We start from the raw sequence: 66,714 nt of genomic DNA, 5'->3' as shown, positions 1-66,714 counted from the left end.
TTGTGCCCCCCCAAATTTATATGTTGGCGTCCTAATCCTCAGGACCTCAGCAAGTGACCTTAGTGGAACTAGTGTCATTGTGCATGTAACTAAACACAAAGTCACTCTGGAGTAGAGGGTGCGGCCTGGAACAGATTCTCCTTCACGGACCTCAAAAGGAGCTAACCCTGCCAACACCTCTATTTCAGATTTATGGCCTCCAGAATTCTGTGAAAACCCAGTTGTCTAAGTCACCCAGGCTGTTAATACCAGCCCCAGGAAGCACACAATACCCTAGGGCAAAACTCTCAATGCCAGGCCCCGCTGTGCATGGGTGGCAGAGACAGACCCCACCCACTGAGAAGGACAAGTGTATGTCCATTCAGCATGGGGGGTGGCTCTGAATGAGGCCATGTACCTGAGGCTTGGAGGTCAGCCAGGATCACGAGCAGGGTGAAAGCCAGGAAAGGCCAGGGAGGAGCACCTTTGGAGGAGGAAAGACTTTGCAGAAAGCAGGTGGAGGATGGGTGGTGGCTGCTGGGCTAATGGACTGAATGAAGACTGGGGGAGGTTGGCGAAGCCATCCGGGTGAATTTGGCATTTTCAGGTCTGAAGGTCAAGAAGGAAATCTGGCTGGTGATATAGTCGGGGCTGTTGACTGTTGAAGCCATAGGTGTGGCTGATCTTTCTGAGAGACGGGGAGTTCCCGGGCAGGTTCAGGTTTCCGGCACCACTGAAGCTGCAGGTGGGCCAAGGAGAGGGCCTGGCAGGGAGGGTGGAGAGGCGCATAGCTTCCTCCCATCCTGCGGGACCAACAGGTGGGACGCGCTGGCGCGGGCGTGGGCACCAGGTGGCGCTGCCGGGCAGCTCTCCGCGCTCCAGGGCTGGGGGAGCATCGGCTGGGGGTGGCCGACGGGCTTGGAGCTTGAGGACCAAGCCTGGTCGCAGAGAGAGCGCACATCAGCTCCCAGGAGGGACAAGCTCTATCGGGAGGGGCGTGACCCAGGGACCACGGGAGAGAGCGCTCGCCCTGCCCGCCCCCACCGGGCAGGTGTTTGCCCACCTAGGGCCGGGATCCGGACTCAGCTGGTCAAGGGCTCCCAGAGCAAGCAGGTGCTCAGCTCGCTCGTCCTCCGCTTGGGCTGGGACCTGGGGCCCTAAAGGGGCAACCCAGGGTCGGGAGCTCCGGGGCAGCGGCACTTTGAGGATGAAGGGCGCGATGACCTCGGGGGGGGGGGGGAGGTGCGCCCAGCCCTGCCGGCCTGAGGTCACCGCGAGCAGCTCTCGTACCCACCGCACCCAGTCTCCCGGCCCTCGGAGCCCGGGCTGCGCCCGCTGAGCTAACAGGTTAAACGGAATCTGGGCTCCCGAGAAGGGGGTTCCCCGGGGGTGGGAGTGTGACGGGGGCGCAGACCCCGGCCCCTCCGGCGCTAGCCACCTCTGCGGTGGACACCCAAACACCGGGCTGACGTTGCCGTCCAGCCCCGCGGCCGGCCGCGCGTGCCAACTGGACTCTGTCCACCACGCCTCCTCAACCCCCACTGGCAAAACAGTGGCCTTGGTTTGGGAAGGGGCGGGTCTGCTAGCCACAGGACAGAGGAAGAGTAGGCGCCAAAGCCCCTCTTCCCCCCCTGTCTTGCTGCCCTAAATCCTGCCGCCCTGGTTGGGGTTGACTTCCTAGGACCGGTCTTAGGGACTAAACCAGGACCATCCACTCCTGCATCTTTCTAGGTCTTAGGGGCTAGAAAGTCCAAGCAGCAATCAGCTTGCCTCTCTCCCCACAGGTGACCACCAGCAGAGATCAGAGAGCTGCCACAGGGTGTGTCCCACAGTGGGAACCTGGGCTGAGGTGGGGTCCTGGGGTTTTTTTCTTCCATCAGTGGGTGGTGAGTGCTCAGTACTGCGGCCTGTAGGTACCTGGTCTGGGTCTACATACACAAATACACAATCCTAAGTAAGTGGACAAGGGGTGGGGCAGTGAATACCTGACTCAGGAGGGCACCAGCACCAGGAGATTGAGGTTTCTGGCTGACTTGCCATTAGCTGCAGTGTGCCCTTGGACAGGTGTGCCCTTGACAGTGGGGGCAAAGGTCCTCAGGTGGAGCCTCCTTCCTGCCAGGCTCTGGGCAGGTTGAGTGTCCATCCACCATAGTGCCCTATGGGTGTTGAGGGATCTCCTGGTTCTGGGGAAAAGGGCAAAGGGAGGTACTGGACCCTTAATCAACTTCTCCTTGTCCTGGGGACATCGGGGGAGGAGCCATTGCCCATCTAAGACCAGGAGCCCAAGGAATGGAGCTGCGGTAGGTGCAGGTCCCCGTGTCTGCCAGCCCTTGCCGCTGGAGACCCCACTGTGAGTCACCATTCTGGAACAGCTGTGCAGAGTTCCTGACTTCACCCAGCTTCCCCAAACATTTCCATGTGCAAACACCCCGTTGGACTGGGGTGGGGTGGGGGCTGAGGATGGGCTTTGTTGCCTCTAGTGTCAGGCACTCAGGCAGAATCTCCTCCCCACCAGGCTCTGGGACTCCAGCCCCGCCCCCCTTCTTCTATTTCAGGCTCTTGTTGGCTATTTATAGTTGTGTCCGCCAATTGCGTCAGCCAGAGTCTGGCCTCCCTGCCCGTGCCAGTCCTGGGGCTGATCCTGTACTGCTGTGTGATTCCTGGTGGAGAAGGGATAAGAGGCACCTTCCTCTTTTGCTCCCAGAACTCCCCCTGGCTGGACTTCAGGAGGAAAGGCCCTACTTCACTTGTGTCCAAAGACAGGACAGATGCCTTTGTGCTGTGCAGTGACTGCACCCCAACAGTCTCATCCTGGGTCCAGATGAAGGTCCTTTGAACTTGCTCTGGGCTCTTCCAGCTCTTCCACTCCACAGGGTGCCTTTCCTATTCCTTTCCCCTTAGGAAGCCTCCCCCTCCTAGCCTGCTCTCTTAGACTCCTCCCTCCCACAACTACGGCTGCTCTCCAGGGGGACACTGGCAAGCTCTGAAGTCAGAGAAACCCATGCTGGGTTTGGAAAGGCTGGAGAGAGCTCACTAGGCACCTGCCTGGTCTTTGGCAAAAGCCTTCCCTGGCATCACCCTGCTTTCTTGGGGTGGGGGAGTACATTTATGCTCCCCAGTTCCTTAGGACATGGCTCTGGGAACTGGTGCGTAGCTCCACCTCCCTCCCTCTTGACTGGCCAAGACCAGCTCTGCTCCCAATTCACAGGGGACCCACTGCCTTCATAAGGCCATCCCCATCTCTTGGGATTTGCTTCTCCATCCAAGAATCACCCTACATCTAGGGACCCCCAGCACCTACAGGCCAGGAGTAGGCCTGGGATTGTGCTCTGCCTTCTCAGTCTAGCCCCTCACTCCTGACAAAAAAGGGTTGACTTCTCTGGAGGGTTGGCTTCCCTGACCAGGAGGGCAACTGTTTCCCAAGTGCCTGCATAATGCAGGCACCCACTGCAAAACCCCTCCTCACCCCCATCTGCCAGCCCCCTGCCCTCTTCCTGGGAGACTGGGCACCTACTACGCATGTCTGTTTTCAGAGCCCTCAAAGGTCCTCCTTAAGGGCAGGGCCCCATCCTTTGGGATGAACCACTTTTCTGCACAACACTGGACACTCCCCACTCCACCTGCCCTTTAGAGTCAGGCAGGTTGCAACCTATCCCCATGGCACCTTTCCTCTGTCAGAGCTGTGCCAGAGCTTCTTTTGCACTTTCTCCCACGTGGTGACCCTCTGCAATGCTCTGTCTCTGTGTGTGTGTCCTTGTTTCTGCAAATACAACTTAGCATTCATAGAGCTTCCTCCTCCTGGACACCTGGCTGGGAGCTGGCCTGCTGCACTCTCCTGCCCTGAGTGCTTCCATTTCTGAGCCTCAGAAGTGCCTTGAATCTGCCCACAAAAGCATGGATTGGAGGAGCTTGCAGGGACACTGAGAACAGCCCTCTAGGACTCCTCATAGAGAAAGGAATGACTCTGGGGAGCCAAGTCCAGCTTCAGCTTTGCCTCAGACTCTCTGAGGGACATTGGACAAACCTGTTCCTCTGAGACTTGGACAGAGGTGAACTGGGCTCTGCAGAGGTGTCCAGCCCAAGGCTGCTAGTTTGTGGCTTATTCATTGCACATTCACTACGTGCCTTCTATGTGTCCCTATAAAATGGGAAATAGAGGTAAGTATACACCTGTTTTTGTGTGTGTGTGGTAGCGGGGCTTAAACTCAGGGCCTACACTTTGAGCCACTCCACCAGCCCTTTTTTGTGATGAGTTTTTTCGAGATAGGTCTCGTGAACTGTTTGCCAGGGGCGGACTTCGAAATGTGATTTTCTTGATCTCTGCCTGCTGAGTAGCTAGGATTATAGGCATGAGCCACTGGTACCCGGCTAGCGCACACCTTTGATATAAGAAAGATTAACAGAAGGGCTCCATTGCAATATAACATTATTCACCCACCCACGCTCCCTCTTCTTCCTCCATCCAGTCATCCGTCTACCTCCTACCCACCCTAACCATCTATCCTCCCTACCACCTGACTATCTATCTACTCATCCATCTACCCATCTCTCTACCCCTTATCACCCACCCAAGACCCACCAAGTGTCGGGGTGTGGTAGTCACTCCTTTAATCCCAACTCTCAGGATTATTCCTGAGGCAGGAGGAAAACAAGGTCAAGGCCAGCCTGGGCTAAATAGTGAGACCCTGTCTAAAAAAACAAACAAAAACCATCAAGTGCCTTTAGCTTTTGGCCTGGGGACTAGGGTGACAGATGTAGGGGTCAAGACTTTCAGGGGCCTATGTGGCTGGGTATCCAGAGGCCAGAGCAGCCAAGCCCAGCCCAACATGTTTAGCTCTTGTGTCCTCTTGGCCAAGTTGACCTCTCTGAGCCTGGCGAGCTGGTAAGCGGCACCTCCCTCACTCCCATGTGTAGTCTTACATTGCACCCAGGGTCTTGAGCCCCAAGGCAGGCACCCAGTTCCCAGAAGCCTGTCACCCACCTCCTGCAGCTGCAAGTGCTTATGTGCTTTGTGGGCGGGGGCTGCTGTGGAAGTGCTTGAGACAACTATCGCTTCTCTCTAGTCCTTGGTTTTATTGACTCCTAGGGGCTGCCAGGGTTATAAATAGATGTTCTTGAGCTAAAAATAGCCTTGCTAGAGGCTGACTGAGCTCCTAGCTTTTGTCCTTTTTGAGGACTCTTAAGGATGCAGGATTCAAGAACCCTACGTTTTCCCACAGGAAAACGGGCAGGTGTCACCCTCCTCCAGTATTGTCCCCTGCTTCTTCTGTGTACTGAAACACATACACACACATGTGCCCACACATGTGTGGACTCACACAAGTCTGGATTACCTGCCTGTTTGGGATAGGGTGACCAAACCTAGAGGGCACTAAATTAGGGGGGAAGAGTGAGGAGTCTACCTGAAAATGCCCATAGGTTTCCTAGAGCTGTGACTGAGCAAAGGCGGTGACCCTTCTAGAAAGTCTAGAAGTCTACAATGCACAGATGCTTTCGGCTGCATGGCCTTGTAATGGCACGTGGTGAAAGAGCCCAGTCAGGGATGCACTCACACTTTGGGGTTTGTAGCTTAGTCTGATCTGCACTGGTGAGGGAACGGCTCTCTGCAGGATGAGCCAGAGCTGCCTCCAGGAAGAGGAGCCCAGTGTCTGGGGACAAGGATGGGGTCTTACAGCAGTACTTTCTACCAGATACCCTGGTGTGCATTTGATCCTTGTACCCTGTATAGACCGCACTTGCAGTGGCAGGTAAAGAAGGCATTTTACATTCTGTGGGTGCCTCTCCCCAACTCCTGGTCCTTCTGGGACAAGTCTCAGACTCAGATCTCTGCCCTCTTGATAGGCAGGATTTGCAGGCCCAACCACTAGGCTCCTGGCTTCAGGTAGCCCCTACCCCAGCCCACCACCAGTCCGAAGAAAGAGGCAGCGGAGGCCTGGGGAAAACATCCGTCTCAGGATTTATTACAACACATTGTTTTCAAATACAAAAGGAAGGAACAGGAAAAGTGCGGCCCACTGGGGGCAGGGTTCCGATGGGGCAGGTGGGCCAGCACCCTAGTCCTCAGGGACCAGGAGCCTTGAGCAGGGGACTGGCCACCTCTTCTCCGCTGGACTTTCCAGCAAATAATAGGAGGGCACCAAGTCCATTCTGGGTTATCCCAATGCCAAGCAGTGGCCAGGTGGGAGGGGCAGAAGAGGCTTGGAGAGACTCAGCCAGCTCTCCATACTTGGGACAGTGGGTAGAAAGTGACCAGGAAAGGGCTGGTGCCTCACCTCTTCCAGCATATAGGAGGAGGAGGCGGCAGAGACAGGATGTTCTTCCCCATCTTGCCTGCTCACTTTGGGGTCCCCAGAGCGAGAGCAGAGACAGACTGAGACCAGGGTGCCCCATGTGCTCAGGAAAGAAGCCACACCCTAGTAAGGGGAGGGCGGGGCCACAGGCCCCACCCCAGAGTTTGGGGACCCAACCAGTGGCCCCAGACCACTGTCTCCTGGACAGTAAAGGGGTGGGGGTGAGGAGGGGGGAGCCAGTGCATCCTCTACACCCAGGGTCACCTCAGAAACCCAACGCAACAGACAGGAGGCAAATTTACATAATTAATAATAATTAACCAATAATAATAAATACTTAAAACCTCTAATCCACAGATTGCAAATACAATGATAGCTTATTTTCTCAGGGATCAGGGTGGGTGGGACAGAGGGAGCTGAAAGAGGACTTTTCCTTAAGAAGGAGTGACAGGAACACAGGGCTGTGGATCAAAAGAACAAATAGCGAAGGGGCTGTAGGGGGCAGACAGGGGCCACCCCAGGCCTGCTCCAGGACTCAGTCCTGCCTGGGCCACTCTGCCACCAAGCCCCTGGCCTTTTTCCAAAGTGACGGCCCGCTCCTACATTCTAGGACATCTGAGGGACAGGGATTCCCGGTCCTGCCCCCAAGACCTTGGGTCCCAAATGACCCAAGAGGGTATGTGGCAGGAGTGGCTGGGGCTTCTTTTCTGCCCTCACCCCCAGGTTGACCCTCCTGGGCCAAAAAGCCATCTGGAGGTGGGGGATGGCATGTCACCTTGCACACACTGGGAGAGCGCTCTAGGAAAGAATACAGGGGCTTTCTCTCCTGAGAGGCCCTGTGGGGTTTGGGGCAGGCAAGGAGGCCTTCTCCAGCACCTGCTCTCATCTGGGGTCTTTCTTTGCCTTGAGGTGGCCCTCTCACAGGCTAAGGACTCACCCTTGGAAGTGTAAGAGTTGGGCAGGCCTGCTTGTGAAGGGCCCCCAACCTGCCAGTGTACCCCTAAATTCCAAGTCCTGCCTGGACCTGCGGCTGGGTTGTGGAAGAGTCCAGAACAGGACCCTGGCTCCACTTCCTCCTCATTCCTGGGCCCAGAGCCTCCCTCTGACCAGTGGAGCAGGCACTAGCTACCCAGCTCCTCCAGCCTGTTCCCAGGTAAAGCTCTTTTGCTGTGCTTCTGTTGGGCAGTAGGCACCTGCAAAGGAGAGGGGAGTGGCTGTTCTGAGAAACTGGACAGCCTCAGGCAGGAGGAGGGGACATTTCCACCCCATCTTTGCCTTGGAGTCCACCTCAACTGACTGTCAGGAGCCCCCTTTGCCCAAGCCCCTCCACACTGGGCCAGTGCCTGTCAACACCTGCCAGGGTACAGCTCTGGAGTGACAGGCAGCAAGGGTACCTTCCATGTCACTGAGACCTGACGCCTTGAGCTGGTAGGGGGCTAGCTCAAGGGCCCAGCTGGGGTCTCCTGTGGGCACAGTAGGGCCACATTCCCTGCTACCTAAGGCTTTGGTGCAGAGCCGGAGACAAAAAGGGAGAGGAGAGGAGGTGAGTGGAGGAGAGGGAAGAAGGTTCTGCGGCTCAGTTTGTGGCAAAGAATTTTTTTTTCCTTTTTCCCCTTTTTCTTATGTAAAAAGTGCTCAAAAGCTCGGCAGCTCTTTGCAAAGTCAGCAATGTTTCCTAGGCGAGGGAAGAGAAGGAGCCCAGACCTGGCACCCCAGTTTGGGACTGAAGGTGGCCTCATATTGCTTAGAAACGTGTGTTTCAGTTTAAATACCAGACAGTAAAAACAGAGCTTGGGACCGCCCCGCACTGTTGCCAAATCACTGCCAGAATGAACAGCTTAAATAAATAAAAAAATCGAAATATTTACTTCTCGATAAAAACTGCAGTAAAACCATTTACCTTTCTTCGCATTATATATAATATATATTTATGCTGGGCCCGGCTGGCAGCCCAGCAGGGGATTGCTGACGGCAGTGGAGGGGGTCATGACACCTCGATGACCTCCACGCTGCCGGAGAAGCTGGCCTGCTTGCCCAGAGCCGCCAGCTCCTCGCCGCGCGCGCGCCCCTCCACCATGCCCTCCTCGAACTCCATCTGGCAACTGCGCCGCTTGAACTGCGCGTCCGGGGCCGGCTCCTCCGGCCAGCCGGTCCGCACGTCCCGGGGCTCTGCCCGCGTCGCCTCCCGCCGCCGCAGGTCACCGCTGCTGGCACCGGGTCCCGGCGCAACCACCCGGCCAAAGGCCGGGAACCGGGCGCTGCCCGCCCCCTGCGCGCCCTCAGGGCTGAAGCACCACGGCCCATCGGGCGACGGCGTGCCCGGGGAGTCCAGCGGCGGCACCCAGGCCCCGGGGCCAGCCGGCTGGCCAGGGCCGGGCAGCCCGGGCGCTGACAGGGCCGAGAGGCCGTGCCGCGGAGTCTGCCGGGCTGTGTCGCCGAAGTTCAGGCCGAGGCCGTGCACCGGCGAGCGCGCAGGAGAACCGGCCAGGGGCCTTGGCCGCCGGCGAGGTCGCGGCCTCGCCTCTGGTGCCACATCAGGGCTGTCGGGGCTTGGCGAGGGTAGCCCCAGTGTGCCCCCAGACGGGCTGTCCAGCTTGCAGAGCTTCGGGGCCTCGCCGGGGTCGGGCGGTCCAGGGCAGTCAGGCTGCCTGCTCGGGGCATAGGCCGACTTGATGTCCAGTGAGAATGAACGCTTGAGGCGATTGGTGTCCTGGAGGCGGTCAGAAGAGAGGTGCAGGCCACGCAGGCCCTGCTGCAGTGCGCTGGTGGCTGGCGCCCCAGTGGGTGCTGGTACCTCTCCACCAGCCCTGGGACTGCCCTCCCTGGCTGTGGTGCCGGCTGCACTGCCTGTGGCAGCATTCTCTGAGGTAGATGGTGGCAGCCTGGGCAGTGGGATTCCTGCTGCAGGGCCCTGGAGGGGCTCTGGGGTTCCTAGGTGGGGCGGGTCACCCTGCAGGGCAGCCAGCAGCTTCAGGCTTCGCTCATACTCCAGCAGCTGACCCAGGAAGTTGAAGTTGGGAGAAATGGAAGGGCGCCGGTCCTTCACGAACCTGGACAAGAGGTGGCTCGGTTGGGAGAGGCACTTCCCTCAGGCCAGGCTGCCCCAGTGCTCCTCCCCACGCCTGCTGTGTGCATCATAAACAGTACTTAACTATACGGTGGGGCTGGGCTCAGGTGTCCCCCTCCCTGCCAGGGCAGTGGGGTGGGCAGGTGATGGAGAGAGGAAGGGATGCTGTGAGCCATAGGTTGCGCAGTTCCAGGTACCAGGGCCCAGGAGGTACCTGTAGGCATCATCAGAGGACATGCCCATGGTCTTCATGATGTAGGCGATGGCAATGGTGGCAGAGCGGGAGATGCCAGCCAGACAGTGGACGATGACCTGGCAGCTGGACAGCTTGGCTTTATCTGGGGGCAGGTGGAAGCCATGTGAGGACCGAGACTGCACCATCCCTCACTACCCCATGTTGAGCACCCCACCCTTCCTACTGCCCAGCTACTTCTCAGGTGCCCTGCCAGTGGATGGCCTCAGGCCAGCTTCCCTCTAGTAAGCCCCCCACCTGCCCTCTTCCTCCCCCTCACCAATGAACTCGATGGACTTGTCCAGCCAGGGCAGCAGCTTTTCACAGTAGTTGTCATTGATGGGAATACGCATGAAGTGACTGTCGCAGATGAAGTCCGGCTTGGGGCAGGAGTTGCTGGCATTGAGGACATAGCTTATTCCATTTTGGGTCATCAGATCCTGGAGGGATTGGAGGACAGGTTGGAAGGAGGTGGTAGAGAAGAGAGAAGCCCCCCGGAAGGAGAAGAAGGGGGAGGTTTCCATTGTGCAGTCCAGAAGGACTTATATCTTAGGATGTTCTGATGCTCTGGAGCCTGGCTTTGCCTATGTGGAAGGGGCTAGGCCCAGCAGCCCCCTTCCTTCTCAACCATACAGCCCATGGGCCCTGTGCTGCAAGCCCCACCCATAGCCTGAGGTAGACGCCTAGGAATTTTATGGTTGCCTGGGCGGTGGCTTCACCCTTTTCCCTTGTCACCATTTTTAAAACACGGAATTCTTTCTGAGCTGGCCACAGGCCCAGTGACAGCAGCAGTTTGGCATGCAAGCTCCCACTGGGAGCCTGCTTCTCCACCCAGCCCTGCTGGGCCCCTCCCCCCTAAGCCCTGCTGAGGTCCTGAGAGGGTTGGGGGGGTGGAGGCCCTGGGTCTTCCAGTGTCCCCCCCAGTCCCCCACCCCTGCTTGTCCACAGCCCTCCGCCCTCCCCCCACACCTCAGGAGCTAATTCCTGAGCCCTTGCCTCTTCCCATATCAGCTAGCCTCCCCTGTGCACACACCTTGTTTAGGACATCTTTCTGAGAGCCCAGGTAGAGGTGAGGCAGGATTCGGGTCAGGCCCACACTGGGCACTGGCAGGCAGGGCTGGGAAAGGCTCATGGATGGCAGGGCAGCAGGCTTGCCCTCACAGAGGCCGGGGAAGCAGGAGGAAAAGGTGGCAAAGCCCCCTGTAGGAGGAGGCAGAAGCAAGTTAGGCAATGCCAGCTGGACAGGAGAGCCAGCCCAGGACCAAGATTTTACCTTTGAGGCTCAGCTGCACTCTGCCTACTCCCCGAGCCCAGCCTGCAGCGGGCAGCGAGACTCTGGTCCAGGCACCTACACTCCTGCTGGCAGGCAGCTCTGCCACGCTGGGGGCGCATGCTATCGCCCATTTACAGCCCGCACCTACGCCCACACTCTTCCTTACGCTAATTAGGGGCTGGCCCAGAGGACGCTGCTGTGATGCCCATAAATGTGGGGTTGGGGTCGAGGTGGCCAGCTGGCACATTATGTGGGGCCCAAGTAGAGGCTAGCTCAGACCTCAGTGGGGGTCTCCTGTTGAGAGGAAAGCCCCTCCCCAGCCCTGCACACTACTGGCCTGGGGCTGGGTGGGGCCTTAGGCCTTCCCTGGTGCTGATGCAATTGCTCCCTGCCTCCAGTTGGCTGGGAGCCCCAGGCCTGGGCTCTGGTGCCAGGCCTGGGAGGAAAGGCCTTCTAGGGGGCCCTCCCCTCCCCCAGGCATGACATCACCCACTGGAATTGGCACAGCCTGCAGGGGCATTTGTGGTCTGGTCATGGCTCCACTCCACTCAGCGGGAGATGACAGAAGAGCGGGGAAACCTGGGCATGCAGAGCACACAGCCTGCTGCTCGCGGCTGGCTTGCCACCTTCAAGTCCTGAGGCTTAGGCTGGAGAAGGAGCCTCTCCACCAGCTGGAGAGACCCAAGTTTGAATCTCTGGTATGTCTGACTCAGTGACCACAGGCAAGGCACACCTCTGGTCTCAGTTTCCTCATCCTGCCTGCTATACAGCATTGTTGTGAGACTCAGAGAAGACAATGACCACGAAGACATGAGAACAAACTGACACATCTGACCCGGCTAGGGTAATAGCTGAGCCTGATGAGACACTGGGCAGAACCTACTCAGTAGCTACCAGATCTTGGCAGGGCAAGGTGACCTGACCTGCTCAGTAGCACTGGGACTGTTCACACATCTGGGGTGACAAGCCCCCATGGCAAGTGGGGTCCTGGCTCTGGCCTCAGCTAAACCATCCAACGCACGAGACAATGGTCTAAGGCCTTCCCTATCCCATAGGAAGAGGTGAAGGTGGGGTTTCAGGCCTGGGGGACCCCCACACTCTTTCCCGACATGGTCTGTAGAACAGGTGGGAACCAGGAAACCTAGATAATACCTGAGGACAGAGAAGCTGATGCCTTCACCTTCAGGCCTGGCCCCAGGTCATAGATAATTGGTGCAAACTCCCAACCAATATGCCTGTGTGTGCTCTTTGTACCCTCAAAGACAGTCTGACTTTGGGGGACCATGGAGAAGGGGGAACCTCCAGGCTGGGGGAGTCAAGGCACCAGCCTTGGAGGAGAAGCAGTCTCCTCCTTGGGAGCTGGGCAAACAGGGAGAAGCAGGTGATATTGGCACCAGTTATGCCACAGCTCACAGGTTCCCCAAGGGGAGGCTGAGCTAGACTACAGCAGCTCCTGGGTAAGAGCCTACCTGTGGCTTAACCGGCCAGGCCCCTTTCCCATCCCACCCTGGGTATGACAGTGCTACAGCAGGAGTGGGGCGAGGACCTCAGCACCTTCTCTCACAAGCCTCCCCTGTCAGGGGAAGAGGTCCCCTTCCCTCCACTGGTCATCCCCATCCTCTGGAATTCCTCAAGGAAGACATACTGGCCGTGGCCTGGCTATGTGATCCTGGGATATCACTCCTTCATTGGTGGTGGGCAGCACCCCTCTCCCCTACTCAAGACCCTTCCTTCTCCTATCACTGTTCAGGGCAGGGCCAACTCACAGCAGGGGCTGTGCGCCCATCAGAGCCTGTGGACAAAGCTAACAGGCTGTCCTGAACTGGGGTCCTAGTGTAGTGTTATCTTATACCATGGTGGCCAGAACTTCTTCCTGACTTGGCCTTTGGAGATATGAGGACACATTTTGCGGGGCTGGATACCCAGGACAGGAGAAGCAGGTGACAGTCCAGAAAACTCAGGGAGCTGGGTGGGGCACAGCTAGGTCCCCCAGGTGAACCCTCCTTGTAAATCCCATCCCAGGGCTACCCCACCAGCTGCTGGATGAGGGGGCCCTAGCCTTCCACACTGTCCCTACCCTCGGTCCCCAGGGAGACAAGCTTTGGGCTGCCCTGCTCCGGCTAGGGATGACACTGTTCTGGGACCCTCTTTGGTTTCCAAAAGGACCTGTGGCATCCATTCCTGACTAGAGAAGTGAGTTGGGCCCAGAACATCTACAAAAAGCCCCACACTTCCCTATTCTCCCCGCTTGTTCAGCCTCCAAACTGAACCTAGGAGATGAGGGCTGGATTAGAGTGTGGTTCCCAGAGTTTTCACACATGCATCACAAATCACTAATCCCAACAGGCTCAGGACCAGTACAAATACCAGGAGTAGGACACACACACACACACACACACACACACACACAGAGGCACACACACAGCTGGTGATTGCCAGAGGCCCTGAGCACCACAGAAAGGTCCGCACTCCTTGGCACGCAGGCCCAGTTCAGGGCACTCCTATCCAGACCCACATGGTGGTAAGTCCCTGCATATAAAACTGAATCCCCCAAGCCTCCTTGATGCCCTCAGGGCTGGACCCCTGTCACCTCCAAGCACTGGCAGCCTCCTTCCCAGGTAGGGCTGGAGGTCACTGGGCTCACTGGATGCAGGTGCCAGAGGGCTGGCCTGGGAACCCACTCACCACCCCACCCATCCGTGGCGTGGTGGATGTTCAGAGTGCCTTATCAGTCCTCCACACTCTCTACCTGCTTGCCACTGCCCGTGGTGTGGCAGGAGTAGTGACAGACCCCTCCGCAGGCCAAGAAGGGTGGGCATCCCTGGAACAAGCCAGCTCCATTGGCTCTTCCAGAAGTGGGCCACCTCCCCAGAAGGATGGTGTACAGAAACCCTCTCAACCAGTGCCTGTGGGTGGCAGTGTGAGGTGCATGAGTCAGTGTGAGTATATTACTGGAGGGCTTCCTAGCCTCCAGTCTGAGGGCCAGCTGGCTAGGCTGCTTTTGGAGCACAGAAAGCCCTAGAGGGTCTTCTGTTGGTCCCCCCCCAGGCAGCACCAGGATCAAGTAGGCTGTTGCTGGGCAACCTGTAGTCAGCTTGGTAGGGGAGGAGGGGTTTCCCAATCAGAACTGCATCATTGCCTTGCTCCCTCTCTACTACTAGCTGACCTTGTGGGTTTCCTCTTGTCCACCCCTTTACCTGCTGGGGGCAGAGGTGGGCACATGTTACAGGATTCTGAAGTGGGGAGACTAAGAACTCCAAAGGTGCTAAGATCCCCCACTGTCCCTGCAGATGCTGGGGTTGTGAAAGCCCAACCCTAGCTAGGCAATACTGGGAGGAGGGGCAAGAGGGTATCCCAGCAGCCCTGCCCGGGACCCAGAGCTCACCTGTGAGGATGGCCACACTGTGGAAGCAGCCGTCCAGCTTGCTGAGCAGGATGGACAGGAAGCTGTCTGCTGCCAGCACACTAGCGTCCCGTGTGCTCTGGTCATAGACCACCACGTCCTGTGGTTCTGTGGCCTCCACCTGGGGGACATGAGGGCAGAAGTAAAGGAACTGCAGGCACCTGTCAGGCTCCCTATGATCTGCTGCTGCCTGCTGCCTCTGGCCCAAGGGAAAAGCAGAGTGTCAGGAGGGAGAGGCTGCTGTCACCCTGCTGCCTGGGAGGACAGGTGCCCTGCCACAGACCTCACATACTCCACCTGCCCAGGTGCACAGGTATGCTCACCTGGACAGGTGTAAAGACCCATGGTCCTGTAAAACAGGCCATCAAATCAGGCAAGGAGAGAAGGGCTGCTGCTCTAGGCAGCCATGCCCTCACGCACACTCACAAGGGTGAAAGGAACAGATCTAGGTCGGTGTCCACTGTGGCCAGACCTGTATCCAGGAGACACAGGTGAGTGTGACAAGGTCCCTGGGGCACATGCATTACCACTGCCTTTGGGTGGCAGTGGAGCTGACTGCTGAGCCAGTCTGCCTCTCCTTCTCTTCCCTTTCCCTCCAGCCTCCAATGGAGAAACTGGGACTTCCCCAGTGCCAAGTTAGGAAGCAGCTGCTGGAAGGAAGGGTTCCTCCTACCCTTCTTCCCCACCTTGTGGGCCCTGGGGCCAGATGTTGAAAGGCTTTGCTCAGGCAGGCTAATGCCCTCACCCCAAGCACACTCAGCCTTTAAGTCAGCTGAGCTGCCAACCCTGGGCTGGATGATGTCACCGGCAACCAATAGGAGTGCACTCTGGCCAGAGCCCTCCCTGAGGGTGATTAATCACTGGATTCCCCCCACCACTGGAGCCACAGGGAGCCAATTCTGGCTTGGAGTGGGGGACTCCCGACAATCGGCCATCCCGCGTGGGTCCTCAAACATCCCAGCTTGGAGTGGAAGACCGGAGTTGGGGGAAAGGCAGGGCATGACAGAACCCCTCCCCAAGCCTCCTGGCTGTTGGCAGGCTTCCTCTCCCCCCCTTCCACACAAGGTGGTGGGAAAAGATGGTAGTGCTGCCTGCACAGGTCACTGGCCCTGCTGGTCCTTTCCCAGTAGCTGGACTTGGTCCCAGGGAGAAATGAACTGTCCCTTCCAGGAAGGACGTTCCGGGGGGCTACAAAGAATTCTGGGTTGTTGAAGATTCCAAGGGTGCTGAGGACATGGACTGCTAAGTGAGAGCCCCTTGTCCTACTCTCCTGTTCTCACTGCAGTCACAGTGGTCTTAGTGGTCAGATCCAGCAATTCCTCTGAGCCTCGTGCCACCTCCATACCCCCCCTCTCCATCCAGGGGATATGGAGGGAGGCTAAGAAGGTTTTGTACAGAAGGATCCCCTGAATGGGAGCTGCCCTACACTGGCCCCCAAAGCTGTGATCCCAAGGAGACAGTTTGGTTTTAGGGGAAGAAGAAAAGCTGCCTAATGTGAGGGATACAGCCCAGGAGCTCAGCTGTTGACTCCAAAGGCAAAGGCTACAATAATGGTGCACCTAGGAGGGGACTGGCCCTGGGGACTGGATGCACATGGAGTGTGGGACATGGTACCTGGCTACGCACAGCTGGCTGGATGAGCTCAGCGATGGTCACTTTGCCCTGCTGCAACCGCCGCTTCACCAGCTTGGAGCAGCAGATGTTGACAGAACTGAGCACATGCCAGCTGTTGTACTCCACGAAGGAGCGGCTGTCGATGACCAGAGGGCCCCCAGGCCCGCCCCGCAGTAGGCTGGCCAACTTCTTGGCATCCATGACCTTCCGTGGGAGCCGGTCACCGGCCATGGTGGGGCAGTGGCAGTGGGGTGGGTGACCCCTGAAGTGAAGAAAGGGTGCAGTGTTCGGAGTGTCCTAGTTCATGGTGCCAGATCTGAGGGAGAGGCAGGACAGTCAGCAGTGCTGTGGGCCCTGAGAGGCAGCTGCCAGCAACCAGCAGGCCCCATGCTAAGACTCTGACATGCGTGCACCTTCTGGCCCTTCCTCCCAGATGAATCAAGGTCTCACCCAATGGGGAGAGTGCACAGGAGAGGCCCTGTCCAGTCCCTGCACTAGTGGTGTTCTGGTACCAGGTGCTTGCAGGACATACCAAGGCAAATGAAGACCCAGAGGGAAGTCTCAGGGCTGAACTGGCTTGAGGGTTCTTTCTCTGGGCTCTGGGGTGCATCTGCTAGAACTCTAGTCTGTGGCCTCTGCATCTTCCCCACCCCAGGCCCTGACAAGGCAGGATGCAGAACTTGCCCCCAGCTCCTAACTCCCAAGCCCTCTGCCTTCTTCCAAGCTAGCTGCCCCCAGATCTGCCCTCCTTTTCTTGACCAATCCCCAGACCCTCCTCTGTAGGGGTAGATCCCTAAGCAGATAATCCAGACCCTAGCGAATGGTGGGGGATGGAGTTGCCTCCACTGGCTAATGGGTTCCTGAAGGCTGCAGGTCAGGGTGCAACAGGGGCGTAAGTGTATGTGGGAACTCCTCTGCTACTGCCATTGTCCCAGTGCTGCAGGCTGAGGTTGACACACATGGCCTGCAGCACAAAGGGAGGGGGCTGAATATAGCAGGGCGCTCTAGGCACAGCAGAGGCTTGGAGTCTAGGCACCCCTTCAGGGACTGGGAGATCCCAGGATGGGCGAGGTGAGGGCAGCCCTTGGATTAAGGTTGGGTGCCTGGGATCCTTGGGAGTGTTGGATCTCAGCATGACACCAAAAGCCTCCTTCTATGGGTTTGATGACAAGCCCCTGCCACCTGCCAGCTGTCAGGCTCCATTTTCCCTGTCACCTGCCAGCACTAGACTTTCTCTAGGCCCTCTCAACCCTCACACCTCCCCCCAGGAGGCACTTTGTACCAGGATGACCAGTTTGTTTTAAACATGGGGAAACTGAGGCTCAGGAATGGGGTTAACCCAAGTCTACACACAAGAAGGCTTGGGAGAATCCAGGGCTCTGGGTAGTACCTGCAAGGTCTATGCCCCCAGCCCCACAGTGGCCTTTCAATTGGGGTTTCACTACCATACCCCTACTGAACTTGGGGTATACCCCCAGGGCCTGTGGCAAAGGACCAGGCTGGGCAAACTTCCTTACCAAGCCCCCAAACCACTGTTAGGGTGCTGGAGTGGAACACCTTGAATACACAGGTGCTGGGAAACAGACAGGTGACTGTTATGGATTCTGCACAGCTTAGGGTCAGCTCCCAAGTGGTGGGTGGGGACTGCTAGAAGGGTCCCAGAGCAGTAGGTGGCACAATAGCAGGGCAGGTGCAGCAGGCCCTACCCAGTCACTCCCTGCTAAGGTAGTGGGATGGGCTAAGCCCCCTCCCTGCACTGGAATCCTGGTAGGAGCTTTGGGCTCTCGACACATCCTCTGGTCCCCTGCCTGGCCCTTCTTCCCACTTGGAGCCCTACAGCTAGACCCCCTAGGGTGGGGTGTCTGTCCTCTGACCTCCCTGGAGCCAGGGAGGCAGCTTATGCTGAATTATAGAGTTGAGACTGAGGGACTACTGGCTACCAGGAACTGGGCAGCACATGGTCAGTGGGGGGGCCTTGGGTTTCATTAATGATACCTGTGCCTGTGCAGTCTCACCTTCGTTCCTCCACTAGAAGCCAAGATATGCTGCTACCCTCCTGAGAGTCATGCAGAACAAGCTTAATAGCAAATTGCACCGGTTACAGAAGGGGTCCCAGGCTGCAGAAGGAGACCCTGCTTGCAGAGACAGTCCTAAATTAATTCCTACATGAGCCGTTTTAGGAAGTTTCCTGAGTTCTACTTGAAGAGGTAGTAACAAGCCGTAACTACCCAGGTCCCTTGGGCCAGAGGAAGGGGCAGGTCTTGCAAGCCTGGCAGAATCTCTGCTGTGAGCAGTGGAATCAAGAGCCCAGGATCCCAAGAGGGCAACAGTAGGGTGGGGACACTGGGGCTCAAGGGACCTTTGCTGGGCCTCTTGGCGTGGCCACTCAGAAGCCTCCACCTCCTTATCAGCTAAGTTGGGGTGCTGTCTCTCACCTGAAGTAGCAGATGCAGAGAACTCCTAGTGCCAGGAAGGAGAGCAGCTGCCCACCTCTATCCTTAAACTGCGGTGAAGGAATTTTGCTGGGTAGAGGGGAGCCCACCCTGCAGACACCTATTACAGGGGGGACACTGAGGAGGGAGGGGAGGCCCGAGACCCAGAGGGAAGGGAGGGCAAGTCCAGCTTCAGGGTGTGGGCAGGGGGTGGAGGTGTGGGCCACTGGCTCATGAGCCTGGTACCTGGTCTCCACCCTGCCACCCAGGAAACCCTGGAACTGAAGCTGGCCCTATTAACTGCTGTAGTATTGTTATTTGCAGTCGAGGGGGACTCATTAGCAAGTTAGCACCTCCACCATCACCATGGCAACCACAGAGGTGCCAGGCAACGGCTGCTCCTGCAGCAGCTGCCACTGCGCAGGCTCCTCTGCAGAGCAGGCAGGTCACTCCTCCTCTCTTGCTCCCACCCCTGACAGCAGCTGTCTGGTAGCTGGGGCTAGTGACAGCCCCACTCAGATGATGAAGCCCCTCCTCACATCTCTGCCCTACCTGGTCCTAATTCCCAGCACCCACCCCTGCACTGCAGCTTGCTGGCTCCCCACCCCTCTTGGAGGCCTTTTCTGCACTGTACTGGAAAATCTGGCCTGAGCGCCCCTCCTGCAGGATGAGCCTGCTGCTGCAGGCTGCCCCTGTACTGTGCTGCCTTCCAGGGGTACAACCTTCCAGGGGTTGCCCTGACCTCAAGCTTCAAGAGGGCCTGCCCTCTCTGACTGAGCTCCCCAAGATGCTGTGGATCAGAGGCCCAGAACTAGGAGTAGGTGGCTGAGGGTGGGGAGAGAGGTGTTGGTTGGGTCAGCCTTGAGCAGGTCAGTGGCTAGAACAGGCCAGGTGAGATGGGAGCAAAGCTCCAGAGAGAACAGCTGTCACCCTGCTCTTTCAGAGCTTGGGGTGGACAGGAGGAGAGCAGGTGGAGACAAGACTCTCCAGGCAAAGCCCTAGATCCTCGTCAAAGGGCTCTGAGCCAAGGAGACAGCAGCTTCCAAGTCCAAAGTCAGAAGGAGGCCTATCCCAGGTCGCGCCCCTTGAGGAGGTCCACATCAGCCTGGCTGATAAGGGCCGTCTGGATGGGCAGGAACACACCCCTGTGCACACCGACAGGCATTCGCTCCTAGGACAACCTACCGTGTCCCGTGTCACACACGGACATGTGCACAAACCTGAGACACTGGAGCCCTCTTGCAGTGCACATACACTTAAGTGCACACTTGCACACACATCCTCACCCTCTGCACACCAAATCCTCTCAGGTCAGGATACCTGTAACCCAGGTACCAGATGCACAACCTCCTCACATATTGGGAGCTCCCACACCCAAGGCCTCCCACAGCACGTTTATATCCCTGAGCACATATGTGACCGGTAAGTCTGAGTCTTCGGGTAGCATCCTTTCCAAGCTATCTCCTGCTCAGCACCTAGTGACAGGGAACTTACTACCTCCAGAGATGGCTGCTAGGGCCATCAGAGTGGAGGACAGGGACTGTGTCTCTTGTCACAGTGGCGTCTCCAATCCTGCTTACAGCCGGACAGGTGAAGAAGACAAGATGCCAGCTCATTATGTGACATCTATGGATGCTAGGAAGGATGGCCTGTAGTGGCCAACTCGGGTAGGTAGGGGTTTGAGTGTTCACAGGGATCAGCTCTACCCTCGTCCACTCTTACCAGACTCCTCAGTACCCTTCACCCTGGGGAGGCTGTGGCCTTGTGAAATGGAGGGATGGGTAGGACCCACCTCAGTTCCCAGGAGTGCATTTGGGCCAAGCCTGAGGTGGGAGGGGTTGGCATGGATGCCTTTGAGAGCAGAGGCTTGGACTCCCTCCATTCCCATCTGGTTTGTTCTAGACCCACTGATCTATAGAGCTTGGGCTGGTCACTGTGCCCACACTATGCTCTGGCCACACTGAGGCTTAGGCTTGTCACTGTCCCCATACTATGTACTGGCCAGCCCAGGGCTTCCTGAGAGGTCCTGGCAGAGGTGGCCTTGACCCATGTAGCCCTGGTGGATGGCACCTTCCCTGCTTTCTCTCTGAGGTGCATACCTAGGCTTCTCCAGACCCACACATGCCCCATTGAGACACCTGGCTGGCTGAAACTTCTGGACAGAGACAGCATCAGCCCCAAAGGAGAGATCTGGGGAGAAGTCCTGAACATACTGACTTAAAGCATCTTCTGCATCTGTGTTCCCAGAGTTCTACTCCCTCTGAGGCCTGAAGCCTCCCCAGGGGCTAAGGGCAGGAGGAGAGGAGAACCTGCCCAACAACTCTCCTGAGGCCGGAGGCTAACTGCAGCAAGAGGTATTTCAGTCAGACTTAAAGACCAACTTCCAGCTCCTGGTCATGTGGTCTGCCCACCTTGCAGGTGCTTGTTAACTGAGAACCCAATGCACAGAACTATTCTCCCTGTACAAGGGCTGGGCACTGCAGGCCACACGCATCCACCCAGCTGCCCTTGGAGCAAGCAGGTCTGAGGGTGGTCTACTAGCCCTTGGACTTCCACTCAGAACCGCCCCCCTCCACCAAGGGCAGGGGCACACGGCAGGAAGAAGGCTGTCCTAAGGCCTGCGGCACCCCACCCCCACCCAAGCTGCACAACAGAGCGCTGCAGACGCAACACAACGTCCTGCCACCCCCTCCTCCACCCAGTCTCCCACCCCATCACTGCACCTCTAGGGCCCCCAACCCCCCCATGCAGACCAGCACACCTTCACAGCAGGGAGTCAGGAGGCAACTTCTCCCAGAAGGGATGACCTGGTGGGGACTGGGTCTATCCTTGCCCCTTGCCCCAAGAGCGGCTGTTAGGTACCTCGCAGCGGGCCGCTTCCCCCTCCCAGGGTGGGCAGATAGGCCTGGGAGGCTGGCTGCAGGCGACCGGCTGTGCCGGCCCCTCCCCCAGCATCGCGCCTGCCTCTGCGGCTGCAAGGAACGTTTTTATGCCGCAGAGGCCAGAAGAGCACCCCGAGATGGGGGTGCCGGGGCCGTCTGGCCAGAGAGGGGGATCTGCAGGTTCTCCCCGCGGTACGCAGAGCCCTTTTCTGAGCCTCCCGCAGGCCGGAGCCTTCCCTACTGCGGGGAGGCTTCGCATCTCCCGGCCGTCTTCGGCCTCGGACTTCCTCCTTCTGGCCCCCACTGCGGGCGCCGCGCAGGAACTCGGACAGATCGGTGCTGGACCTCAAATGCCGCCCCCCGATCCTTAATTTATGTCCTCCCAAATAAGACGGAATAGAGGAGCGGGAATGGGGGGAAAGGCCACTAAGCGGCGACGGGGCGTGGGTCAGGCGGGGGTCCACAGTGCGCCACGGGAGGCGGGAAGGGCTACCCGGTCCGCGGCGTCCTAGCGAGCCGGGGCCGGGGCCCGCGCCCGATGTCCCGTGGGCGGGGACCTCTCCCGGGAGCCCGCCGGTGCTGCCCCCATACGCCCCCGGGCCGGGCGCTCCGGCTCCGCGACGGCCGACCCCTCTCCTCTCCGCCGGGGTCCGCGCGCCCCCGCGCCCCTCCCGGCCCAGCGCCCGCTCACCTGGCTCTCGCTCGCCGCAGGGGCGCACCGGGGACCCGCGCCGCGCTCAGGGCGCCCGCTCGGCTGCGCCGCCCATGGGCCCGCCGGGGGCCCGCGCAGCCGGGGCAGGGGCCGGAGGGGCGCGCGGGCCGCGTCGCCGTCGCCGTCGCCGCCGCCGCCACCGCCGCGGGGAGCGCTCGCTCGGGCCGGGGCGCGCGCACTGCGGTCGGGCACGCGCGCTCGCGGCGCGCATCCCAGCCCGCGACTCCGCGGGCGCGGCCGGTGGCTCCGGCCCGGCTCCGGCTCAGCGTCCGGCGTCCGGGTGGGGCGGGGGCCGCGTAGCCGGCTCGGCCACCGCGGGAGCCGCGAGTGACAGGCTCCGGGCGGAGGGCGGGGCCGCCGGCGGGGATGAGGTCATGCCGAGCGAAAAAGCCCCTGACGTCACCTGCAGCCAATCAGCGCGCGCGGCTCGGGGGCAGGTGACGTCAGCCGAATCCCGGCCCAGGGTACAGATTAGAGGCCGCGGCCGCGAAGGCTCTCTGCCACCGCCCTCCGCCCCTTGCGCTACGCGCTTCTCCGGCACCGGCTCTTAAAGGGACCACGCGACCTCCCGGTCCCTTGTCCGAGCCCAGTGGCCGGCAGCAGTGCTGAGGACCCCACCTCCAGGAAGCCTTTCCAGCCCGGGGCTCCGCGTGGCTCGGACACCCCTCTGTCTCGCTGCGCACAGAGCCGCGGCCTGATCTGCTGTCCCGGTCCTGCTGTCCTTCTGCGCGATGATCCGCTCCCTGCCCGCCGGGATTGGAGCTGACGCCGGCTTTTCTCCTCCCCCCACCCTTTGTTCAGCCGGGCCGCCCGCCGGGAGAGCCCTCCCCAGCCCCGGTGCGGTCCTCGAGTGCGCGCTCGGCGAGCTCCGCCGGCGAAGCGCCTTACCTGCAGCGTCCACGTTACCCTTTCCTTGACCCCTGGAGGTGGGAGCCTGGATATCCATTTTGCTTGGGAAGCTCCGAGGCGACAAGGTTCGCCTCAGGTCACATATCCTGGGAACGCTGGCGGGGTGGGGGTTGGGTGCTCCAGGACTCGAGTGTTCCCCAGGACGGCGCTGTCCCCTAGCTCTACCTGAGACATTCAGCCCTTGAGGCTTCCAGTGAAAAGCCGCCCCTAAATAACCTCCCACACCCACCCGACGCTCTCCACGAAGGCCACGGAGTATTGGTCTCTAGCCCACCACTGTGGGGATACAACCACGTGATAGACTCCCGAGTTCACAGCAGGAACAAAACATAGGTAATTACAACTTGGACCACTTTACAGGGACCAGGCACAAAGGAAGGGGTGGGCAGTCTCAGGCCACCCCATGAGGTGCCTACTAAAGAGGCAGCCTAGCTGGGAGGGACCTTAGTTGTTTCTGGATGAGGGCCTGGTGAGGCCCCAGAAGGCAGGCCCAGTCAACCATCTATTGAGTCATCAGATATTGACTGAGCCTCTTCTCTGGGTCATGCCCTGTGCCAGGCAGAAAGACAGTTCTGAGAATGAAGCTGAAGACCTCTGTCTGGGAGCTGAGACGCTCTGGGAGTCTTTGGAGGTAAATATTTTGGGGGTTATGGCAGACTCCTCCTTCTCTTTTTCTTTTTCTTTTCTGGCACTACTGGGAATTGAATCCAGGGCCTCCAGCTTGTGCTCTACCACTTGAGTCACACCCCAGTCCTTTTCCTTTGTGTTTTGTTTTTGAGATAGAGGCGGTCTTTGCGTGGACTGGGCTGGAACTGGACAATCTTCCTGCCTCTGCCTCCTGAGTAGCTGGGATTATAGGTGTGGTGGTACACACCTATAAAGTGCCCAAACTGGGCTTCTGTGTGGATGCTGGGGGTGGTCCTTCTCTCACCTGGGCCTCCAGTCAACAGATGTCTCTTAGGGTCACCCTGGGGCTTGGAATTGCAGTCCCCTGAGGTGGGAGAGAGCTGGGAGACAGCTGGTTAAGAAGGTTCTTATGTGGCAGGCATGACTGACTGGGCCAGACCCCTCCTGGGTGAGTGGGTGCTCAGGACCCCAGGCTCAGAGTGCAGTGACCACCCTGGGGATGGGGGTGGTGTGAGCAGCAGATGGGTGCTGAGCAGGAAACTGCAAGGGCCTCCCCCTTTCCCACACTGAATCCTGCTTTGTAAGGTGCTTAGGAACTGCTTGCAGCTCCCTCCATCCATAGCCTGTGGAGAGCCTAGGCACTGTGTGAGAACCATACACGCATACAGAGTAAAGGAAATGCATTCCTGCCTCAGTGCCAGCCAGGATAAACAAACAAACAACTTGGGGGGTGCTCTCCCCAGAAGGAAGCCTTGGAAGCTGGGTTCTCTTTGGGACTGATGCTTCCCTCTGTCCCTGACCCATGCTGGCCCTGGAATGAAGGAGGAAGCCCTGAATGGAGATGGACCCTGAGGCATGCATGCCCAGGTCAGCCTGGGATGGGGAATGTGACCCTTCCTTGATGGGTTTTCACTCCCTCTGTGTCTGAAGAGTCAACAGGCTGGGACCTGGTGGTGGGCAGGAGAATTTGGGCTGAGACCTGGATGGGTCTGGGTGATGGGAGGGTTACGTGAGGCCCAGGAGGAGGCTGTAAGAGGCCAGGGATCTGCAAGTGTAGAGTTTTTCAGCTGCTAGAAGAGCTGTCAGTCACCTGGTGGTGGTGGTGGAGTCTGACTTAGCTGTCTCCCTGCTCTCACAGGTGCCTCAGAAGTGCCCACTGGCCAGTAGGACCTCTGGTTATGCCTGGGTCAGGCCATCCCAAGCCTAAGCAGGGGCAGATGGTGACCTGGATACTACTGGTTGGCAGGGGTGGCAGGCAGCTTCTCCTGGGGAGGGAAGTAACTTCTGGTCTTTTATGTACTAATAGTTCTTTATATCTTAATTGCCTTCTGCAATTTGGGCCTGCCACAAATAGGATGGAGGGTTTGGCAGGTGTCACTCAGAGAGCAGCTCTTCCTGCGCCATCTGCTCTGAGACCTTGGGTCCTCCCTATTTGCTCTTTCCCTCAAAACCTCAATACTGGGGCATCTTTCTGGGGTATCTCCAGGAGCAGTAGCAGCTGGGGTTCACGTCCCCAAGCCCAGTGGGCTCAGCTCAGAGACCCTGGTCTATTCCTGGTGAAGGTGACGTGCAGGAGTGGATGACTACAGGGCTTCTGTGAGCCCAGCACTCACAGAGTGTTGCTGTCTGTGGGTCTGGACCCAGCTGGTGGGCTGCCTGGCAAGGGACAGGTCCAAGTTCGGGTTACCAGCTGAGCCCTGGAACCCACGGGTGATCCTGCCACTCTGGCCCGTGTCTTCTGATGCCCTTCGGGATCCCTGACAGGTGCTGACAGGCTGGGGCAGGGTTGGGGTCGCACCCTGGCTGGACTCACTCACCAGGTCCGGCAGGTGCTTCTAGCTAGGCCCGCTGGGCTGTCCACGCGCGCCCTCTGCTGGCCACCCTCACCGCTGAGAAGTGGGTCCCCATTAGAACCTAGTCTCCCCCTCCAGCTCTCCAGCCCCTGGCACCCACCGTTTAAGTAGGTGGGTTTTGACAACTGTATGCACCCATTTTTTCACCACCCATAAGAATACCCTTCCCCTCCGAACTGTCACAATCAGTTAGTGTCAGTCTCAAACTCCACAGAAATGGAAACACCGCGTGCATGTTCTGTGTCTGACTTCTTTGAAATTCATCCATGTTGTTGTCTGTGTAATGTTCTATCTTGTACTGCGCAGTGATATTTGAACAAATCCTCTCCTTTTATAGTTTAGCTTATCTTCATATTTTGGCTGTTTAAACAGTGCAGTGAGTGGCATTCTTTTAATGTCTGTAACACACACATTTCAGATTGCTTTCTTGCCTAGTTTTTTTTTTTTTTTTTTTTATCATGGCGCACTTAAACTTCCAAGGAGGCACAGAGAACAGTGTCACAAGAATCTAGTTGCTAGACTCAGAAATCTCAACCCTTTCCCTTTGTTTGATTCAGACTGGAATGACAATAAGCGTTTAGCCAAAGCTCCCCCACCTGCACCTCTGTCCCACTGCAACTGCTACCCAGGCTTGGGGATGCCCTTGCAGCTTACTGCGCACAGAAGTCCCGGGTGCAGTACTGGTTTTATTTTGTGTGCTTTGAAATGGTATTTTGTGTATTTATATTACTGTAAGTGTCACGTGTCGCTCTTCACATTCCTATCTTCTTCATTTTCCTGTGTGCGTATCCTTGTTGATATAAGTGAGTCTAGTTCTTCCATTTTAGCGGCTGTGTAGGATTCCCTGGTGTGAAGGGCAACACGAATGGATCCTGAAAACATTATGCTGTCTGTGCCACAAGCCAGGGACGAAAGGACAAACACTGTAGGAGTCTGTTTTATTTAGACATTGGTGGATACTCTGGACAGCAAGGCAGGGGACTGAGACCAGGGCAGGTGGGCTGAGCAGCTGTGGGTGGGTTCCACACTGAGTCTTATACTGTGGACATCTGTTCTTACCTGGCTGTAAGGGGACATTCTTCAGCTTCCCAGTCTAAACTCACTAGGCCTGGCCTTCCAGCTGTATCCTGGGCTCACCCTGTGCCATCTTGGGTGACTTGCTTAAGCAGTGTGTCCAAAGAGCCATCAGGTGCCTTACTGGCATATGAAATCTTGGCCCCATGGCTATACCTCTTCTCCTGAGGGTCTTGTCTAGAAACTGGGGTGCAGGCCAGGCCTTAGAGTTACCCCCAGAGGGCTTGGTTCCCCCAGTGGAAGGAGCTCAACTTCACGAGACTACCAGGTACCCTCTTGAGGCTTCCCATAGCCCAAATTTCTTGGATACTCATCTTTGGGGATCTCTTGTCTTAAGAGCCATCTCCATGGAATGGCATGGTCAAGTCCCTTTGAAGATTATTCTTGGGTCCTGTCCTGGGTTTTGCCTGGCATTGTGGAGACTGTCTACTTTGGGAAGGGGTCTGTTTTCATTTAGGACATTTTTAGGCCCCAGACTGTGACATGCTCCTGCACAGGAGCTCTGTGCTTCCTCCTTGCTAAGACAGATCCTAACCATGCATCTGTCTTCTCTGGGTGACAGGCTCATGTCTGTCTGTTAGTCAGTCCCTGTGTGGGGCCATCAAGAGCAACCTGGCCCCCAGGCTTGGGACATCAATCTCTGTAGGAGTCCCTGGGATCTTACCAGGCTCAGGGCGATCTCCCTGGCTTGGACGTATTGTGGTCGTTGAGACAGAACGGTTTACGCATGGACCCATCACCCTGGTGTTCGGTGTCATTTTGGAATCTCAACAGACTCCATCTTGGGAGGGTTTGGAGCCCTTCCTTGAGGGAATCCCTGCTGCAACTTTTGGGGCCAGCTTCCAGCCAAGTGGAAGTTCAGGGAGACGAAGTCTCAGTTCTCTGTGTGGGGTCATGTGTCCTCCAGGAGGTCCTGGTTGTGACTGTTGGGGGCAGGGCACAGCGTGCGTTCTCTATGGCGTCCCCTGTCCTGTAGGAGAGAGCAGTGACCACAGCTTACTTAGGTGGCTTGTTTCAGTCCACATGCTTTCCACACAGCCTCTCAGCATGGGCTCCGTTCATGACCACCTAGAGAGAGAGTTGGGCAGGGACCCTAGTGCCCCACCTCCCAGGGCTTGGTAGGACCATTCACTGCTGCTCCAGGGAATTCCTCCCCATGTGTGAGTTCGGCTGTGTGACCTTCTGGCCCCGTGTTTGTATGGAGATCTGTTTTTGTCTCTTCTTTCTTGTTTTTGTTCTTTTATTTGGGATGGTGGTGCCGAGGATGGCCCTTGCACATGCCAGGCAATATTCTCCCACTGAGCTACACCCTAGCACTGTCTGTTTCCAATCATGAGTGGGTTTGAATTTTACGAAGTGTTTTCTCTGTATCTCATGAGAGGACCATATTTTTCCTCTAATTCTGGGTCTGTGGTAAATTACATTGACTGGGTTTTGAATGTCAACTCCATCTTTTGCTCCTTGTTGACTCTCAGTATCCATGGGTTCCAGGACTCCCGTGGATACAAAAATCAGCAGATGCTCATGTACCTTATACAAAAAAAATTAAATCTGGATTGAGAATTGCAATTAATAAACTAATGATTTTTTTAGGTATAATGATGTCATTTTGGTTTTGTAAGGTGTTTTAATTTTTATTTTTTTTGGTAGGACTGGGGTTTGAACTCAGGGCTTTGCACTTGCAAAGCAAGCACTCTACTGCTTGAGCCACACCTCCAGTCCATTTTGCTCTGGTGTTTTTGGAGATGGGGTTTTGTGAACTATTTGCCTGGGGTGGCCTCAAACAATGATCCTCATGGTCTCAGCCTCCTAAGTAGCTAGGATTACAGGTGTGCACCCCCCTGGCATTCAGCTGGTGTTTTAAAAGCAGCATATGGATGGATCCTGCATAGGATGGAATTTTTATTTTACATAAACTACATCACCAATAGCCAGTGTTATACTTTTATCTACAGACTAATGGCAGGGTTAACATTTGGAAGGCATATTCATAATCCCTCCAGATGTGGCTGCCCCTTGCATCAACTATCTCTCTCTAGTCACCAAGCATTTATTAATTGACAGATGTTAAGAATTATTTTGGATCAGTGCAATGGCTGATGTTTCATGTACGTGAATTGACTAGAAATATTTTTGCAGGCACACTGGTTCTGAATTCTGCCACTATGATATTATATCTATCGTGTAAAAACTTCCATGCAAGTTCCTTGTCAGAGGATCCAAAAAAGAGAGGGAGTGAGACTTCAGAAGTGAGATGCTGAGTTGGTTAATAAACATTTCTTGAGTTTCAAAATTAAAAAAAAAAGCCTACTGAAGCCAGGCATTGCGGTTCTTGTGTATAATCCAGCCTGGGAAGCTGAGACAGAAGGATTCCTAGTTCAAGGCCAGCCTATCTCAAGAAAAAAAAAAAAAGAGTAAAAAGCATAGCATTTGATATAATCTACACATATTCTACCATTTACCTTAAATCCTTGCTAAATGACTCACATACCTGGTACAGTATAAGTCTTTGTAGACAGTTGCCCTTCGCTGTCAAGGGAATCATGAGAACAAAGTCTGTGTGTGTCCAATGCAGATACAACGTCTTTCTTTTCCAGTATTTTTGATCTGAGGTTGATCAAACTTGAGACTCTGGAACCTGCAAGTAAGAAGGGCTGACTGTATAAACTGTCACGTGACTCAGTTTGACTTGCTGATACTTTGTTAGAGTTTTAAGCATTGGTTCATGAGTGGTTTTGGCGTGTAAGTGTTCTTCCTTCCTATGTCTTCGTCTAGTTTGATCTCATGAAGCGCTGACCTCTCTTCTGTTCCCTGAGGGGTTGTGAAAGGTTGCTGCACCAGCCTGCTGCCACCACTGCAATGGATCACCCCAGGTTTAGTGGTTGAAAACAACACAGGTGTATTATTACCTCACCACTAAAGGCCAGAAGGACAAGGTAGGTGTTACAGGCTAAGAGGAGTGGTTGGCAGAGCTGGTCCCCTCTGGAGGCTCAGGGCCGAGTTGGTTCCTCACCGGCTCCCGTGTCATCCTCTATCCTCAGGGTGCATCGGTCCACTCTCCTGTCCCACACCCCCTGTTTGACTTTAGTCCTTCTGTTTCCTTCTCGTAAGGACCCTGTGATTACATCCAGGACCACCTCCCCAGTTCAAGGTCCTCAACTTTAAACGGATGTTCCGCCATGCCTGGCTCTCAACTATGATAGTTTGTTTGACTTAGAGACTATTTAAACTTGCTTCTTAAACACTTGAGAAGACAACTTTCTCTCATTGATTGTGTTTGATTCCCCTCTGCCCAGGGTCCTGCTCTGCAAGATTTCAATATTTATCAGTTAGGTTTGGATCTTCTACGTCTGTACTGGCTTTTCCTTTTTGTGCCCTAATCTACTTTCTGCCTTTCTGTTGCTGGGACAGAATAACTGACAGGACAACTTACAGGAGGAAAGATTTATTCTGGCTCAGGTGTCAGAGGGTTCTGTCCATCATGGTGGGGAGAGTGTGGTGGAGCAGAGCTGTTCAACTCATGGCAGCCAGGGAGCAGAGCGGCAGCAGGAAGGGGACAGGGCAAAAATTGTCCCTAAGGACATGTCTCCAGTGACCTACTTTCTCCAACCAGGACCACCTTCTACAGGTCCACCTCCTCCCAATAGTCTATCCAAATTGTAAATCCATAAGTGGATTAAATCGTTCTTTGGGTGAGAGCCTGCATGAGCTAATCGTCTCTGGAAACCCCTCACTGACACACCCAGAGGTGAGCTTTCCTACTCTCCTAGGCACCCGCCAGTACAGGCAAGTCAATCAACCATCACACCTTGTTATGTAAATTGCTGAGTCATTAAAATTCTCACTCAGTCCTATAAATTCCCAGTTATTCCTGTATATTCCTAGTCATACTTGTGGATTTGTATGGTTCTTCATTTGGTTTCACCAGTGTTTTCTTTATGTGTTTTGAAGCTCTGTCATATGAGGCAGAGCAGTCGTTTCTCTATAGTTGCATTGACTCTTATTTTGAAAATGTTTTGTTTTCTCTAGTAATATTTTGAAGTCAAAAGTATCTTATAGTTACACTGCCTTTTTATAAAATTAGTTTTGGTGTGGTATATCTTTCCTATTTATTTTGCTTTCTACCTTCTGGATCTTGGCATTAAAGGATGTCTTTTTTTGGTGGAACTGGGGTTGGAACTCAGGGCTTAGCACTTGCTAGGTAGATGCTGTACTGCTTGAGCCACACCTCCAGCCCTTTTTGCTCTGGCCATTTTGGAGATAGGGTCTTGCTTTATGTCCAGGCTGGTCTGGACTCTGACCCTCCTCTTTTTTGCTTCCTGCCATAGCTGGGATGACGGGCACATGCTACCATGCCCAGGTTTTTTCTGTTGAGATGGGGAGAGCTTTTTTGCCTGGGCTGGCCTGGAACCCCTTTTTTCCCCATCTCAGCCTCCCATGTATCCTAGCATGACAGGCACACATCGCGGCACCCAGCTATTGGTTGAGATAGGGTCTTGTGAACTATTTACCTGGGCTGGCCTTAAAACACAATTCTCCCAATCTCAGCCTCCTAAGTAGTTAGGGTTGCAGGCGTGAGCCACCAGCGCCTGACAAAGGTTGTCTCTTCCATTCACTTTTGAGCTGGATGTGTGCATGTATTATTATTTAATGGTTGTCCTAGAGATTACAGTTAAGATCTTTGATTTATTATAATACACACTCAGTTAGCAATCTCACGAATTCCTGGATAAGGCAAGAACCTTACAACTGTTCAATTTCATTTATCCCTCACCTGATTTTTGTGATATTGTTTTCATATATTTTACTCCCACCGAGGTTAAAAGCCTTACAGGACATTGATAGATAATTTAAGACAGTTTTATTTTGCACATTCCCACACACTTACCATTGCAGTCTTTTCCGTGTTTGCTTTGTGTATCTCCAGGCTCTGTTGTGTGGTGCGTGGAAGCTCAGCTTTGCTCATCCTGGGGTCGTGTACTTCCGTGTGGGGTTATTGTACGGCAGCTGAGAAGCTTCCTTTAGTCTTTCTAGTGGTTTGGTGATTATCCAGCTATCTGGAAGCAACTCAGTTATTTCACTAGGAATAACACTTAGATTGGCTGGCTTTTTCCTCTCAGCACCATAAAAGGGTCCCTCCCTGGTGTTCTGGTATCTGCCATGCAGGTAGAAAAGCCAGCTGCCATTTCTGTCATTGCTCAGAAGCACCGTGTCCTTTTTCTTTTGCGGCTTTGAGGTTTTCTCTTGAGCATTGGTCCTGGATGCGCTCCTGTGCACGCCTTTGTGTGGTCTTCAACGCACTGACCTGCCATGGCTTTGCTGGCCTTCTTGAGTGATTTTCACTCGTTTGGGGAAAATGTTATGACATCGAATCTTCCTTTCTTTAAGACAGTGGAAGAGATGATTTATTGTACGAGTGTTATACTCAGCCACAGCTGAGGACAGAACTACGCCAGAATGTCACAGAGCCAGTGCAAAAGTCCAAAGGGACTGTTTGGTGTGAGCAGTGGGCCTCTTAGAGGTGGGCAGTGATTGGGTGGTGATGGAGGTTCTAGATCCGTTGAGAGAGAGGTTCTAGACAAAAGCATGCATCCAGCACCTTGGCCAGCTTCCCTGGGCTTGGGCACTCCATGTTCTTCCCCTGTGGCCTCCCTGGGGGCATAGGTGGTGGCTCACTTGGACCTCTGTCTCACCTTTTCTCTGTGCTCCAACCTTCTTTCTCCACTCCTCAGCTTCCAGGGGACATGGGACCCTGGATTTAGGTCAGAGAGTGCTGCCATCTGTCCAGTAGAATATCTTGCCTCTTTCTCTGGGAGTCCAGAATATGTTTTACAGAGTTTCACCTGTCTCTTGTTCTCTGCTCTGTTTTTATTGTCTGTGGTTTTTCTTTCTGTGCTTACAAGGAGGATCTTTTTTACTGACATGTTTTTGTGTTCTATAAGCTTGTTTCCTGTTGTTGAACCCATCCAGGTCAGGCATGGTGGCTCACACTTGCAATCCCTGCTACACCATGGATGGTTTAGCTGATACCTTTCCAGCTAGCACTTGGCTTTTCCTCTTACCTGGACAGGACAGGAGCTGAGCACTCAGTCCAGCAGAGCGTGGGCTGGGCTCAGGCTCACTGCACTTTGGAGAGTCACCCTCAGGAGTTAGGAGCTTCTCTACCCTGAAAGGATGTGGGGGATCTTTCTTTCCTTAGATATTCTAAGTTTAGCTCTTTAGTTTTCTGTTCAGGAGCTTCAAGTTGGAATAGTCTCCAGGGGCAGACCAGCCTGTGCCTGAGCAAGGCCTCTCTCAGGGACCTTGTGTTCTGAGCACCTCAAGGCACCAGTGTAACCCCAGATCTGGCCCTTAGCCTCTCTCACAGCCTGCATTCCACACCAGTCCTGTGGTGGCCAAGAGCTCTGCTTCCTTTCTTTCTTTTCCTCCACAGGGTCCCTTTTCTGGCTGAGCCTAAGGCTTGGCTCGCACCCAGAGTTTTTATTCCCTAGGAAAGCACCATGGTGCTGGGCACTCCTCTCACCTCAGAGGCTGTCCTGCTGCAGACTTCTCCCTTTTGGTTCTCATTACTCCACAGTTCTATGATGTCTTCTTTATTTTTCTAGAGGTTCTAGGGATGGAACCCAGGGCCTTGGGCATGCTAGGCAATTGCTTTACCATTAAACTATCTCCCCAGCCCTCTGTTATCTTTTTTATAGATAAAGTTTTCTAATTTTTAAACATTGTGTCAAATACATGTACCATAAACATTACAAATGTCTTAAACATACGAGTTTTGTAATTAATTTGGCCTTTCTGGCTGCTACAGTGGGATTGTTATTTTTTTTTGTCATTATTAGATCCCTTTTGGGATGCCAGGTTCACATTCTTCTGGCCTTCACTCATTGTCACAAGCTGTCCTATTTCAGAGCTTGAGAGTGAGACTCAAAACCGATCTCAGCATCTCCATCCTGGCTGTGATCTCTCTAAGCAGAACAACAGGGCTTTAGTGTGGCTAGGGGCTGAGTGGCTTAAATGTCCCCATCAGGATCATGGAACCTGAAAACTAGCAGCAATCCACTTTAAATATGGAGTCAGGCCGTTCCACGAAACCTCTCTGTTTCAGTTTCAGCTCCGTGGCCCAGAGCTGCTGTGAGCCCTCACTGAGGCAGCACAAATAAAGTGCTTAGCACAGGGACAGGTCCCTGAAGACCCACGCAGGAAACACTTGGGCACAGGCTCATGTTGGTCTGGCTACTGCGGTGAAGACATAGGGATCACAGTCACATTAGCTTGGCTCTGAACTGGGAGTGTGGGGGTGTGGGGGGACGAGGAGACATGTGCCAGGGCTTACCTGGCCTGCATCGTGACAAATCCCATTGTACCTGCGGTTTATCATTCACTCAGCATTTCCTATGAGCAGGTGTTCTTAGTAGCCACTTTTACAGGTGTGGATGCTGAGGTTCTGAGAAGGAAGGTGACCTGAATCAAAAACACAAACAGTGTTTGGGAGATAAGCAGCACCTGTGCATCAGTGACAACCACTCTGGGAGCGGCCCAGACAGGTGGGCCACTAGCAGGTCCTAAATTGAAGCTGATGCACCTAGGGGACAGTGGAAGCAATGAAGGGTGGAGCTGGCATTTCACTAAGATCAGCCTTATAGTGCTGGGCAGAAGGGAAGGAGGACACAGATGGCAAGAGCTGGGGACTGAGGCTTGCATGAAGAGCAGTAGGACGGGAAGGCTCTGAGGGGACAGAGTCCTCGGCTCTGTGCCCAAGGTGGGAACTGCCCCAGCCCAGTCCCTCTCCCCCCGATGGACCCAGTCTGTATGCAACAAGCCTAGAAACTTGTGGGACAGTTTACCTCCACTCACCACTGACCGTGTCCCTTCTCCCTTAGTCACCTCCAAGCTGGGCCTTCTCAGAGTCGGATCTGTGGCCTTGACCTGCTCCAGTGCCCACCCATTGGACACTTATTTTCCCCTGGACAGTGGTGTCTCCATTGGCACCTGTTCCCTGTACATGTTATGAGCCCCTAGGCCTGCTGCACCTGTTGCAGGTGTGGGGGGAGAGATGCTATCCTCAGGCAGCTGTCTCTGGAGGCTTCCTAAGTTACCACTGACTGCATTGGGGTGGCCATTGGCTCTAATGCACAGACAATCCACAGAGAATGTGCCCTGGGGGAACCTGTGTGATGCTGAGCTGTCCAGCAGAGCACTTTGGGAATGCAAATGTGGGCACAAGGCACGAATTGCATTTCAGCGGTGGCAGCTGAGGCTGAAAGTCTACTGAGAAGTCATAAGACAGAATTATGAGTAAGACCCAGTGAGAGCCCCAAGAAAGCAGAAGCCGCGGACCCCCCTCTGCATTCTACCCCCAAACGCTGTGTAGCCCTCCATGGTCTGCTCCTGCCCTATGGCTTCCTTGTCCACCCTTCCCACCCATCGTTCTGACCTTCCATCTCCCCACACCCCAAATAACCAAGCACTCTGAGGCGTCATTCCCAGAAGCTGCAGAGTGGGCCCAAGTTCAAGGATAGGGAGGGAGACAAGGTGTTTATGTGATACAGAAGTTTCCTGGTGAGCTGGGGATCACTGGTCTGAATGCCTATGTTCCTGAAGGTCATATGTTGAAGCCTCACCCCCAGGGTGACGATTTTAGGAAGTGGAGGGTCTTTAGGAGGCAAGTAGGTTACGAAGGTGGAGCCTTCCTGAACGAGACTAGTGCTCTTAGAAGTTCCCCTGGACCTCAGCAGATCCGATCCTGCCACATCTTGACCTTGGACCTCCAGCTTCAGAACTGTGGGCTTCATTTCTGTTGTTGATAAACAACCCAGTTTCTAGTACTTTGTGACAGCAGCCTGGCACTGACTATGACAGTACAGTGAACAAGACCATGGTCATACACAGTTACCACCTTGCTCCGTGAAGGGAAGCCCTGCCCCCGTGCAGAAAGAGTGTCGAATGGGCTCTGCACAGTGAGGGATGGGCCAGTGCTCACTGGTGCTCCTGCTGTGACAGCCACAGGGCATGGAGGGGCCATGCTAGCCTGGAGGCTGTGCTGCCTGCCACTGGTCTAGTTTGGACGTGTGAGAGCTCGGTGGTCACAGGTGTCATTCCAATGCACCCCCATCTCCACCCCACACCAGATACACCAAAAGCCACATGGCACTGGGTGAATGGCTTTATTAGATATTTAAAGGATAGAGATCTGGGCTCCTTGTGATCTGAGGCTCTTTGCTGCCTGCAGAGATGACTGTGGGGGAAGGAGGTGGGGACACACATTTGTGACAGTAGCCAAGAAAGTCTGCAGAGGCTGAGGGGTGGGGTGAGGCCCAGAAGTCATTCTTCTTGAGACAGGAGACCACAGCATTTCTTGGTGGAGGCCAAAGAGAAATATTCCCACTTGGCAAAGAGGAGGAGGAGGAGGAGAGAGAGGGTGGGTGAAGAAGGAGACTGGCTAAGAGGTACTGGGAAAGACAGGTTGGAACTGCTGACTTCAGACAAGGGATGGTGCTCATATGGTAAGAGCCTGGTGAAGCCCAAAATCAGATCTTGCGCTGGCAGCACTCAGGGACACAGCAGCTGGACTGGGAGCAGCAGGGCTTGCAGCAGCTGGACTGGGAGCACACGGGGACACAGCAGCAGGGCTTGCAGCAGCTGGACTGGGAGCAGCAGGGCTTGCAGCAGCTGGACTGGGAGCAGCACACGGGGACACAGCAGCTGGACTGGGAGCAACAGGGCTTGCAGCAGCTGGACTGGGAGCAGCACACGGGGACACAGCAGCTGGACTGGGAGCAGCAGGGCTTGCAGCAGCTGGACTGGGAGCAGCACACGGGAACACAGCAGCTGGACTGGGAGCAGCAGGGCTTGCAACAGCTGGACTGGGAGCACACGGGGACACAGCAGCAGGGCTTGCAGCAGCACACAGGGACACAGCAGCTGGATTGGGAGCAATCACAGGAGCCACAGCCCCCCTTGGAGCCCCCACAGGAGCCACAGCCCCCACAGGAGCCCCCACAGGAGCCACAGCCCCCCTTGGAGCCTCCACAGGAACCACAGCCCCCCTTGGATCCTCCACAGGAGCCACAGCCCCCCTTGGATCCCCCACAGGAACCACAGCCCCCCTTGGATCCCCCACAGGAACCACAGCCCCCCTTGGAGCCCCCACAGGAACCACAGCCCCCCTTGGAGCCCCCACAGGAGCCACAGCTAGGGCAGGCACAGGCTGGCACACAGCAGCACACGGGCACACAGCCACTGGAGCCACAGCCCCCACAGGAGCCACAGCCTCCGGAGCAGTCACAGCAGCTCATGGTTCTGTTTGGAGGATGGAGGGGTCCGAGGAGCAGGTGGAGAGAGAGGGAGGGGTGCAGTGTGGAGCCCCCTGAGCCCGGCCCTTTATATCCCTGCCTGGGTCAGGTGCGAGCTGGTCACATGGGTGCTTCCTGGTTCCTGCTTGTGCCATTTTAGGGCCTTTTTCTCTGTTTTCCTCTAGACATCAGCCCCTAGTATACAGTCCAACGGCCTGTAGCTGATTTTCCATTGCCAGTGGGTCCTGTTCTTCTGATGGATTTGTGTCCAGACTGGAGGGAGGTCCCCAAGGACCCCCTAAGGGCCCAGCCCAGTCCTGATACCAGAGTCACATTTGATTTATAGGTACAAAGAGAACGAGAGTAAATACCAAATTAAACATTTTAATAACACCCATCTTATGAGAAAATGACCAAAATAGATGAAGACTCCCACATTCATGTTTTATTTATTTGTAGTTTTGGCGGTACTGGGGTTTGAACTCAGGGCTTTGACATTGCTAGGCAAGTGCTCTATCACTTAAGCCATGCCCCCAGCCTGAACCCTTCTTTATACATCTCTCCAGATTGTGTTTTTGCCCCAACGTAACTAATTCCTGAATTTGGAGCTTGCAAGGATTTACAGTCCTGCTAATCTACACAGTTTGCATGTAACAATCTATGCAGTTGGTATTACCTCTCTCTCGCCTTCTGCAAGTTTCCTTTGAAAAAGGCATGTGAAAGATTTCGTCTCACTCAATTGCAGTAGTTGGAGTTTGGACTTGAACTCAGGGACTTGCACTTGCCAGGCAGGCGCTTTAGCACTGGAGTTGGGCCCCCAGCCCTCTGGCTCATCATTGCTGATCTCTAAATAAAGCACCACCCACTCTGTCACTGCTGAGAGATATTTTGTTTCCTTTGTGTTGCTATTTCAATCAAACTGTAACTCCTTGTCCCAAGGCTCCTGTGGACATGTGATCATTTCCCGCATAGCTTCCCACCAGCCAGCATCAAGTGACACTCCTTGCTTCTCCACGTCCTTACCCAAACTTTGAGTTGTCAACCTGAACGCTTATCTGTGTTTCCCTGTGTGTCAGTCTCACTCTCCAGGCCACTGTGGTGCTGCCTATCTTCCAAAACATGCATTTGTCATTAAGGCCACCCTTGTGATTCCTCTTCATGTCCTTTGACCACGCCACAAAATTGGGCTCTCTGTTATTTTTATTGATTTCTGAAGTTCTTTGAATTTTCTGGACTCTGATCTATTGATTAGAGTGAATTGATGGCAGTATCTTTTTCTAGTGTGTGGCTTTTTCCCCCCCTCACTTTTTCCCCCCTGGTGTACCAAGTTTTAAATTTCAAATGTACTGAAGGGTAGTAATCTTTTTGTTTTCAAAATCTTTGGGGTTTGATCTCAGGGCCTGCACTTGCTAGGCAGCCGCTCTTCCACTTAAGCCATGCCTCTGGCCCTTTTTATTGCTTTAGTTATTTTTCAGGTAATGTTTCATGTTTTTGCCTGGGGCCAGTCTCAGACTGTCATCTTTCTGCCTACAACCTCCCCAGTAGCTAGGGTCACAGGTATGCACCACCACAATTGGCTTATTTGATTGAGATAGGGTTCTCCCTAACTTTTTGTCAGAGCTGGCCTCAAACTGTGATCCTCCCAATCTCTGCCTCCCAAGCTGGAATTATAGGTATGTACCACCATACCTGGTTTCTATTTGTTTCTTATTCAGAAAACCTTTCCCCTCCCCTGAGATCATTAAGATCAACACACATGCACACACCCCACCCGTGTGCACCCTCACAGATGTGCACAATAAATTTTTGAAAGGTTTTTTCTTTTTGGCAGTACTGGAGTTTGAACTCAGGGCCTCACCCTTGCGAGGCAGGTTCTCTGCTGCTCATTTTTTTTCCAAGTGGATAATAGATCTAGCTGGCATTTTTGGGCTATCCTGTGGTCTGCAGTGCCCCAGCCAACTCACTTGCAGCAACCTGGATGTCCTGGCCCCCCGCCCTCGTATCCCTCTCCATGGGAAGAATCCACTCATCCCATTTCACGTAGAGTCCTTGTCAGGATTTTTATTGTATTTGCACTGAATTTATAGGCTACTTTGGGGGAGAATAGTCATTTGTAAGATTTTTGAGTAGTCTAATCTGGGGATGTCTTGTGTTTCTCAATTTTTAGAGGGTCTTTCATGTCCTTTGGAAAAGTTTGCATGTTTTTCTCCAGGGAGCGTTTGTCTTTGGTAGATTCATTTTTGTGTACTTTTTCTTGGTTCCAGTTGGAAATGGCACCTTTTAAATTAAGTTTTTTCTAACCGTGCCGATTGGTTTTTGTATAGTGATCTTATTCTCAGCAACCTTGACAAGTTCTGTTTTTAAACTCTAAAAATTCATCTGTAGATTTGCTTTGGTTTTCTGTTGACACTTTTATCAGTGAATTTGGAAAGTATTTGTTCCTTTTAAACTTTTATAACTTTTATTTCTTTAGGAGTTACTATACCCATCTGGACAATTTTTCATGGCACAGCGGATAGTCCTGTCTTTGTCCTGGTTTTGGTGGTGCTGGGGTTTGAACTCAAGGTCTTGTGCTGGCTAGGCAGGTGCTCTGCTGCTCGAGCCACTCCACTGGCTCTTATTCCTGACTTTGAATAATACTTCTAACACTTTACCACTCGCTGTAGTGAGTTCATTCTTGGTGAACATTTTATGAAATTGAGGGCGGACTCTGTTGTTCCTAACTTGCCAGTGGAGGTTGGACTTTCCTGAATGGCTTTCTGCAGCCATTGACATGGTTTTCCTGAACCTGGTGAATTTTAGGGTGACTTCTGGGGTTACTATAACACACTCTGAGTATCATTGTTTCATACGTCTCCAGCTGGCTTTGCTGATGTGCCGTTTCGAGCCCAGTTTCATAAATCACACTGCTTTGTGCTTCCTGTCCCTCGCCCCGCTCCTGCTATCTTGGTATCAATGCATGCACTGGCCCCATGTCCCAGGGTGGCCCTGCTGGCCAATGCTTTCTGTGCTGGAAAAGCTTGTGCACGCTGGTCACAGTCCCCAACCTGGTCATGAGGTGGAACTTGCAGGAGGTCAGCTAGGTCTGGCAGGATGCATGGGGCCAGTGAAGTCTTATCCCTTTGTTCAGGTCGCAGGTTCATCCCTGTCTGTTTTCTGTTTCTTCTTAAGATGAGATGTCACTTAATTAAAGTTTGAAATGCATTTACCTTTTCATGGCTGCTTCCTGCTGTTAGCAGCAGCTACATTCCTAGCCACTCGGTTTTCATTCTCACTTCAGTGTATGCACACTGGTTTTGTGTTTCTGTTTTTTGGTTTTTTTCTGGATCAGTTTTGCCAGAGGTTGTTGATTTTCTCCTTCTTTTCAAAGACTAGCGTTTGCTTTTGTTGATTTTATTGTATGTTTTTAAAATTGTTGCATCTATTTCTGCTCTCACCCTTATTTACTTCCTCCCACTCTGTTATTATTATTTTTCCTGTTCTTCCTTTTCTGCTCTCTTACCATGGTTGCTTTGCATATTAACTTCCTGTCTTCCTTTTCCTGGCAGAACTACCTGGGGTTAAGCATTATTTGAAAGTAAGTTGTTGGGTACGGCCCACATTTTGACATGCAGTGTTTTCATTATTTACCTCTGACTGTTTTCTGTTGACTCATGAATTATTTACAGACAACTGAAACTTCCCAAATGGCTGTTGTTGGGGGGAGGGTGATCTTTAGCTACTGATTTCTCCCCAGGGATCGGAGCACACAGCGTGGGTCTTTGCCAGACACCTCGGGAGCAAGCCTGTAGGAGCATTTGGAACCAAGGTCACTGTGGCTCCCAGCCCTGTGTGTTCTCAGGTCTCCATGGAAACAGTGACATCCTTGCTGATTTCTTGCCCCTGTGCTCCAGGGATTTAAAATCTCCTATAACTCTGGCATTTGAGGCTCTCTTAACAGGTGCACATAAATTCAGGATGGTTCTTTCTCCCGGTAAGTGACCTGTAGCATTATTGCCACCTCTGTACTTTTAGCTGGCCAGAAGTCACACTCTTTGTGCTAACTTGCTTCCTCCAGCAAGAATTGGTGCTAAAGGCTGGTGGTGACCCTGTTCACCCACCTCTCCCTCCTTCCTGTGCCTGTGCTCCTCTCTGGAGCACCCTGCAGTGTGTCTTGGTGTCTGATATACTTGTTCCTACCACCCTTTGCATTTAACTATTCTATTCTTTGAGACAGGGTCACTTTGTAGCCCAGGCTGGCCTCCAACTTAATCCTCCTGCCTCTTCCCCCTTCTCTTATAAGGTATTTTGGAATTCTTTTTTTTGGTCTAGTTTTGTTTTTCATTGACTCATTTCTCACCCCCTTGTTTATTTTGCATTGCTTGGGATAGAAGCCAGTTTTGTGTGCTAGCGCTGCACTCTGAGCACCCCCTCACCCTGTCGCCTTTAGTGGCAACCCTTGACATTTCACATACAGTTTTAAACATTATCCTGCACATCTTACAGCATTTCTTCCTGTCCCACCTGACAGCAGGGCAGGGGTCCAGGCTGCTGTCGCCCTGTTCATCCCAGCACCTTGGCTCCCCCCTTGTTTTTCTGCCTCACTGCGGTCTATGCTGTCACTGTTTGTGTGAACTCAGGCTCAAGGTGAGGCCACTCCTCCCTCTTCCTCACACACGCCCTCCCTGGAGGGCTCGGCTTCCTTCCTCTGCTTCACATGCCCTGGAAGCCCTGGGGCTGAGCACCTGCCCGCAGTTCTGCAGGAAGGGGGCTTGGTGTCACCTCACTCCGGAACGATGCTCTGTCTGGGGCCAGTGCTCCGTGTGGACGGCTGTGTCCTCAGTGCTGCACAGGTGTCCTGCTGGGTTTGTGCCTGTTGCTGGGCTCGGTTGACTCCCTCCTCCCTGGAGGTCATGGGCCTTCTGGGTTTGTGCCAAGGATTTGTGTTCTGCACTTTGTGCTTTGTGAAGTGCATATGTATGAAGCTTGTGTGTTTGTGATGTCTCAGAAGGTCATCTGAGGTCAGGTTCATGGAGCTGAGCTGTGTTTTGCTCTCTCCGGTCTCTCGTCTCTATTGGGATAAAGGTCAAGCCTACTGTTCTGTTCCCATACATCTGTTTTTTTTTAAAGAGCTTTATTGAGATAAAATTCAGGTAGCATATACATCAACCATTTAAAGTGCGTGATTTAATGATTTTTAGTATATTCATAGAGTTGTGCAACCACAAATGATTTTATTTACTTTTTCACCATCAATATTAGAACATTTTCTTCAACCCCAAACCTCAGACAGTTCCTCCCATCTCTGAGCCCCAGTCCTAGGCTGCTTCTGTCACCAGTGGGTGGTCTTGGGTGACCTTGGTGGAAAAGATGTCAGGTCCTTGCATCTCAGAACAAAGCATTGGACAGAAACACAGATGGCAAGCAGTAGTACTATTTTATTGAAAGAAAAAGAGAAGGATAGACAGCAGGAAACACCGTGAGTCAGAGTGGTGGTCTCTGGCCAGATAGCACAGAAGCCCTGATTTTTGTTTAAAGGATAACTTATAAGTTGTAGGGGCAAATGGAGAGAGAAATCTGGGCGGTCTCTGCAGAGGGGCTAGGATGATGTTACATAATTATTTGTGACTGCTCGTGTCCCTACCCATAATGCACTCTGCTATAATCACATACATCCATGAGATACAGTCTGTATGTATGCAGCTTTAAGTAGAGGGTGTCTCAAAAGGTCATCTGAGGTCAGGTTCCCCCACCCTCAGTGCATGCACTAATCCAGGACTTTCCCTTCTGCACAAACATCTTTTATGATGATGTAGCGGCTATTGAGTTAACCACGAAAAGGGGTTCCCAGGGTGTTCTCAACTAGATGTTTTCTGAAGGGGGCGTGTCCTGGATGGGACTTTTATGACATTCTATCTGGTCAGTCTCCACCCCCTCTTGGCCAAACTGTGCTTCCCTCTTCTCCTGCCTCACTCCCCGTCTCTAGAGTTGTCTGTTCTGGACAGGTCATATGTACTCTGAGCTCTTCTGGGATGGGCTCCTGTCATGGAGCCTACTCTTTCTGAGGCTCATCCACACTGGTGCACACGTCAGCACCCCAGCCCTGTCATTGCCAGCTGACGGTCCATTGTTTGGATTGTCACATTGTGCTACCTGCTCATCGGGTTTCCACGATGGCTACTTGGAGAATTCTGAGACACGTGTGGGTCCAAGCTCCTAGACTGGCGCTCTACCATGGGAGCCAGAACCATGACCCCCGCCCACAGTTGTTTTTCTCAGCAGTACTGGGGTTTTGTTTGTGTCCGCGTTTTTATGTTTTCCATCCTCCTGAGTTGATATCAAGAAGTAGAATCGTTGGTCATGTGGTATAAATCAGTTTCTCTTATGAAAACAAAGTAGGGAAAGATCCAAACTCGAATGTTAGCTAACCAAAGCTCACAGAGTCTTAATTAAACCAAATTAAACCGGACATCAAAATAAAGGAAGTGGAGGCACCTGTGGCTCATGCCTGTAATCCCAGCTACTCAGAAGGCAGCGATCAGGAGGATCACAGTTCGAAGCCAGCCCAGGCAAATAGTTTGTTGAGACCCTATCTTGAAAAAAACCTATTACAAAAAAAGGCTGGTGGGGTGGCTCAAGGTGAAGACCCTGAGTTCAAGCTTCATTCAGTACTGCAAAAAAAGAAAGAAAAAAAGAAAATGAAGGAAGGTTTATCCCAAGAAAACAAAAATGGTTTAACATCAGAAAGTCTGTCAATGAATCCACCATGGGCACCATGCCCCCACCATTCTCTCTCCTTTTAATGGTGTCCCTAATAAATCATAGATTGCTCTTAAAAAATAAGTAAATACACCACGTTAATGAACTAAAGGACAAAAATCCACTAGCTCTTTCAACAGAAGCTGAACAGGCATCTTACAAGATCAGCATATATTCATGACAATGGCTTTCAGATCATTGAGAAAGAAAGAAAATAGTACGTTCCTTTACCAGGAAAAGGCTGTGTGACAAAGCTTGCGACAAACATAGCCCTGCTGAGGAAGCTGCAGACCCTCTTTATGGCGGAGGACAAGCCAAACCAGCTGTGTTCAACACAGAATGGGGGAAGGCAGAAAACCATGATGTTCTTGAAGAAAACATGGTAATTTATGTCAAAGAGCTCAAAGGATCAATGGATAACAAAGTAAAATGATGTTCTCAAGGTTTTTAGGTCAGCAAGCAAGAGGTCACCCTTAACAATGAGTGTAAAAAAGCTAACGGAAAATAAAGTGTTATTTAAAAATATCAATAAGATCTTGAGTATCTAAGAATCAATCTATGAAGTCTTCCTGAGATCTCTATGGAGAAAATACAGAAATTGTTTTTAAAGAAAAATTGTTTTGCAAGAAGAGCTGTGCAAATGGTAGGATATACCATATTCATGGATGACAAGTCTTAACATTACAAAAATTAAATTTTCCTTACGTTGATCCTATATATAATAAGTTTAATTATAACTGAGATTCCAGAAGGATTTAATTTTGGAGTTTCTTCCATAAATCTAAAACATGTAAAATTTGTGAATAACTGAGACGAAAATGAACGATAACGAAAAGGAGGGTCCGTGTTGTGTTCTAAGGCAGAATAAAATGTTAGCCATTAAAATAGTTCACTGCTACACACAATGGATAAATACTGTTTCACTGCCTGGAATGGTAACCCATGCAGTTGGGAACTTTAATTTTTAATAAATTGAACAGGAATATGGCTTGTTGTATGCAGAAAATTAAAATTAGGGGACTGTCTCATAGTCTCTAAAATGCAGATGAATTTAAGATATAAAAGTGAAAGTAAAAAATACAAGAGTGGAAGATAGAGTGTGAGGGAAGAAATTCTTAAATGCGATTCTCAGAGCATAAGCGTTGCTTAGGAAAGTACTGGATTTAACAGTATCAAAATTGCAGACAGATGCTTCCCAGTTCCCACAGACACTAAAAGATGGTGGATAAACCAGGAGGAGATATTTAATATATTTCTAGACCCTCATGGGGAGGGGATGGAATGGCTTAAGCCTTGACAGACATGGGTTAATGCCTACACTCTTCTAGAAACTCCAAACCAACAGAAAAGAGCAGGAGAACCCAAAGGGACAATGTCCAAAGAATGGAAAAACAGATGGCTAACAAGGACACAAAGAAATCTTCAACGTTGTTTTGAATGAGAACAAAGCAAATAAAACACAGAGGCCCTGTACTGTCCAAGACCCTGCAGGGTGGTACTGAGTGCACTGCGGCACACGTGCCCCAGAAACACTCACACAATGCTAAGATAAGGCAGCAAGAGCCCCGGCAAGGTGACAGAGGTGTGACGTGCAGGGACGCCCCACAGTGAGCATTCTTCAGTGGCACTGGCTTTTCATGGAGCACTGCAAATCAAGCTGAAAGACTGTAGGTTTGCTAAGTGAGAGACAGAATGAGGCGTGAATGAGACGTAACCAACACACAGGGAAGATACCTGTCATGACTGAGCCCAGGTGCATAAATAAAACGTAAGGAAGGTGGGTTAAGGTACACACGCGAGGACCGGTGCCCACGGGTGAGGATGATGGTGAAGGAAAAACAAGTTAAATAATAAAAATGTCTATGTCGGATTCATTAACACAGGATACTTTGTTTAAGGGTCTTACATTGTTGCCCAGGCTGTCGTTGATGTCACAGTGCTCCTGCCTTAGCCTCCCGAACGCTAGGCTTACAGCAGTGTGCCACCATGCCCGGTTTAACTGAGGATTCTGGTCTATAATATTCTCAGCACATATCTGGTGTATAAATATGTATATAGTTGAATAATGATGTAGGTATTAATTTTATTACAAAAAAAGATGAATCCTTTTATAACTAACAGGGTACAACTCAGTGCAAAACATGAAACCGTATGGTTGTGTTTTGTGATGCTGGGGTTGGAGCCAGGGCCTCACTAATGCTAGGTAAATGCGTACCTCTGAGCTAACCCCCAGCCCCTGCTGGACTTTTAATACTCATACTCCCAAAGGCTCAGGTGTTGGAGGCTTGTCCTTAGGCCATGGTGCCATTGGAAGGTGATGGAACCTTCAGGAAGTGAGGCTGAGCAGAGGAAAGTTAGGTCACCGGGGATGCTGATCTCCTCCCCTCTCTCTGGCCTCTGTGAGGTGAACAGGCCTCCACTGCCGTGTCCCCTGGCCGTGAGCTGCCACAGGCCCAAAGCAATGGGGCCAGGTAACCATGCACTGAAAGCCCCAACACCACAAGCTAAAATAAACCCTTCCTCCTTTTAAGTGGATTCCCTAGAGTATTTTGTCACAGGGACAGAAAACTAATACACAAGTGTAGACGAAAGCAGAGCCCCAGCTTTCCCTTCTCTCACTGTCCAGTTTGAAGAGACTCAGCTTGCTGTGCACTTTGCCTAGCACTCTGGAGCAGCTGGTCATGGCGAGGCATCGTCTGCATCAACGGCCTTCGCTTCTGAGTTTCTGAGCGTCTGGGAGTGCTCTGCTCACCTTGCAGTATTTGTTCAGCCTAGAGAAGAGAAGAGGTGGGACACATTGAATGTGACCTTGGCCTCTGCCGTTTGTTGAGTGTTACTTCCCTGCAGCCTCCGTAAATACTCTGTGCTCTTAGAGAGGGCGTGTGCCGTGGTTGGTGTGGGTGACTGTGTGGAGCCATTTGAGTTACTTCGCTAATTGTGAGGTTCAAATACCCCAGTCTTCCCGGATGTTTTTATGCCTGTTGTGTTCAAATGACTGAGAGGCATGTTAAAATCTGCCGCTGTGGTTATGGCTTTATCTTTGTCACTCTGTAGTTTCTCAAAGATTGCTTTGTACATTTTAAGACTATTTTATCATGAACACATGTAACACAGGTAGACCCCCTGCTTTGTTGAAGTCATCGACCGACCCTTTTTGTCCCTTCTCATTTCTTTGGCCTTCATTTCTGTTTTGCTCACTATTAATGCAATTTTCCTGAAATGTTTTGTCTCTATCTGTCTGTCTATCTGTCATCTATCTACCATCTAGGTATCTATCTAGCATCTATCAATCTATCCACCTATTGGTCTTTAAATTTGTTGTGTGTCTTCTATCTTGGAAATTATTTCTGGAGTGACTTCTTTCTCTGGCTTTCCTTGAGTGCTGTCACCCCATTTTGCAACTTCTATCTCTCTGAGCTCCACTGCTGACTCACTTCTGGCCTCTTTTTGTTGATTGGCTTTTTTGGATACAGTGGCTACCATTCCCATCTGTTTTGGGGCTTGTCTTCCTTTGTCTCTGGCATTCCCATGGCCCTATACCCACACGCCACTGAGCAAGGAAGTCTCTCATGGTTTTAGGGGCTGCGTTCAGGTTCATTCTGTGCCTTTACAGCAAGTACCTGGTAGCTGTTTTGAAGGTCTCCTGTTTTGGGGTCAGTCAGAAGTCCCTTGCTCCTCTGCATAGACAGTGATATGGGGGGTAACTTGGAACCCCCACTTGTTTGAACTTGGGGCTCACTTGGTTTTGTTATAAATGATAGCCTTCTGTCCAGTCCAGTTCTTTGTCCATTTTATTTGGGCAACACTCACTGTGTGAAACAGGCCTTGATGACTCTGAGAACTTTCTGGGATTTCCATTTAAATGTCAGGTCAGAATATCTTACGCAGTCCTCCTAACATCAGGAAGTAAATGATCACCGGATTTCTAGAGAGACGACACTGGGCACACTTTCTCCCTCTCAATGTCATTAAAATAATACAAAGTTTTATTTCTATATTCTTGTTTTTCCTACATCGTATCTCTTTTATCTCAGAGAATTGTTTGTTTGGTTGGTTGGTTAGTTGAGACAGGGTCTCACTATGCCACCCAGGCTGGCCTCCAATTCACGATCTTCCTGCCTCAGCTTCCCAAGTATTGGGGTTACAGGTGTAACCCCAAAGATTCTTAGGAATCTCTGCTTCGAAATTCCCATCCCATTCCCCCTGCATTATCAGAAGGTGTCTGGATTTGGCAGTAGGTTTTAGTGGAAGTCCCTGCTTGCCAGGTCTTCTGTGCGTTGCGTTTTTCTCTTTCTTCCTCCGTCTTCATCTGATGGTTGAACTTCCTCATAACTGCTCTCTCTGACCCAGAAATGGAGTCCTTCTAAAGTCGTGAGGGTATAACCAGTTTGGAGAATACTCTTACCTGTGTGGCAGGTTAACAGTCTTGTTTTGCCTTCCCCAGGTTTTTCCAAAGGCTCCACACTGAGCTTCCTCTTACTGTGGCGAGACTGTTTTTGTAATGACACCTGTTCTTGAGAACGCAGCCTTCCAAGGACCAGTGTTTCTGTACTGGGGCCTGAGAGGAGGGTGGGAAAAGGAAGCTGGCTGTCTCTTTCTCGGTCATTCACACACACGCGGTGATGGGTTCAGAGGGTTGTCAGTACTTGGTGGGTACTCAGTACCCATCTGCCTTTCAGTGAGGGAAGGCGCTTGGGGGTCACTGGGAAAATGGGAGCGCAGGGCAGGGCTCTGTGTGCCTGCATGTGTTTTGGCATGGATTTCTACTCCTGATCCAAAAATTCGTCAGCACACAGGAATGGAGTGGAAAGAAAGAATTGCATGAAGCATGCAGTTGTTTTACAGAGTGGTGAGGATTTATTAAGAGGAAGTTTATTGGTTATTTTATTTTAAACTAGAGAGAAATAAGAGGCAACAGGAAGGAAGGAGAGCTCTTGGAAAAGTGAGTCAGGGGTATAGGAAGTAGCCCCAAGCTCCCAGGGTCCCCAAGGTTAAGAAGCTGGTTAAAACAATCCTCAGTCCATCACTCAGAAGCTTTGGCCCAGCTGTGGGGTCAGATCAGCCCTTCAGTAGCCCAGGAACAGGCAGGTAGTGACCACTGTGGCCTGTCTCCAGTAACTGGGAAGTGCATTTTCCTGAGAGAGGGGCTGGAAACAAGGCCCAGAGAAAGCTGCACCAGGGAGCAAGGTGAGGACATGAATGAAGGAGGGGACAGGCTGCAGGCAACTCAAGGAGGTTCAGTGGGACACCAAGAAAGGATTGTCACAAATACTGAGAAACCTGAAGACCTGAAAAAGCTTTAGATCTTGCACTGACAGCACACAGGGACACAGCAGCTGGACTGGGAGCAGCAGGGCTTGCAACAGCTGGACTGGCAGCACACAGGGACACAGCAGCTGGACTGGGAGCAGCAGGGCTTGCAGCAGCTGGACTGACAGCACACAGGGACACAGCAGCTGGACTGGGAGCAGCAGGGCTTGCAGCAGCTGGACTGGCAGCACACAGGGACACAGCAGCTGGACTGGGAGCAACAGGGCTTGCAGCAGCTGGACTGGCAGCCCCCACAGGAGCCACAGCTGGAGCAGGGACAGGCTGGCACACAGCAGCACACAGGCACACAGCCACTGGAGCCACAGCCTCCCTTGGAGCCCCCACAGGAACCACAGCCCCCCTTGGAGCCTCCACAGGAGCCACAACCCCCACAGGAGCCCCCACAGGAACCACAGCCTCCCTTGGAGCCTCCACAGGAACCACAGCCTCCACAGGAGCCACAGCCTCCCTTGGATCCCCCACAGGAACCACAGCCTCCACAGGAACCACAGCCCCCCTTGGATCCCCCACAGGAACCACAGCCTCCCTTGGAGCCTCCACAGGAACCACAGCCTCCACAGGAACCACAGCCTCCCTTGGAGCCTCCACAGGAACCACAGCCTCCCTTGGATCCCCCACAGGAACCACAGCCTCCCTTGGCGCCTCCACAGGAACCACAGCCTCCCTTGGAGCCTCCACAGGAACCACAGCCCCCACAGGAGCCCCCACAGGAACCACAGCCCCCCTTGGAGCCCCCACAGGAGCCACAGCTGAGGCAGGCACAGGCTGGCACACAGCAGCACACGGGCACACAGCCACTGGAGCCACAGCCCCCACAGGAGCCACAGCCTCCGGAGCAGTCACAGCAGCTCATGGTTCTGTTTGGAGGATGGAGTGGGTCAGAGGAGCAGGTGGAGAGAGAGGGAGGAGTGCAGTGTGGAGCCTCCTGAGCCCGGCCCTTTTTATACCACTCTAGTGGCTGCACAGGTCACGTAGTCACTTCCTTGTGACTGTTCCTGTTTATCCAGACGCCTGGTTTTTCTCCTTCCAATGACTTCCTACTGCCTCAGCTAAGCATCCACTTTTGTTTTCTGAATTTGACTTCCTGTTTTGTTTCAGCCCCTCTAATTGGAGCCTCATTCCGGGCTGTCGGGTGTGTCCCCAGGAGGCCAGTGTGATGGTCATCTGCTTTCTCTGTGACTGCATGTGGCCATGATGACAGCATCCTTCCCAGGAGGTCTCGCCTTTGCTCTTGACTTTAACCTGATAGTATTAATGTCCCATTCTGATTTTCAAGTCACCTGTGGTCTTCACTGGAAACAATAAGAACTAAAGAAGAAAAACCGCCCGCTGTCATCTTGCCCACGGATGACATCTAGTTGATTTCTGTCAGCATGCTGCACACACACGGAGTAAATGTCCTTGTGTCTCCTCTGCCTCAGTTTCCACACACCTCTCTCCGCCTCTGGGGGCGCCATTCCATTTCTGTCCATTGGGACCAACCTCACCCTGATTTTGTGTCTACAGGAGGATCTGACAGTTCCATGTCCTTCTGACTCGATCTTCTCACTTCTCCAGAGAGTCTGCCTGTCTGAGGCTGCTTCCAGCTCAGCTTTGCTCCAGAGCAGAGGTCCTCTCCACCTGGGCTGGTGTGTCCCCAAATGCAGGTGCTGGAAACTTCATCCCCAGTCTGGTGTTAGGAGGAGGGGCCTCCTGGGGGCCTCTGCCCTCATGCTGCTGTGGAAAGGACTGGCAGGAATGGCAGATGTGACTTCTGCCTTGCTCTAAGTGGGGACAAGAGTCATTCCTTCTGCCTTTCACCTCCACACAAGCATGCAGGAAGGCTGGCAGAGTGGCTCAAGCAGTAGAGCGCCTGCCTAGCAAGCATGAGGTCCTGAGTTCAAACCTCAGTGCTGTCAAAAAAAAAAAAAAAAAAAAGGCAAGCATGCAGGAAGAAGGCCCACACAGATTTCAGTGACATTTTTTAGGGATGGCATCGTGCTATGTAGCCCAGGCTGGCCTCGAACCCCTGGGCTTCTGCCTTTGCCTCCCGGGTAGCTGGGACTCAATTGGTATGGCCACCAAGCCCTGCTCTAGGATGGCAGCTCCTTGATCTTGGACCATCCAGCCTATGAGAGGAGTGTCTCTGTTCTAAGTTTTCTTTCCATTGTAGCAGCACAGAAGAGGCTAAGACACACTGTAATCAACAAACCTCTGCTTTGGGGACATGTTTAACACTTTGTTTAGGGGACGTGTGCTAAATCTTATCACTGACCACAACAGGGGTCCTGGCCATGCTCCCGGGCTTGCTCCCGGGCTTCCGCCTCATACTAGCTGCTTCTTCCCCAGCTGACCTTGCCAGGTCTCCTTCCCTCTGTGTGAAAATTGTCCTCCTATCCTTTTCTCAATCTCTACTCCTGGCTCTGGTCCCGATGGCTTTGGCCCACCCATATCACGTGAAAATCTCTGCAGGGAAGCTCCTTGCTTCTCAGGAAGCAAAGCCTTGTCCCTATAGAGAGAACTTACAGCTCTTCTGCAGCCTGGCACTCTCACCACAGGACCTTCGATAAATGGGCTGCCCTGTATCACCACCTCTGTTGGACCTGTTGTCTGGACATTAAACTGGTTTTCCTGATATTGATCCTCTGTGCCTGGCCTGGTCCAGCCTCCATGTCCACATGCTCACTTGGGCTTGAGCAGTGTGTGAGCACTGCCTTGGGCTGGCCTGGGTCTGTCCTTTGTCACCATGGGTACTAGTGGACTGACTTCTCTGCATCTTTTTTTTTTTTTTTCATTTTTCTTTTATTATTCATATGTGCATACAAGGCTTGGTTCATTTCTCCCCCCTGCCCCCACCCCCTCCCTTACCACCCACTCCACCCCCTCCCTCTCCTCCCCCCTCAATACCCAGCAGAAACTATTTTGCCCTTATCTCTAATTTTGTTGTAGAGAGAGTATAAGCAATAATAGGAAGGAACAAGGGTTTTTGCTGGTTGAGATAAGGATAGCTATACAGGGCATTGACTCACATTGATTTCCTGTGCGTGGGTGTTACCTTCTAGGTTAATTCTTTTTGATCTCACCTTTTCTCTAGTTCCTGGTCCCCTTTTCCTATTGGCCTCAGTTGCTTTAAGGTATCTGCTTTAGTTTCTCTGCATTAAGGGCAACAAATGCTAGCTAGTTTTTTAGGTGTCTTACCTATCCTCACCCCTCCCTTGTGTGCTCTCGCTTTATCATGTGATTAAAGTCCAATCCCCTTGTTGTGTTTGTCCTTGATCTAATGTCCACATATGAGGGAGAACATACGATTTTTGGTCTTTTGAGCCAGGCTAACCTCACTCAGAATGATGTTCTCCAATTCCATCCATTTACCAGCGAATGATAACATTTCGTTCTTCTTCATGGCTGCATAAAATTCCATTGTGCATAGATACCACATTTTCTTAATCCACTCGTCAGTGCTGGGGCATCTTGGCTGTTTCCATAACTTGGCTATTGTGAAAAGTGCCGCAATAAATATGGGTGTGCAGGTGCCTCTGGAGTAACCTGTGTCACAGTCTTTTGGGTATATCCCCAAGAGTGGTATTGCTGGATCAAATGGTAGATCGATGTCCAGCTTTTTAAGTAGCCTCCAAATTTTTTTCCAGAGTGGTTGTACTAGTCTACATTCCCACCAACAGCATAAGAGGGTTCCTTTTTCCCCACATCCTCGCCAGTACCTGTTGTTGGTGGTGTTGCTGATGGTGGCTATTCTAACAGGGGTGAGGTGGAATCTTAGTGTGGTTTTAATTTGTGTTTCCTTTATTGCTAGAGATGGTGAGCATTTTTTCATGTGTTTTCTGGCCATTTGAATTTCTTCTTTTGAGAAAGTTCTGTTTAGTTCACTTGCCCATTTCTTTATTGGTTCATTAGTTTTGGGAGAATTTAGTTTTTTAAGTTCCCTGTATATTCTGGTTATCAGTCCTTTGTCTGATGTATAATTGGCAAATATTTTCTCCCACTCTGTGGGTGTTCTCTTCAGTTTAGAGACCATTTCTTTTGATGAACAGAAGCTTTTTAGCTTTATGAGGTCCCATTTATCTATGCTATCTCTTAGTTGCTGTGCTGCTGGGGTTTCATTGAGAAAGTTCTTACCTATACCTACTAACTCCAGAGTATTTCCTACTCTTTCTTGTATCAACTTAAGAGTTTGGGGTCTGATATTAAGATCCTTGATCCATTTTGAGTTAATCTTGGTATAGGGTGATATACATGGATCTAGTTTCAGTTTTTTGCAGACTGCTAACCAGTTTTCCCAGCAGTTTTTGTTGAAGAGGCTGCTATTTCTCCATCGTATATTTTTAGCTCCTTTGTCAAAGATAAGTTGCTCATAGTTGTGTGGCTTCATATCTGGATCCTCTATTCTGTTCCACTGGTCTTCATGTCTGTTTTTGTGCCAGTACCATGCTGTTTTTAGTGTTACTGCTTTGTAATATAGTTTGAAGTCAGGTATTGTGATACCTCCTGCATTGTTCTTTTGACTGAGTATTGCCTTGGCTATTCGTGGCCTCTTGTGTTTCCATATAAATTTCACAGTAGATTTTTCAATCTCTTTAATGAATGTCATTGGAATTTTGATGGGAATTGCATTAAACATGTAGATTACTTTGGGGAGTATCGACATTTTTACTATGTTGATTCTACCAATCCATGAGCATGGGAGATCTCTCCACTTTCTATAGTCTTCCTCAATCTCTTTCTTCAGAAGTGTATAGTTTTCCTTGTAGAGGTCTTTCACATCTTTTGTTAGGTTTACACCTAGGTATTTGATTTTTTTTGAGGCTATTGTAAATGGAATTGTTTTCTTATATTCTTTTTCCGTTTGCTCATTGTTAGTGAATAGAAATGCTAATGATTTTTCTATGTTGATTTTGTATCCTGCTACCTTGCTATAGCTATTGATGATGTCTAGAAGCTTCTGAGTAGAGTTTTTTGGGTCTTTAAGGTATAGGATCATGTCGTCTGCAAATAGGGATATTTTGACAGTTTCTTTACCTATTTGTATTCCTTTTATTCCTTCTTCTTGCCTAATTGCTCTGGCTAGGAATTCCAGTACTATGTTGAATAGGAGTGGAGATAGTGGGCATCCTTGTCTGGTTCCTGATTTTAGAGGGAACGGTTTTAATTTTTCTCCGTTAAGTATAATGCTGGCTGTAGGTTTGTCATATATAGCTTTTATAATGTTCAGGAACTTTCCTTCTATTCCTAGTTTTCTTAGAGCTTTTATCATGAAATGATGTTGGATCTTATCAAAGGCTTTTTCTGCATCTATTGAGATGATCAAGTGGTTTTTGTCTTTGCTTCTGTTAATGTGGTTTATTGCGTTTATTGATTTTCGTATGTTGAACCACCCCTGCATCCCTGGGATGAAGCCTACCTGGTCGTGGTGAATAATCTTTTTGATGTGTTGCAGAATTCGATTTGCCATTATTTTGTTGAGGATTTTTGCATCAATGTTCATTAAGGAGATTGGCCTATAGTTCTCCTTTTTGGAGGTGTCTTTGCCTGGTTTTGGGATAAGTGTAATACTGGCTTCATAAGATGTGTTTGGCAGTTTTCCTTCCCTTTCTATTTCGTGGAACAGTTTAAGGAGGGTTGGTATCAGTTCTTCTTTAAAGGTCTGATAGAATTCAGCAGAGAATCCATCAGGTCCTGGACTTTTCTTTTTGGGGAGACTCTTGATTGCTGCTTCAACTTCATTTTGTGTTATAGATCTATTCAGGTGATTAATTTCCTCTTGGTTCAGTTTTGGATGATCATATGTATCTAGAAATCTGTCCATTTCTTTTAGATTTTCAAATTTATTTGAATATAGGTTCTCAAAGTAGTCTCTGATGATTTCCTGGACTTCCATGGTGTTTGTTGTTATCTCCCGTTTTGTATTCCTGATTCTACTAATTTGGGTTTTTTCTCTCCTCATTTTAGTCAGGTTTGCCAGGGGTCTATCGATCTTGTTTATTTTTTCAAAGAACCAACTTTTTGTTTCATTAATTCTTTGTATGGTTTTTTTGGTTTCTATTTCGTTGATTTCAGCTCTTATTTTTATTATTTCTCTCCTTCTATTTGTTTTGGGATTTGCTTGTTCTTGTTTTTCTAGGAGTTTGAGATGTATCATTAGGTCATTGATTTGGGATCTTTCAATCTTTTTAATATATGCACTCATGGCTATAAACTTTCCTCTCAAGACTGCCTTAGCTGTGTCCCATAGGTTCCGGTAGGTTGTGTTTTCATTTTCATTGACTTCTAGGAACTTTTTAATTTCCTCTTTTATTGCATCGATGATCCATTCTTCATTAAGTAATGAGTTATTTAGTTTCCAGCTGTTTGCATGTTTTTTGTCTTTACTTTTGTTGTTGAGTTCTACTTTTACTGCATTGTGGTCAGATAGTATGCATGGTATTATTTCTATTTTCTTATATTTGCTGAGGCTTGCTTTGTGCCCTAGGATATGATCTATTTTGGAGAAGGTTCCATGGGCTGCTGAGAAGAATGTATATTGTGTAGAGGTTGGATGAAATGTTCTGTAGACATCTACTAGGTCCACTTGATCTATTGCATATTTTAGATCTTGGATTTATTGAGTTTTTGTTTGGATGACCTATCTATTAATGATAATGGGGTGTTAAAGTCTCCCACAACCACTGTGTTGGCGTTTTTATATGCTTTTAGGTCTTTCAGGGTATGTTTGATGAAATTGGGTGCGTTGACATTGGGTGCGTACAGATTGATGATTATTATTTCCTTTTGGTCTATTTCCCCTTTTATTAGTATGGAATGTCCTTCTTTATCTCGTTTGATCAATGTAGGTTTGAAGTCTACTTTGTCAGAGATAAGTATTGCTACTCCTGCTTGTTTTCGGGGGCCATTGGCCTGGTAAATCTTCTTCCAGCCTTTCATCCTAAGCATATGCTTATTTCTGTCAGTGAGATGGGTCTCCTGTAAGCAACAAATTGTTGGATCTTCTTTTTTAATCCATTTTGTCAAATGGTGTCTTTTGATGGGTGAATTAAGTCCATTAACATTAAGCGTTAGTACTGATAGGTGTGTGGTGATTCCTGTCATTTAGTTGTCTTAGTTGTTTGAAGGTTTGATTGTGTGTACCTAACTTGATGTTACTCTCTACTGTCTTGCTTTTTCTTATCCTGTGGTTTGGTGCTGCCTGTCTTTTCATGGTTAAGTTGGGTGTCACTTTCTGTGTGCAGGATCCCTTGCAGAATCTTTTGTAATGGTGGCTTTGTGGTCACATATTGTTTTAGTTTCTGCTTATCATGGAAGACTTTTATTGCTCCATCTATTTTGAATGATAGCTTTGCTGGGTAGAGTATCCTGGGGTTGAAGTTATTTTCATTCAGTGCCCGGAAGATCTCACCCCACGCTCTTCTTGCTTTTAATGTTTCTGTTGAGAAGTCTGCTGTGATTTTGATGGGTTTACCTTTGTATGTTACTTGTTTTTTCTCTCTTGCAGCCTTCAATATTCTTTCCTTAGTTTCTGAACTTGTTGTTTTAATGATGATATGTCGTGGGGTAGTTCTATTTTGATCTGGTCTGTTTGGTGTCCTGGAGGCCTCTTGCATTTGTATGGGAATATCTTTCTCTAGATTTGGGAAATTTTCTGTTATTATTTTGTTGAATATATTACGCATTCCCTTCGCTTGCACCTCTTCTCCTTCTTCGATGCCCATGATTCTCAAGTTTGGTCTTTTGATGGAGTCAGTGAGTTCTTGCATTTTCTTTTCACAGGTCTTGAGTTGTTTAATTAATAGTTCTTCAGTTTTTCCTTTAATTACCATTTCATCTTCAAGTTCTGAGATTCTGTCTTCTGTTTGTTCTATTCTGCTGGATTGGCCTTCCGTTTTGTTTTGCAGTTCTGTTTCGTTCTTTTTTCTGAGGTTTTCCATATCCTGGCTGTTTTCTTCTTTATTGTTGTCTATTTTTGTCCTGAGTTCATTTATCCATTTATTCATTGTGTTCTCTCTTTCACTTTGGTGTTTATACAGTGCTTCTATGGTTTCCTTTATTTCTTCTTTTGCTTTTTCAAATTCTCTATTTTTATTGTCTTGGAATTTCTTGAGTGTCTCCTGTACATTTTGGTTGACCCTATCCAGTATCATCTCTATAAAATTCTCATTGAGTACTTGTAGTATGTCTTCTTTTAAATTATTCTTGTAGGCTTCATTGGGTCCTTTGGCATAGTTTATCTTCATTTTGTTGGAGTCTGGCTCTGAGTTTCTGTTCTCTTCATTCCCCTCTGGTTCCTGTACTAATTTTTTGCTGTGGGGAAACTGGTTTCCTTGTTTTTTCTGTCTTCCTGTCATTGTCCTTGGTGTTGTTACTGTCCCTGTACTGTGTGTAATTAAGTATTTTCTAGCTTGTAATAATAACAATGGTAATATTGAGAATGGAAGAGTGAGCTGAGATGGAAAGCAAGAAGTTAAAGAAAAGGGGAAAACAAATATACAGACAAGAGGGAGAAAGCAGAACAAGGTATCAGACAAGAGAGTTTCAAAGGTATAAACAGGGAGTGTTAGTGTACTAATCGACAGTAAGCTGAACAGACAATAGAGTGACAGAGAGAGGATTGAAAATCAAAGATAAAAAAAATAAAAAATAAGTATATGAAAGTAATATCTATTTATAAAAATGAATTAAAATAAAATGGAAAATAGAAAATTAAAAAAAAAAACAAAAAACCAAAAAACTTCCAAGTTTATATGCAATGCAATTTCAGTCTTAATAATTTGGATGTCCGTCTCAATCTCCAGTCCTGGAGTTGGTGCCTCAGATGTTGTTCTGTAGTTGTCTCATCAAAGGGGACGCATAAAGTAGAACAAAACTACACTCACACACACACAGAAGAAAAAAAAAAACAAAAAGCCCCCCCAAGTGTCCCCAGTTCAAATGCAATACAGTTTCAGTAAGTTTTTCAGCTTGCAGGTGTAATTCGGTTGTTCTCTCATCAAAGGTAGGGAGAAAAAGAAAAAAAGCGTCTGGAGGCAGTTCTGAGAGTGGTATCTGCAACTGTGGCTCGCCTGCCTGCTGCTCTCAGCCTGTAGCTGGCGGTGTTATTTGTGCAGATCTCTGGGGTGAGCTTAGCACTCACCTGGTCCCACAGGCTTTGTTTGCTCAGAGTTCTCCTGTGCGGGAGCCTCTGCTACAGGCTTTTCCCTTTCCAAGCACTGGGAAAGGCGACACTGCCCCGCGTTGTCAGGCCTGCGTGTTTATTTACAGTTCACGTGGGAAGTGGGTCTTCCCTCCTCTCACAAGCGTCCCCGCTCCTGGTTGCTGGCGCGCCCCGCTCCCGCCAGAGCCTCTCCGGCCCGCCCGGCTCGTTTATTTACAGTCCCGGGAAGGATTCCCTTCCCCCAATCTTCAGCGCTCAGGGCGCCCCACCCTCTTTCCAGCGTGTCTTAACTGTTCTTATTGCTTAGTACTCAGTTTCTCTTTTTTTTTTCCCCGGGTGGAGGTCAGTCTGTCCAGGGGGCTATGCTGCTCTGGCCCAGGCTTGTCTGTGGAGCTACCGTGGTACCGCGAAGCTCACCTGGTCCGCGTCTTCCCAAGCCGTGTGGGCGCCGGCCACTGCCGGCCCCGGGGCCTCCTCGGTTCTCCATTTAACGTGAAGTGGAGATTCTCTGTGCCGGCTGGAGATGTGGAGGGGTCAAAGTTATGCCTTTTCTCGGTGATTATGCCTGCAAAGTGTGTCTCCAGCGTCTCTCCAAGATTTCACTATAGGAGGGTCGCTTTCTGCTTCCTCCCTCTAGCCGCCATCTTGGAATTCTCCGACTTCTCTGCATCTTAAGAGCCATGTGTCCTGTGGTCAGGACCAGGTCCTGGCACTCCAGGATGTAGATATGCTAGAGCCTCAGAGTTACCTGAAGGACTACAGGGACAGCAGACATGGGAGAACCCTGCCTGTCCAAGCTGGGGACCAGTGATCTGAGATGGTCCCTCGGGTCTTAGTCCATAGGGAGCAGACTCCATGAGGCTGCGTCAGACAGGCCCTGCAGCTCCTCTTGGGATGAACTCATCTCAGTGGGGATGCAGCTCCCAGAAGAAGGGGCTCTTAAAGGCTCAGAGCTCCCCTGGCTCTCCCAGGAGAAGTCCTGGCTGGGTCTGCCCCTTGTGCTGGCCCAAGTCCTGGCTTTTGCTACTAGGTAGGACTTGGGCTGTCTTTCCAACACGGACCCTCCTTGGTCTCCTAGAGGTGCAAGACATCTGGGCTGGGGTCTCCCTGCTCATCCTTATCTAGTTGCTGAAGCACGTAAAGGACTCACTGAATAGTGAGTGTCTCCTCACTGTCTTGATGGAGGGACAAAGATACTTAGGGCCTCCTCCACTGGCCCCAAACTTCCCTATTCCTGCAGACCCCTTCCCCAGCGGGCAAAAGAAAGGCCCTGGCTGGGATGTGGTCCCTCACCAGCCCAGAGGAGCTCGGGTGTCCCCTGTGTACTCTCCATGTGTTTTGAGAGTGCTTTCCTTATCCCTGCTCATGATGGGCTTGAGCTGCAGGAGGGTTGAAACCTCTTTATGGAACCCTGAGAAGTCCCCAGCCCCCCAAGAAACAGCCTGCTCCTAGGAGATGGAGCTGAGCAGCTTGAGGATGGTGACAGGTGCCCCCAGGAACCAGAGGCTCCCCCTCCTCCCACACCAAGACCCTACCATGCACTCAGCCTCAGGGGAGCAGAAAGGGACACCCACCCTAGCCCTCGCTGGACTCTGGTTGGACTGGCTGCCCATCCATGCTAGGCTCCAGAAGAGCAGGAATGCCTTCAGGAGGCTGAGCTTGGCAGGTGGCGCCTGGTGCCCCCAATCTCAGGTGCTGACACAGATTCCCCCCACCCCATGCTCAGGGATAGGGCCAGCCCTCTGCAGGGCCACACAGGGGTGGGGATGCTGAGGGCAGGGCACACAGGGAGTGAAAGGGGAGGGCAGGAGAGGAAGTGAGGACTGCTGATGGAAATACCTCTAGAAACAAAAGAAAATGGAAACACAACCCATGAAACTCACGCAGCAGAACAATCAATCCTAAGAGGGAAATTTATAGTGATAACATGCACATTCAGAAGAATATTGGCTCGTGCCCAGGTGAGCACAAGGCGAGGCTGGCGCTGGTTTGCTCCGGAGAGCGAAGCTGTCTGTGTCACCTGTGTGGACCCTGTCACCCTCGCCCAACAGGAACCGTGCCCAGCTGTGCACAAGGCTGGAGGCCAGGCAGCAGGTCGCATGGCTCGCTTCTCCCACGATCTTGATCTAAGCGCATTGCCTCAGGTCCTGAGAGATGTCAGGTTCCCAGAGCTTCTTACCCTGGGCCTGGGCTCAGCAACTGGTCACAGGTTAGGAATATGCACCAGGAGAGAAGAGGTCTGACCTGGGTGGAGCGGCAGGGGCATCCAAGGCTCTCCCAGCTTCTGGCCTCCCAATTTACTTTTCCTGCTCAGAGTTAAGTTGAAAACTGAGTTGATTGGGAACAGGGCCTCGAGCTTAGTAGGCAAGTGCGGGGCCGTGGAATCAGTCAGCCGTTCTTTGCATTATTTGTTATATCTGCATGTGAATCTACAGTGATCGCAAATAAAAAGTTTAATTAAAGGTCATGATGATAAGAAAGAGCGAAAGGGGGGCAGGCGTGCTAGTGCATGCAGGGAAACCCAAGCTGTCAGGAAGGCAGAGGTAGGAATTCTCCCCCAGCCTGGGGGAAGGTATGAGAGCCTATCTGAAAAACTAAAAGCGAAAGGACTGAGGGAGTGACTTAAGTGGAAAAGTGCTTGTCTAGTAAGCTCAAGGCCCTGAGTTCAATCCTCAGTACTGTCTGTCTGTCTATCATCTACCTACCCATCTATTTATCTATCTGTCTATCTATCTATCATCTACCTATCTATCTACCTACCTACATACCTACCTATAAATTTAAGCCAGTCCAGCTACGAAAATAATTCGTAAGACCTCATCTCAACAGGGAAAAACACTGGGCGCGGTGTCACGTGCCTATCATCCCAGCCACTTCTGGGAAGCCTAAAATAGGAGGATCCCTGTCCAGGTTGGCCTGGGCAAAAAAACAAGACCCTGTCTCCAAAATAACCAGAGCAGGAAGGGCTGGAGGTGTGGCTCAAATGGTAAAGCGCCTGCCTAGCAAGCATGAGGCCCTGAGAGCAAATCCTGGTACAGCTTAATATTTTTCTTTAAATGAAAGTGAAAGGAATAGATATAAACATATACATGCCTTACATGTAAAATACTTTGTCTACTTAAACATGACCCCAAAAAGGCAAAGAAACATTGTCACCCTGGCAGTCCTAGTGCTTGCTGTGTGCCCATATTCCTTCTAAAAGGTGCTACCCAATATTAAAATATAACGCCTGTACTAATACAGCTGTAATTTCAGCACTCGGGAGGCTGAGGCTGAGTTTGAGACTGGCTTGGGCTTACATCTGTCTCAAAAGAAAGTTATAAAAATAAAAAGCACATTTTCATGGAAAATGTAGTTAAATTCCACATTAAAAAGAGACTTTGCCTGGAAATTTTTTTGTGTGTGTTAATTGACCTTTGCTGCTGGAAGGTTTTTAAATGAAACTTATTTAGAAAGTAGCCATCTGGAGAATATCGGTGATGCCCACGGACACTGGAGCAGGACCTTGGTGGGAGGAGGATGGAAATTGTCTCTAGAGAGTTAATGGAAACACAACATACTAAACTCATGCAGCGGAACAATCCTAAGAGGGACATTTATTTATGTGGTAAATGGCAAACACAGCCAGGATGGGCTTGACTGTGCCAGCAGGACCTGAGGGCCATGCTTAGTGGGTGTCTTTGGAGGTGGACATCAGAGCCAACCTTTCCCATGGTAGCAGCAAGTGGGTCAATGCTTGGGGCAGTTCCTGAACACTCAGAAACTGGCTCAGAGTCAAGTTCTCATACAGAGACATGAGTCTGAATGTGGAACCTACATGTGCTGTATGGTTTTTTTAATGGGTTTTCTCCTATTTTATTAAGATGGTATTCTGACACTAGACACTTTATACTTACCATTTTCAGTGCTGTTCAAAGTTGCTTGTGATCTTTTCTCAGCATTTCACAGATTACTTGACTTTTATACTTCATAGCAGCAGCTTCTTTCACACAGACATAAAGTGAGTTTCGATCGCATCTTTAGATGGACAATGCAGTTTTCTGGAAAACTCTGTCCCCGGCATTCCACAGCAAGGTACTTATCTTCAAATGCACTGTGATGTTCCAAGGAAGGGCTGAAGTTGATTCAAGAAGATCAAACAGCAAACCAGCTGGCGTGTGCATAGTACAGTTCTTGCCTCCCTTCCTGTGATCTCATCTGATGTAGAGTGAAGCAAGTTGCAATTAGTCCAAACCACACATCTCAAAGCACAGCTTTGTCACCTGTCATTCTTCCAAGCGTTAAAGCAGTGCACGGAAGCTAAATTCTTCCTTCAACCCAAGACAAGTCAGAGTGCCAGCTCCTTCTCCGGCTCCAGCACAGGTGAGGTGGCTTCATCCCAGCTCTGCCTGCTTATCCAAAGTGCTCTGCAGAGGTGCGGGAGCAGGCGTCCCCACAGGCTGTATTTTTTGTTGTTGCTTTTTTAAAAAACCAAACCAAACCAAACCAAACCAAACCAAAATGGTGAGTTGATGTCAGTAACATGAGGCTTCTCCACGCAGCAACCAATTTGCTTGTAGGGTTGGGGGAGGGCATATCAGGTCCCTCTGTTTCCAAGGGTGACTGCTATGGGTTCTCAGTGGACAGTGGACGCAGGTGTCTTTTGGGAATTACTAACTCATTCACCTGGGGGTCATCCTCGTGGATGGGGAATGAAGTCTGTCCCTCTAGAGATCTTGTGTGGTTTGCCACTCTAGCTGTCTTTTTTTTTTTTGTGGTACTGGGATTTGAACTCAGGGCCTACACCTTGAGCCACTCCATCAGCTCCCCCCCCTCTTTTTTTTTTTTTTTTGAGATAGAGTCTTGTGAACTATTTGCCTGGGCTGGCCTCAAACCTTGATCCTCCTGGTCTCTGCCTCCTAAGTTGCTGTCTATTGATCAGGGAAATGCCTATCATAGATCTTGAGTTCTTCTGATAAAAATGGGCCCATCCCATCCTGGAAAATCCAAGTGGCCACTATCCTTAGGGTTCTTCCCCAGCAAGGCCTAGTCCCTCTATGAGTCCATCAGAGCTTCAGGGAGGCCAGACAGTCCTTTCTTCCCATCTTTCTCTTGACAAGTTGGTTGTAGAGGCCACTAGATTAGGTTTGGCAGAACTGATGGCCTGTGGGAGAAAACAGGATGCCACAGCAGGGTTGGGATCTCTGACTAATGAAGACAATGGGGCTGGATTGCAAAACTTCAGGGGACAGAAGGGTGAGTTCTTGGGACCAGAACAAGCAGCCCCACACAGTGACAAGAGCTTCAGGGCTGGTTTGAACTGGAAACACATTTCGGATCTCAGCAGTGAGATCTCTGCACCATGCAGGTGCGGCTTCTTTGTGCAGAAGTTGCAGACTCTACCATAGACAGAGAGGTGTGAGAAGTCAGACCTCTCCCAGGAGCAGAGACGCTGCAAGGCATCCTGGGAACTGGCAGCCTCCAGTTCACACCCTCCTTGGGCCTACAGGAGTTCTTTTTTCCGGCAGTCTCAGGTCTTCGTAGTGTTTTGGGATCCACAGTGGGACATTTGGGTTTGTAGCTGGTTCTCAGTCCTCGCCAGCTCAGAGAAATGTCGAAAGCCTATGCAGAGGACCCTGGGCAGGGGACGTGGTATATTCCTTCATTTGCTGTGACATACCAGGGGTCATGGGACCCTCAGGAAGACATGGAGTCCCCTGGTCTGTGACCAGCCTCAGGGTCCCATGCCTGCTCTAGGAGAGCAGGTTTTGGCTGAGGGTGACTGGGCCACAGTAGACCTTGCTCCACAGATTGTCTAGGGCACCCTTGCTGGGCTCTTGGCCCCTGTCTCAGAGCCTTGCGAAGACATTGCAGAGCCCTCTCCTCATATCTGAATCTGGAACCTACCATTCCCTGGGGCCTTCCATTTCAAAGAACTCTAGGATCACATGCAGGACTTCCACTGTGTGAGCAGATTCACATCTTTGGTTTTCTGTGGGATATTGGTAAGGCTTCCAAAGACTGAGAGAGGAAGCTGTGGTCAGACCCTGTCACCCCAGGGCCAGCAGCTCGATGCAGCCTGGAAGCACCTCGCTGCTCCTCCCTTTCTACAGACCAGAACACTCCTCAAATTCACACATAGCTTACAAGCCCTGGCCCCATTAGAATTGCAGGCAACTCTTTTGGGGTTTATTGACTCACTAATAGAAAAAAAATTGTACTCAGACTGTCTGAACAGTCCCATAAGAATTCAGCATCAAAGATGTATGAAACAGATGGAGCTGTCTGCCCAGGGCTGTAAACTTACAGGAGTGGCCTGGGCTTCCTCCTGCCAAGCCCCTCTGAGCCTGTTGTTCCCTGATGATGGCATTTAGTTCCCTGTTCCCCAGCTGACGTGTCGGAACTCAGCGGTCACAGTGCCTGCATGTGTGCTGCCCAGGTCTTGGGTACCTCAGAGATGCAGTTCCTTTATTTGCAGGCCAAGTTCTTCGAAGGCACCTGATGCTGGAGAAGTCAACTGTCTCAGTTCCAGCATGGGGAGGAGGAAAGTGGCTGTGTCTTTAGCAGTCCTTGGCGGATGGCAGTGTTCTCCCTGGCTGACCAGGGAAGTAGCAGATATGTGCCTGCAAGGTACACCACTAATGTCACCAATGTCTCTGGACAAAGACGGGGAGGAGGCCAAATGTTTCATGAGCATCCTCAGTAGCAGACCTTAGAGGGACTCCCAGGGATATTTCAGAAACACAGTTTCAGACAGCACTGGAGTCTGCCCTATCCCCAGTGTCACAGATCACGAGAAAGCTGGTATGGCAGATGAGAGGCCAAGGCATGGGCAGGGCATCTCTGCCCACTTACGACCGCTCTTCAGTCCCTTCACCTGTCAGATGCCCAAGGACCCTGCACTGGCCAAGCAGACCACATTGGATCCCACCTCCCTGAGTGTGGTCTCCACCCACAAAGACCTGAAGGAGCTCTGAGGGAGAAGAAGGCTGAGGTTGGAGTATTTACAGCTGTGCTCTTCTTGGCCACGATCTGTGGATTGTTCCCGCGGACCAAAGGCCCTCTTCCTCAAATGACCCTCTTCAGGCTCTGGTCACTGCTCCTTCCCCTTGCCATGTCCCTCTCTTGTTAATTACCCTTGGGCTACTGAATGCTCGCTTTCCCAAGAAGATGTACAAATGGCCACCGAACACACGTCCGTGTGTCTCATGTGCTTAGTGTCATTAGTCATCAGGAAGCGGGACCCCAAAGCAAACCGTCAGGACAGGTAAAGAAGCAGGACAGAAACATGTTGACATGGTTGTGAAAAAGTAACCTGGACGGAGAGAAAGTGCAATCATATATTCACCAAAACCTACACAATTCCTAACAACCAGAGGGGGTAAGGAGCTCCAGTGTGCAGCAACTGATGAATAAGCACCAGTGATGGTTCAGCCATACACTGAACTCTCTGCACATAACTTCAAAATATTGTTGAAAATGAAAATACTGTTTCCTAAATAATTTGATCTTTCCCTACAGTGATTCCTTGTGGAAATGGAGAGGTGGAGTGAGCCCACCCCCCCACCACCACAAGGCTTCCCAGTGGAGTCTCCTTGCCTGTGACCTCCTGGGTGTGCCTCTGTTTCCATCCCCAGCTCACCCTCCTCCCTCAGCATCCTCTGCAGACACACTTCTCAAAAAAAAAAGAGTGATTCTTTTTCCTAGGATTCACTACAAAAAAGTAAATGACATGGAAATTCAAAACAGATGTTCTACCTAAGTGAGCAGAAACTCACGCACATAACACACGAGGAGAACAGTGGCAGGATAGGCAGAATCAGACTCCTTGCAGGAAGGACATTTACATCACCCAGTCTCATCTGCAAGAAAGTAAAGGGTTAGGCCAGGGTCAGACATTGGTGGGTAGATGACGAGGGTGAGGGCATCTGTGCCACAGGAGGATGAGGGCACAAGGACAGTACTGGCTAGGAAACTCAGACCCACCGTACAAGGAACAGGTAACAAGGCCTACGAATTAGAGGAATGGAGAACTGAGCCAGATGGCAGCACCATGAAACACCATGGGTGACACAGTTGTGAAGGAAAGTGGGGGAGGAGGTCAACATTGCTTGCCTTAAGGAGACAGGTGGAGGAGGAGGAATTCCTTTGGGTGGAAGCCCAGAGGCATCCCACAGAGTCACGAGCACAGGTGTGGGGCAGGTGACCCATGAGGGGCTGCTGCTCCCTGGTGGTGCTCCCCTAGAGGGCCGCCCAGAGCAGCACTGTAGGCCTTATGCACCTGTGTGACTGTGGGATGCTGCTGGGTCTGTGTGCCCATGGACAGCAGGGCATGACAGTGGCCACAGGGCATCTGCCCCGTCTCAAGGCTCACAGGTCACAGCACCTCCGTAAAGTGGAGGACACAGCAGGATTGGCAGATGCTTTAGACATTGCATTCTTCGGTTGCAGAATGTGCAAGGAGTTTTTTATATTCTCATTTTCTAATGACCAAAGGTCTCCATCTTTTCATCTGGTTTTCCATTTTCACTGATATCTTAATCATGGTTAGGGCGGGAGGAAAGGCTCAAGTGGTAGAGCACCTGCCTAGCAAGCATGAGTTCAAACCCCAGTGCTGCCAAAAAAAAAAAAAAAATTAAATCACAGTTAATTAAAATTTAAATTAAATCACAGATAACTCTGCTCTCTGGATCACCTGTTGGTCTGCTTCTATTTTCTGTTTAGTAAGAAGCATGTTTTCTTGCATCTTCACTTGTGCAGTAAATTCTTTAAAAATTCGAGATTATGTATTAAAATTCTATCAATTCTTTGTTGCTGTCCCAAGATTTCTGCTAGACCAATAGGTAAGGCGTGATAACCTCACCTCCATCAGCAGGGCCAAGCCTGGC

General features: G+C 51.4%; 1 protein-coding gene across 6 annotated transcripts; it reads right to left on the bottom strand.

Annotated features, from left to right (window-relative positions):
* Positions 1 to 6,644: 6,644 nt before the first annotated feature.
* Positions 6,645 to 22,903, bottom strand: Dusp8 (dual specificity phosphatase 8). 6 transcript variants are annotated; one of them, XM_020168752.2, is made up of 7 exons: positions 22,773 to 22,903; positions 15,859 to 16,174; positions 14,227 to 14,365; positions 10,602 to 10,768; positions 9,849 to 10,008; positions 9,551 to 9,674; positions 6,645 to 9,319 (listed from the first exon to the last, which is right to left on the bottom strand). In XM_020168752.2, the coding sequence occupies exons 2-7, from the start codon at positions 16,087 to 16,089 to the stop codon at positions 8,254 to 8,256; spliced, it is 1,887 nt and encodes a 628-aa protein (XP_020024341.1). In that variant the 5' UTR covers positions 16,090 to 16,174; positions 22,773 to 22,903; the 3' UTR covers positions 6,645 to 8,253. The 6 variants fall into 6 exon arrangements, with proteins under 6 accessions (XP_020024341.1, XP_020024339.1, XP_020024340.1 ...); XM_020168750.2 differs by lacking the exon at positions 22,773 to 22,903 and adding an exon at positions 22,503 to 22,629; XM_020168751.2 differs by lacking the exon at positions 22,773 to 22,903 and adding an exon at positions 21,864 to 21,953.
* Between the last annotated feature and the right edge of the window lie 43,811 nt (positions 22,904 to 66,714).

The sequence above is a fragment of the Castor canadensis genome, chromosome 1 (assembly GCF_047511655.1).
Source record: "Castor canadensis chromosome 1, mCasCan1.hap1v2, whole genome shotgun sequence".
Taxonomy (NCBI): domain Eukaryota; kingdom Metazoa; phylum Chordata; class Mammalia; order Rodentia; family Castoridae; genus Castor; species Castor canadensis.
Note: the sequence above shows the minus strand (reverse complement) of the source record. Positions and strands in the feature narration are given on the sequence as shown.

Coding starts and splice junctions, on each gene's coding strand:
- Dusp8 (XM_020168752.2), bottom strand. CDS start 16,089: ATGGCCGGTGACCGGCTCCCACGGAAGGTCATGGATGCCAAGAAGTTG. Junction 10,009..10,601: donor AGAAAGATGTCCTAAACAAG/GTGTGTGCACAG, acceptor CAATCCCTCCAG/GATCTGATGACCCAAAATGG. Junction 9,675..9,848: donor CAAGTCCATCGAGTTCATTG/GTGAGGGGGAGG, acceptor ACCTGCCCCCAG/ATAAAGCCAAGCTGTCCAGC.